Source organism: Ruditapes philippinarum, unplaced genomic scaffold, assembly GCF_026571515.1.
Source record: "Ruditapes philippinarum isolate M1 unplaced genomic scaffold, ASM2657151v2 ctg6108_1_1_1_1, whole genome shotgun sequence".
NCBI classification, from domain to species: domain Eukaryota; kingdom Metazoa; phylum Mollusca; class Bivalvia; order Venerida; family Veneridae; genus Ruditapes; species Ruditapes philippinarum.
In genome coordinates this window covers 1,201-73,289 of record NW_026864345.1, presented here as the reverse complement: position 1 = coordinate 73,289, position 72,089 = coordinate 1,201, and the positions used below count along the sequence as shown (strand labels likewise).

The 72,089-nt window shown below is 31.8% G+C and overlaps 4 protein-coding genes and 1 long non-coding RNA gene across 5 annotated transcripts in view; 2 read left to right on the top strand and 3 right to left on the bottom strand.

The window, feature by feature from the left end:
- Positions 1 to 1,104, bottom strand: part of LOC132725277 (endoprotease aex-5-like) — an 11,080-nt gene extending 9,976 nt beyond the window's left edge. The window contains exons 1-2 of the mRNA XM_060710373.1: positions 880 to 1,104; positions 201 to 299 (exon numbers count right to left, since the gene is read on the bottom strand). Of these exons, the coding sequence (XP_060566356.1) occupies positions 201 to 299; positions 880 to 1,059 (279 nt within the window). The 5' untranslated portion in view covers positions 1,060 to 1,104. The remainder of the gene's footprint in view (positions 1 to 200; positions 300 to 879) is intronic.
- Positions 1,105 to 11,375: 10,271 nt separating this feature from the next.
- LOC132725280 (proprotein convertase subtilisin/kexin type 4-like) lies at positions 11,376 to 22,172 on the bottom strand. The gene is made up of 14 exons (XM_060710377.1): positions 22,139 to 22,172; positions 21,463 to 21,561; positions 20,316 to 20,414; positions 19,737 to 19,874; positions 19,254 to 19,348; positions 18,695 to 18,783; positions 18,037 to 18,242; positions 17,518 to 17,709; positions 16,944 to 17,044; positions 16,427 to 16,533; positions 15,784 to 15,898; positions 14,634 to 14,817; positions 14,085 to 14,196; positions 11,376 to 13,692 (listed from the first exon to the last, which is right to left on the bottom strand). The coding sequence occupies exons 4-14, from the start codon at positions 19,842 to 19,844 to the stop codon at positions 13,361 to 13,363; spliced, it is 1,641 nt and encodes a 546-aa protein (XP_060566360.1). The 5' UTR covers positions 19,845 to 19,874; positions 20,316 to 20,414; positions 21,463 to 21,561; positions 22,139 to 22,172; the 3' UTR covers positions 11,376 to 13,360.
- A 10,458-nt stretch (positions 22,173 to 32,630) lies between these two features.
- On the bottom strand, positions 32,631 to 45,979 carry LOC132725278 (neuroendocrine convertase 2-like). Its single transcript, XM_060710375.1, has 21 exons — positions 45,860 to 45,979; positions 45,573 to 45,668; positions 44,121 to 44,234; positions 43,723 to 43,851; positions 43,090 to 43,157; positions 42,714 to 42,799; positions 42,054 to 42,226; positions 41,461 to 41,679; positions 40,856 to 40,956; positions 40,071 to 40,174; positions 39,510 to 39,627; positions 38,693 to 38,976; positions 38,070 to 38,141; positions 37,452 to 37,583; positions 36,519 to 36,647; positions 36,015 to 36,146; positions 35,232 to 35,372; positions 34,560 to 34,694; positions 33,788 to 33,922; positions 33,218 to 33,349; positions 32,631 to 32,898 (listed from the first exon to the last, which is right to left on the bottom strand). Exons 1-21 carry the CDS (start codon positions 45,971 to 45,973, stop codon positions 32,669 to 32,671), a joined length of 2,844 nt encoding a protein of 947 aa, XP_060566358.1. The 5' UTR covers positions 45,974 to 45,979; the 3' UTR covers positions 32,631 to 32,668.
- A 6,680-nt stretch (positions 45,980 to 52,659) lies between these two features.
- LOC132725276 (uncharacterized) lies at positions 52,660 to 55,048 on the top strand. Its single transcript, XR_009625027.1, has 4 exons — positions 52,660 to 52,824; positions 53,394 to 53,615; positions 54,347 to 54,447; positions 54,946 to 55,048. It is a non-coding gene; the product is annotated as an uncharacterized LOC132725276 (long non-coding RNA).
- Positions 55,049 to 55,846: 798 nt separating this feature from the next.
- On the top strand, positions 55,847 to 65,780 carry LOC132725279 (proprotein convertase subtilisin/kexin type 5-like). Its single transcript, XM_060710376.1, has 8 exons — positions 55,847 to 55,959; positions 59,311 to 59,594; positions 60,273 to 60,344; positions 61,185 to 61,316; positions 61,838 to 61,960; positions 63,062 to 63,193; positions 64,950 to 65,096; positions 65,635 to 65,780. Exons 1-8 carry the CDS (start codon positions 55,865 to 55,867, stop codon positions 65,778 to 65,780), a joined length of 1,131 nt encoding a protein of 376 aa, XP_060566359.1. The 5' UTR covers positions 55,847 to 55,864.
- The last annotated feature ends 6,309 nt before the right edge of the window (positions 65,781 to 72,089 follow it).

Genomic DNA, 72,089 nt, shown 5'->3' with positions numbered 1-72,089 from the left:
GACAATAATTTCACGCTATTACTATCGAAACGCGTGAAATATTAATTATCTACGGTATCAACATGTATAATAAAATGTCAAGGTTTCAAAAGTGACTATGTAACAGCGTCAAAGCTTAAACCTCAAACTTTTAGGTAAATGAAGTACAATCATTTTATAAACCTTTTATATTTTCATATAATATTGGACAAACCAGATACCTTCTTATCATAACGCCTTTTAATTTTTGAAAGTGTCTGTCGTAAAGCGGCGTTTCGTCTAGAGCCGGTGTATCTCAGTATGTACGTTGAAGGTGTAAGCTACAAATAAGACCAATTTTTTTATACATGTACATTGCTTATGGTCTTATTTGAGAGGAGTTTATGAGTGAAAGAATATAGAAATATCAGTACATGAATAGTACTTTATTGAAAGCAATATTAGCACTGTAAGCACATCGCTCTTACTTTACTCTCAAAATTTATTTGTACAATAACATTATATGGTTATTATATCATTCATAAAATGTACATGTCTGTTATGTTCAATTGTGTCAGTACAGTGTCTTTATATAAATAAACCAGAAATTCCTGAAAATGAAAAGTAAAAAAGAATGATTTACACGATACGATCATGACCTTGTTGGAAAACATTTTAAATTGACAAAATAAATAGACAAACAAAATACATCTTAAGAAAGTTAGTAAAGTTAAAAAGAAAAAATTGCTACACTTCCGGGTTTCATTTGAAACCCAGATACATTGCACTTCGTAACCTTTCTCGAGCTTTAAACATCTTGTAATAAAAGTCACAAAGTAGCAGAATATACAAACGATGAGTGTCACAAAAAAATACATTTTCAGAGAACAATTTTATATCTATGTTATAATTATAAGTGACCTGATTGTGCTGCGTCACGTTCAATGAAAATAAATGGCTAAACAAGTCGTTATTATCTCCATTATTTTTCACTTTAAGCACAAGTTTCACTTCGGACTTCAAACTGATATTTCCAACACTTACATGCGCGAATATAAGTGTTATTAAGGAATAAATCACGGTCAAGTTCAATACCTCCATTTTTATTTTTCCTATAATGACTGTGTTAAAAATATATCTCACGTAAATTTTGGAAAACCCACCCGCATGTATGTATTATCAGATAAGCGATAACATCATCGTCAAAGTAGGTTTCACATTGAGCAATGATCTTCCTCTACAGCTTAAATTGGTGGGTGCAATTGACATTAAATGAAAAAGTTTTTATTTCAAAACTGAACATAAAATATTAAGTGAACATGGAACATTAAATGCCACAACATACGGTAGAATTTATGAGTACAAAACAAATTTAAACTTAGATGTATAAGTAAATCTTAATGTGTGTAGGCTACTATTTCTTGAATTCGTAAACCTCACAACTAGACTAACAGGATAGGCATGTTTTCTTGTTATTCTTGTTGAACAGAGCTCCAATGATGACAAGTGAAAATTTACCAAAATATGCCGATCATGTGTCTTATTAATAAAATTCCAGAAAATATTGCTTAAATGAAAACAAAGTAGTAAAATGAAGTGAACAGGGTGTTTTGGAGCCCCCAAGATTTAGGATGTTCGTATCCCGAATTACTAAAGAAAAGGATAATAGACTAAGACATTTAAAAAGAAATGGAGAGATTCCCATGCGATGATCATAAATGAAGGGGGGAAAATCTTCACGGTAACACAAAATACAGAATGGTCTAAAGGGTGCTCAGTTATTCCATGTTTTCTAAAAGAATATAGTTATTTTCTTAAGCTTCCTCTATGATCAACTCGGCCCAACCATTTGTCTACCTTTTAAACAATCATCTTAACTAGCCAATACCAACAGTTATAACATTAACATTCTGCAAGAAATTTCTTTGGAGGGAAATGTATGGAGGAAAACCTTTATAGAATTTCAGTCTGTGTGCAAGGGTAGCACTGCTTTAAATATTGTACGTCGTATCTTTAATTAGTGTTGTACAATTATATCCTTCCGCCTGTGGCCTTAAGTGAACATGGCACATTATGTAAACATGGAACGTAAATGAATATGGAACACTTAGTGAACATGAAAGACTTATTGAACAGAGAACAGTAAAACAACATGAAACCCTAAGTGAATATGAATTTGTTAAATGAACACGAAACACTAAGTGAACATAAAATATACATGGGCATGAAACACTTAAAAGACATGAAACATAGAACATAAGATAACATAGAACAACAAATGAGCTTCTACTTTTTTAGTACGTAGCGTTCACTTTACCATGGCTAACTTGGCAAGACGTTAATTCTTGCAATAACGTGCACTAATGCGGTTTGTTACACAATATCAAATTTGTTTTTATAAAAATGTATATCAACCGTTTCGTGATCATTCTATATAATTCAGATCTCAGTTTCAAAAGGTTTATTTCTTAATAATGTTGCTTCCGCATATTTTAGAACAAATCGCCTGTCTAATAAAAAGAGCATGACAAGCGGAGTTGTCCCGAACAAGGGCCTTGGGTTTTTTTTATATTTCTGTAAAGAAGAATCTCCAAACTGATACAAAAACGAAGTTGCAATGGAATCAGACAAATTGTGTTTAATCGGTTGGCCCGAGAAAAAATGGTGTTTTTTACTTTATATACAGAAAAAAAAAACATATCGCCGGTCCAAAAAACGACCATGCCACGCGCAGTTCTCTAGAAAAAATTCTTATTTATGTATATAAAGTTTATATATTTTCGTAACAAACAAATTTTCTCCATCCAACTGTTAAAGAACCATCTGTCTGACTTCATTGCAGTTCGTTAAATTATCAATTTTCAGGGTTTTCTTTACAGAAACATAAAACGGCGTTTTGTACTTTCTGCTGTAAATATAGTGTATACATGTTCGAGCCAACCATTAAAACACCAATTATTGTATTCTATTGCGACTTCGTTTTTGTATCAATTTACAGATATATAAGGAGCTTTTAGGATGGCCAATCAAATGCGTCCGGCGTCCGGCATATGTCCACATTTTATTCAAACGACATCTTCTACAGTACCAATATTGGCCAATATTAATGAAACTTGGCAGGAATACTCTTTGTATGAATCTCTATCAAGATTGTTCAAAGAATGCAATTCCATGCTAAACTCTGGTTGCTATGGCAACTAAAAGAAAAAAACTTAAAAGTTCTTAAACTTCAAAATGGAAAGGGCTAGAGCTTAGATATTTCTTACAAGGCATTAGCTTGTTAGTTCCTACAAAGTATATTCAAATTGTGGTCTAAAGTTGAAAATTGGTCTCTGTTTTGGGAGTTAAAGGTTTTATTTATTGCAAGGTTATATAGACTTTCTTTGTAGGGATAAATTGAGATAGTGTATCTTGTATTTTTCATCTCAACAGACATTGTTATAAAGATTTTTCTGTTAAAGCATATAAGGATGAAAAGTTTGTTAATGTGAATGTTAATTCAAATCAGAGTCAGTCAGAATAGCACAAATTTGAGAGCTACAGTGAAGTTGATTTCCCCATTCATTAATGGATTCTTCCATTAATTTCGTAACACCGTCAGAAAGGAAGCCTGCTTCATTTCCGACATACAATGTAAAATATTTCGGTTCTTGACAATGACTTGCAAGATATTGCACAAAGAAACGAAAGTGAACAAAAAATGTTGTTTTTTTTCCACAAAATTTAGTTGATCAAGATAACAGTTTAATTTACAGTACGGATATTACTTTTTGTATCCTTCCGGTTTGCGGGAAAAATCATACACAGCTCCTACTGATGAATGAATTATGTCAAAATATTTAATTCTGAGAACAAACATACGATTCAAATCATTAAATAATAAATACCAATCAGTCCATTAAAAAATTTTGCCTCAGAAAACATCTGTATCAATCTGACCTCGAGTTTAGATTATAAATTATACTAAACCGGAAGTATATGACGAAACGTCCGCCAATGAAGTAAATTGAGAAATTTTGTAACAAAACTCGTATTTCATAACAAAGAAGTGAAGATGAATACAATTATCGGTGTCCTTCGTTGAAACAGGTATTTTGTTAACTATTTGTGAAGTATTAAGGAATGACATTCAGTATTTATGTAAATTTCACCTCCCGACGTCCCGTGTTATGATTTATAAAATTATACATGTACACATGTAATTATCCATGGTGCTAGCAATTCTTAATTATCTTTATCATATTGTTAACTAAGCTAGAAAATTGCGTAATTTTAAAATAACTTAACCTCATAATATAATCAATTTAAACTTGAAAATCTTCTCAAATGACTTCCAATACAGTAATTTTTGAATTCATTTTTGAAACATGAAAATGGTTCATGTAGAGAAATAAGAGAAGAAAAAACTGAATTGACTCATGAAAATTTTGGTCAAGCAGTCTGCCACGTGAAATTCTGACCTTCCTGAGATCCCTGCTGTTTGTTGTTGTTGTTTTTTGTTTGTTTTTTTTTTTGTTTTTTTTTTTAGAAAGGGTGTAATAAACCACAGACGCTTGGGTCAACATGATACCCCTGAGTAAACACTATCAAAAAATATTTAAATATTTAAACACTAATGGGATATCTGTTACAACTATAATACTGGTTTTCGAAAAAAAATACATATATGAAAAAAATACTGTTTACCATCATGTATTGAGACTTGATTCCGGGCAGGCAGGTTGGGTCATTTTTCGTAACAGTTTTCTCAGCAACTACTTATCAGAGCCTCATGATATTTAGTATGCAGCATTAACACATTGTCCTATACCATGGGATTCGATTTTAGGTCTGTCGCTCATCCACTTCATGTTTACTGACTTAGTTAAATTCATAATAATGGTCAATGGTACGAATTTTTCGTAACAATTTTTTCATTAGTTCAATTCATAATAATGGTCAATGGTACGAATTTTTCGTAACCATTTTCTCAGCAACTACTTATTACAGACTCTTGATGTTTGGTATACAGCATTGATATGATTTCAGGTATGTTGCTCATTCACTTTCAGTTTTCTGACCTAGTGAAATTTTCGGCATTAATTGTAAATGGAAGGAAATTTCCATAACAGTTTTCGTAGCAACTACATACATATCACAGCCTCTTGATATTTGGTATTGTGACTGCAAAGTTCAGGTCTATCGCTGATCCACTTCCTGTTTACCGACTTAGTTAAATGATCGATATTAATGGTCAATGGTAGGAAATTTTTGTAACATCACAGCTTCATGAGTCATGTTATTTGGTATACAAATGCAACCCGGCCATTTTTGTCTTTGACCCATTTTTATTGAAGTATTATCCAAATTTGTACTTTGTCTTGTTAATTATGATGTCATTGTTAAAATTTTCATGACGTTAACACGCTACAGGGAGTGTATTTTTTAGCAACCTGTACTTTAAAGAAAAGAAAAAAGAGGTATTTCTATACACTTGTTAGCATTCCTGTTGCTGTCGGCCAAAAAAACATTACATTTGACACTAACCTTTAAATGACATTAAAGAATTTTATAAACCTGTTGCTTGTTTTTAAAAAGAAAAATACTTTATAAGATATATTCCTGAAGGTGAGCGATATAGGGCCATCATGGCCCTCTTGTTTAAACCTGCGATTTGTTCCTTCTGTATATAAAGTGTATAAATGTTCGTAAAAAACACCATATTTGGAGCCAAACATTAAAGCACCATTTGTCATATTCCATTGCGACTTCATTTTTTTATCAATTTGGAAGGACTTCTGTACAGAATAATAAGACACAAGCTCTTGAACAAGTGAAACATCCGATAGAACTGGTATGGTCCTTTCTTGAACCTGAGATTTGTTCTTTCTGTATATTAAGTGTATAGATTTACTTAAAAAACACAATCCGCTAAACAACCATTGATGTGATTTGTTGTGGATTTGTTTTTGAATTTAGATGGAGAGTATTCTTTTCTGAAATATAAGAAACAATTCTCAAACGTCCGGGAGACTTCCATGTGGCATTTTCTTTTTATTAGACAGCCGATTTGCAAGTAACTTTATTGAGACATAAACCTCTGAATCATATATCGTAATAAAAACAATTTGGTATTTTGTAAAACAATCGCTGAAGTGCACGTTATTACAACAGTTTACATAATACAAAGTTAGCCATTGTAAAGTGAACGCTACGTACCTTAAGAAAAGTTGAAATAATGATTTATCAAATAGGAAGTTAGAAGGTTCATATTCACAGCAATATAAGGCTCAAAGCCTTAAAACAAGCAAATTGTCCGGGAGTTTTCTGCGTGACATGTTCATTTTTTAAAATAGGCGATTTATTATTCCTGTATATAAAGTGCACACATTTTCGTAACAAACACACGTTTCTGCATCTGATCGTAAAAAACACCATTTGTCTGATTCCGTTGCAACTTTGTTATGTATCAATTTAGAGTGTCTTCTTTACAGACATTTAAGACATAAAGCCCTGGCCCAAGCAAAACGTCCGAAAGAACTCAGCGTGGCATTGTCGTGTTTTGAACCGGTGATCTGTTCTTTCTGTATATAAAGTGTATAAATTTTCGTTAACAACACCATTTAACCAATAAAACACAATTTATTTGATTCTGTTGCTGGTTCGTTTTTGTATCAATTTGGAGGGACTTCTTAGTAGACATATAAGACATCAATCTCCTATGCAGTGATCTCTCTTATCAGCTTAGAGATCTCTGCCATCACAAATATTTTTATCAATTTTTTGTTATATTTATATTTTTTAGCTTTTCAATTTATTTTTCATTGTTTTGTATACTTTTGATTATTTTTTGATAAACTATAACGAACGCAGGTACGTAAAGTTAAAAATAAAACAGAAAGAGAAAAATGACGTTAGGTTTCTATTTACATTTGAATTTCGACGCTACGTCATGTGACTACATCAGCATGTGACGGCTGTGAAGGCAGTGATTACAATTCTGCCAAGGGAGGTAATCACTGTGAGGAGTTTGATAAGACATAAGACAAAGCCATAGCGCAAGCAAAACGTTCGGGAGAACACTGCGTGGCATGTTCGTTATTTTAATCGGCGATTTGTTCTTATCTTGAACCAATAGTAATGAGTACCATATTTATGTCGCAAGCAAATGTAACACGATCGGAATGAACACGGTATCAAAACAAACATTTTTTCAAACATTTTTTTCCAATGTCGATATTGAAAAAGTAATATTATTTAACACATTTTACAAGCACAGTACTACATTGTACATGATTTGCAATATTAAAGTTTAAGTTTCCATTATGATATAAATGGTATATAGGATCGCATATGCATACGTCCCGGTTAATATTTATACATTGTATCATATATATCACCGTATATCCAGCAAGTTACTTGAAAAAATTATACTATCAGAAAAGAAATTCATAACAATTTAAAAGACAAACTTTTTATTCGTTAACAATTTTTATTGGTGATTTGTTTAATTATTTTCTTATCGATCTTTATCATAATGATTACAAAAAGAAAACTTTTTTATCAAAGGAAATTAAGTAATTTTAAAATGGGTTCATAAAAAATATTTTTAATGAACTGTTCGCCTGCAATAACACAAATCAGAGTAAAAGCAAATTTCCGGCCCATTCTTACCCATATGTGGGTTCATTTGCGAATTGATGTTGCTGCTGCGATGTTGAAACTTCGGTTTAAATTTCGTTTTGAAATTTTTAAACAGATCCAAAATATATGTGTTCAAAACTCTCTAAATAGGGAAGAATTTTGCAAACAAATTACATGCTAGTACTGAAAAGCAATATCTTTTCTGTAAATAGTTAATTTGCGATGTATATTTGGGGTAAATAATAAAACAAATCAACAAAATAACAAAATTGGCTTTAATGGATAGTTTAGATCCACACATATCAATACAATCTTTAAAACAGTAGAAATTAAAGGATAAAATTTGATCTTGGAATTATGTATTAGTTGTAGAGGTTTATGCATCAGCAATAAATTCCTGTAATAAAGATAAGATTTGATTCGTATAAGTATAATTGTTTAATAAGTAATAAGTATAATTGATTAGTTAGCATTAGTAGTCTGCTCTTCAATACTGGGATATTTTCTGTTATCAAATGATGATGATAACGATGATGATGATGAAGAAGAAGATTTTTTTAAAGAAATAATATCGGTCTCAGCAGCGTTTATCGGCTATTTAACACCGGTTTGGAGTTTTGATGCGTAGGTCTGAGTGGTTATTTTTTTGCATCAAAACGACAAAACTAGTGATAAATAACCGATAAACACCGATCAAAATGATATTATTTCGATTCTAACAAGGTAAAATAAGGAATATCACTTATGTTATTTTTTTCAAGCGGAAATAACTTCTGGTCCCGATTTTCGTATAACGCTGTTCGATTTCACACCCTACTGTTGCTTAACTATAGAAAATATTAAACAAAAGAAATAATACGGAAAAAGGTTATTTTATCAAGTTTTCAAAAATAAAAAATAACGTTTTAGAATGGATTGTATTGTGTTTACATCAGTGCCCAATTGATCATTCTTGTATGTTTGAAATGACGTCAGCGTTAATGAATGTGTTGTACTTAGAATTTCGTCGTTACGCTGCTTACGGATTGGCGCCGTTTTGTCAAACTATTTATTGACTGATATCGATAAAATCTATGGCGTTAGTGTATGTATGATATTATTTCGGTATTGTATGAAAAACATTGTAAGAACTAAACATATAAATAAAAATGTTTTTTTGTTGTTTTAAAGGGCTTTGTAAACTATATAATCGAGGGAGAAAAAATTACAGCCGCATATACAAGTATTCCCTTACCAGTGTTTATTGGCACACCGGTTTTTTTCTTCTTCGTCTATAATGACAAAATCACGAGGAGTGTTAGAACAGTGAATATAATAAACATTGTTTATGCAATGTAAGTTAACAATACACGAGCCCCACCATTAATTGATAAAGGTGAATCTCTTCCGTTATCAAAACTTTTTGAATATAATAAATTTATATTATAAATATTTTTACATATCATAATGTAATGAAAGGCGGAATTATCTTTCCGAAATTTAGAACGTAGGGTTTATTTAAACATCAATAAGTTGTGCATACATGTTTCACTTAAATTTTGATAAGATTGTTAATCTTCACAAACTTATACTAACACAAGACGTTTTGGATGGAAATCTGATTGTTTTAATTGGTGAAAAATGATGGCATAACTTTTGAAAATACAAACTACACGTTAAAAATAATGAGATAAACTGTATCATCTGTGAACAATCATTTAAGCTTTAGTATACACGAGTAGTTTATCGAGCTATTGTCATAGACAGGTAGGGCCATTTCAACTTCATCATCATGAATTCACAATTTAAACATCGTGAATTCCGGTTTTCAACATACAGAATTCACATATTCATGATTTCAGCTTCATGAATTCCCGATTTCAACTTCACTAATTCACGATTTCAGCTTCATCAATTCATGGTTTTAACTTCACGAATTCGCAATTTTAACTTCACGAATTCACGATTTCAACCTCATGAATTCACGATTTCAACTTCATGAATTCACGATTTCAACTTCACTAATTCATGATTTCAACTTCGTAAACTCACGGTTTCAACGAAGTTGAAATTATGAAGTTGAAATCGTGAATTCGTGTAGTTGAAATGGCCTAACCGGTCTTTCGTATGTATTTATCAATTGAAGGGGTCAGTGTAAGAAGGTACCTAACTCCAATTTAGGGTAAATTTGAGTTAGGACCTTTGTGATTTAAAAAAAAAACGTTTATTTTTGTGTGTTTTTTTTTTTTTTTTTTTTTTTTACAATAACCTTCCTTTGTTACTCATTTCTTTATTTTTAAGGTGAAAATGGTTCTCTTGGAGGAACTTAACAAAGGTCCTCACTCTAGAGGTGGAGTTGGTACCTTTGTTACATAAATTTATCCATGTTTTCTTGTCTTGAGGCGATAAGAAATTATATGAAAATGTAATTATACTTTGATTTTATGTAAATAAGTGCATGAAAATTGACAAAAACAATGGTTTTTTCTATGTCTTGTCAAAATAATTTGCAGAAATGTTCATTTGTCTGAAAATTATTACAAATATTTTATATGAATTTTGTGTTCATGGAGATAGAACCTTTGTTGCACATATACCATATTTATCCCTTTTTAACATTTTGCATAAAGACATTAAAGTCATAAAGATATTGTTTAGAGATTTTCGATACATCCATAACACAATGAAATTTATTGTTTAAGAGGAAATGTTTAAAGTCGAGCATTTAGGATGATTTAGAATGTTATTATTAATTGTATAAATATTTTACATTTTAGCGACAAAGGCATGTTTTGGTACCTTTTGTTTGATTTTTCGAATTAATAGAATGTATCCATTTTCTGAGATATTGAAACTATACAGCTAAAGCTTAAGCATTTTATAATATTTGTATCTTTGGTTATTTAAATGCAGTCTAATGAAAATTTGTTTGTTACAGTTCCTATATGCAATGTTTTTAGAGTTATCCATGCTTGCTGTTAGCACATGAAATATATATTCTAAATTATTGAGAAAAAAATCTTTTATTCTTAACCTTTATATTTGAACTGGTTTGAATGTTAACGTTTTGTTTCTTTCTATGAAGAATATATGTTTAAAAGTTCATATTGTTTTTGTTTCCTATAGTCAGTCAATTAATCAATTAGTTAATCAATCAATCAAATATTCAATAATTTATCAACTAAAAAATGTGTAACAAATGCAACTATACAGTTGATGATTTGTTTGATACGCCTTTTTAAGTTTTTTAAGCTTAATATTAATTTGCAAAACGATGAAGAGTTATATGATAACCTTTTAGTTGATTGAAAAGTTGAAAGATATGTAAATTTTAAGCCTAAAAACTGAATGCAATTATTTCAAAGTCACAAAGGTCCTTACTTCAAAGAATTTAGAACTGTTTATGCATAAGCACATTTGATAAATATAACTTTTCTTTAAATAAAAAGGTTAGAAATTGTGTAAAACATACAACTTTGGGTTTAAACGGTTTTTTTATTAATAACATTAGTATAGTATTAGTGAATTGACCCCTTCAATTGAGAGCTTACAATAACCATCTTTGTGCTACTTGCACAAAGTGCAAAAATGGTTTAAAGCGAGATATTAGCCTAGTTGCTTTCATATTTGAACACCACTCGTATTCGAGACAGTTAACGAAAACAAAAAGCCGAAAAAATAATATTGGGTACTTCTTTTTGTTTCATGAGGAAACAAAACAAAAGAACGGTTTAAAGAAGAACCAAAACAAAAAGCTGAAATATTTTTTTTATTTGTAAATTTTTATAATCTCATGAAAAAAAAGTTAGCACAATATATTTACATGTATATATAATCTCTTTAAAGCCCCATTATCATGTAAAATCGAGTAATACTTTTTTCTCTGTTAAGTACATTAACCAATTTTAAAAAATAAACGTTACACACTATCAGCGTGTCTCTCCTAAACTAATTTAATAATCAACATTATTTTTTGTCCAATCACATTGAAGTATTTTTCAAATTTCTGCTAAGTCTAACTTTGGTTAATGTGTACTAACTAAATAAAATATACTAAATCTGTTGTCTAACCAGTCTAACAAATTTCAATAATGCATTATATTAGGGAGGAGTTAGACTCTGAATTGTAAAATATCTATAGATTAGCAAAACAATGCCAACGTAAAAAAATTAAGCGAGGTCAGGTGTTTCTAAATGTGAGGATACAATCAATTAATTTATTACATAGATAATACATGTGGCGCACGCAGAGATAAATGATTACATACTAACTTTTTATATCCTTTTAACTCTAAGAAAAATGTCTGTTATAAATTGCTGACTGTTTTTTAACTTTATATTTTCTAGAAAAAGTAACCAAAACATTATTTTCTTTCAGTCGATAGGAATGAACTGCATTAGCAATCCTTGATATTAGAAAACAATGTTTATATTTTTGGCTAGAAAACTCATTTTAAATGGACCCCACCTGTAAACTTAAATTGACACACAGAAAAATAAAAAAAATCAACTGTTTTTCAAATGAGCAAATCAATAGAAATTTTAAATGTTAGTGTATCAATTAATGATCTCTAATGTATTTTTCTCAGATTTTTTTCCCAGATTTTTTATAGAAACATGATATAGGTACTGTAGATAAAGGTATACATTCTGTGATATTGCAGTAAAACATGTGCCTAATTATATGTTAAAAGGGCCATTTTTTTTAGCTTATATAAATGTGACATGTTAGAAACTTGACAAGGTGTAGACATCTTGTAGAGCGAAAGGGCGGAGCTATCGGTGTTTTAGAGAAATGCCTTGTTTTTTGGTTGAAAAAAATAATGTTGATCATTAAATAGGTTAATGTTTAATAATACATATTAACAAAAATAATTGGTCGCCTGCCTGCGGCAGTCTTGACCAATTATTTTTGTTAATATGTATCATTAAACACTAACCTATACGTAAAATCTCTCTCAAAACTCAAATATTTTCTGTTGAACCGATTTTGACCTTTAAATGTATAGAGAGTTTAATACAGTTTACATTGAAATTTGATACGTTTCAGTGTCTCGCTGTAGGAAAACATTAACTCTTTGTAAAGTGAAACTGTATGATTATTCTGACAGTTACATTTTCCTTTCCGTACTCTTAAGTTGTATAGCAGACTGGCGTTTCCATGAGTTTTACCCATGCCGGAAATTGCATCTGGCATGGGGGCTGCCAGATGAGTCCCGTGCCATACAACAATGTCATTTTAGGCATTTTATGAATGAACCGCGTTAAAATGACGTCATTTTAGAATAGGATGACGGCACTTCGCCGTTGTATATAGCCTCGTTAGCGCCCAATGGGCAGGGTCCCTCGGGATGAGTATTCCGATCTGAACTGCAACATATGACAGATATTATTAATCGGCCCATGATGATTATTAGTTTTTTTTTACATAATTTCTACATGAAGTTTGCTCTGGAATCCATATCATTTCCCGAAGACTAGATATTTCGCATTTTAGGACAAACATCATGAAAAACGTTATACAGTAAACTTCACTTATAGCGAACACGGTTATAGCGAACTTCCGGTTATAAGGAACAATTTATTTTGTTATTAAATATAAAAATATACGGTTATAGCGAACACGGTTATAAGGAATTATCGCTTATAAGGAACTCGTTTCTTAATCCCAATTTAGTTAAAAGTACAGACAAATTACACTTTTATAACTAACTCCAAATATCGGCTTTCCGTAAAAAGATACCGCATTTTCAACTTTCGTTTTCATTGACACGGATTAAAACTCGACCGAATGTACCGTTTAATGTTGTATGTACTTTAAAAAAGTTTTGTACTTTAATTGTATTATTAATATTAACCCTGTCAGGGTTATAACTGCCGGAACTGCTTTGTAAATATACCATTTAACATTTCTTTCCATGTTTTTTGCCTCCTTTTCATGCTCTTTCAATTTTGTTGTCGGGACTTTTGTTGAGGAGGTTGTAACAATATTGTTTTTCGTACTGTCGTTTGTGTTGCTTTTCGTGCTGTTGTTTGCGCTGCAAACATTTCCATAATGCTGCCGGTGCTTAGAAAAAGTTGAATCAGTGGTTCCGTAAAATTTAAGCGATAAATTTTTTACTTTGATGTTACCTGTTGGAAAAAAACACGTAATAAGAGTAAGGAAATTAATAGCTAGAGGTCTTTGAGCTATAACAATATTCCAAAATCTTAATATCATATGATAAATTAATATCTTATAAAAAACGATGAAATGCATATCACCATTACTTTTGGATAAATGCACAATGTTGTTCAATATTGAATTGTTTTATAAGGTGATTCGAGTTTTTTTCGGCAGTTTTCTCACAAGATATTGTAAAATGCCAATGCAGAATTAAGTTTTATTGTCATGCTTATCACTTTAGCGACATGATCACAAATTCATTCATTTACAGTATTCAATAATTCATTCATTTTGATTGTGATCAATGTGTTTGAAAAAGAAATCAAAGAATATTCTTCTTTAATATAAGATAACATACTTGCTGAGTGTTTGTCCTGGACATGCAACAGCCAAGTACCAAGTGGTTCCTCATCCCAGAAATGACAGGATAACAGTCGTAGTTTCTGTACATATACATATACTGACTTGCCCTTTAACAAAATTTATCGCAACAAAATTAAAGTATAGTTATTTTCGTACAAGTTTTAAGCAGTTTAAAGCCAAATCAATAAGGAGTATTATGTCTGAAAATATCATACATTACTTTATTTATCATAATTATTTTACTTACATTTCTTACGAACGCGTAAATAACAATACCATACTATATAAATGGGAAGGAGGGAACAAACTGAACAGAAAAATCGTTTACAGGTACGTGTTCTTATGGGGAGTTGTTCGGGTTTTCCTGCTGTTTTTATTTTGATTTTTTAGGGGTTTGTAATTTTGTGTGTGTGTTTCTTTTTGTTGACTTTTCGAAAAGTGTGAGTTACTATTAAAGTTTTAGGTTTCGCCATAGAAGTAATTATATAGTTAAATAATTGACTGAACAAAAGCGAAATCCATATAGAAATTACATACAACTTACCATTTCAGGTATAAAATCCATTAAAACAGATGTCGTTTTACCAGGCGATACTATTGCTATTTTTATTTCAGTTGATATTGCTTCAAGGTCCATTTGAACTTTAACATACTCTAAAATAGTCGGACATTCTAACCCTTGGCATTCATAACAAAACTCAAACGTCTGTGTGTGAGTTTGGTGTGGTCTGCAAAGAAAAAAAAAGGATAAAAAATGTCCATTTACTATAGCTCTTTCATACACCTTTTTATATAATATTTAAAGCCTGAATCAAAAGCCTGACTCATTTTTAGACTTTCGATATACGGCCCATACCATATGATGTACAATGTATATCTTGAGCAATACTTTATTTGCAAGTTTTTCCTGAATAATTATTTTATTTCGAAAAATTACCCAAACATTTAAAGACTTTAAACGTTTCACATCGAAACAGCTGAAAATGGCACAAAATTGATTATCAAATTGATTCAGACTATTTTTTTCATTATCGTTTTGCATATTTTTGACTTCTTATTTGTCTCAATTAAATTTGCAAGAATATTAAAGTTAAAGTTTTTAAGCTTTTGTACCTAAGTTGAGCAATTTTATGGTTCAATTTTTTATAGATATAATGGTTATAGGATTATTTTGGTCTATTATTACTTGCATTTGACTTTGCATGGATTTTACTTAAACATGTCACAATCGGTACTAGTCATGTCCTCATTAAATCTTAGACTATTTAAATCTAAGAAATAACCATCGATCTTTCGTTACTAATAGTGGTATTATGCTGATTTTTTTATATTTAAGTTGAGCTGAATTGACAATCATTTCAAGACATTGACTGATGTGAAAAATGTTTAGGAAGAAACTAAATCTGCTTAAAACAAACTTGCGCCATAATTTGATTTCCATAAAATTTCCTTGGGGCACGTGTGTTAACCATTCATGCAAAGTAAATTACAAAAATAAAAGTAATAATGGCAAAAGGTCATCTTATTTTGCAATTTCCTCTTTCAACGCGCTATAACCTTTTGAGTGGCATATTTTTTCATCAAACCAGAACAAATGCACAATAAATCCATAATAAATTGTGTTCAAATAAAAAAAGCGTTGCAGCAAAATCTATCATATTCCAAATAAAAAAAAATTGTTTTTCTTGACATACCTGGTTATGTACGTCTTGAGCTTCTTCTTGCGCATTGTAGGTGTTGGGCGGTGTTTTTGTGCCTTTTTAACAAACTTATCGGCATTTATAAGACCAAAACCAAACACTCCGTGAACTATAGATATAATAGAATAAAAAACAATACACATATGTACAACGAAAGACAGCTGACTACCGCTTATTTATTTTTTTTTCTGGCAGCTTTGCAGTTCCAACATCATAAATAAATAAATAATCTTAATATTCTAGTTAACAAATTTCATATTTCTATGCTCTATGCTTTTGATTAATATGAACGCAAATTGTATCGAACCAAGATGCAATTTCAGATTACATTAACAAAATGTAAAGTTTGAAAGAAATTCGTGTATCAACGAATGTAGACTACAGATTATAGTTTGTAGACAAGACCCTCTCATTTGTATCTAGTCACAAGGCATTTTGGTTTAAGGTGTACGTGTTGGTCCATTTTTGTCCGTCTAAGGCAACTTTGACAGTCAAAGAAATGTGACTGTGATGAAATCTCATGCACTGGGTTTTTGTTTAATGCCTGTAGTATAAAACAAACAAGCACTAATAGCATAATCAATTCAACTGTTATACATGTATATTGATGTGAAAGTAAGCATAAAGAAAATCTTACAGTATCTTCCAGCTGCATTCCTTGTAAATGCGATCCTCTCTCGTAGCTGTCTGTGTTCAGAAGACTGAACAAGAAGATGTTGGATATCCCTTAATGACAGTTCTTTACTGGAGAAAAATATCTGTACATTATATCTAAACAAATGGCAAAATTAATTTTTTCTTTTAATTAATGAATCAATTTACAATATTTATGTATTTCAAAACATACTTTTTGTTAGGACATTGCTGCTGAAGGTGACGAGGACTTTAAATGTTTTACTTTTAGTAAAAGAAATCCACGTTGATGACATTGACTTTCTACACACCAAAATGGATATGATTATTTGACATGTAATATGTTATTTTGCACACAATTAATCATTCTTTTCAAACACTCTTTATTTATCTTCTGAATTAATATTTGATAAGGTAACCAGACTAGTTTCATTTGTTAACAGGTCATTATGTATTTAATTTTGACATAATGTTACCAGTATGTTTTTTGTTATTTTAAGGAATTGGATTGTAACTCTTACTTAGCTTGGAGGCCCAGTCCTATAATCCCCGCTATTTGGGCTGTGGCAGCAGAGATCCCGTTAAACCCAGTTATACATCTGTCTTCCAAAGTTGTAGTAACCTAAAGTATTTACAAGTATACACGTATCAAAAAAATACGACTGTACTAAACCTTTATTCAGTGATAATATTGAATTCATTGAAATCAATGAAATGAGACATAGTTGTTATCTTATTGCGAAATGAACTTTCTGGCATTTCAACTACAAGTTTTACAGTAGAAGTATAAAACTATTACCATTGACGAAGATGTGAGATTATTTCCTTCACCAAGTCCAGACGTCAATACACTGGCGTCTGTATAAACGTATTCCATAATTATTCCATTTCTACCGACACTGGACACTGTGATTGTGTGAATATTGTTTGAAAGCTCGCTTCCTATCAAAAAATACGACTGTACTAAACCTTTATTCAGTGATAATATTGAATTCATTGAAATCAATAAAATGAGACATAGTAAATATCTTAATGCGAAATGAACTTTCTGGCATTTCAACTACAAGTTTTACAGTAGAAGTATAAAACTATTACCATTGAGGAAGATGTGAGATTATTTCCTTCACCAAGTCCAGACGTCAATACACTGGCGTCTGTATAAACGTATTCCATAATTATTCCATTTCTACCGACACTGGACACTGTGATTGTGTGAATATTGTTTGAAAGCTCGCTTCCTGTAGGACCTGATGGCATAACATGGATAGTACCTAGACCGTGACGACCCTTAAAATGAAGACTATTTATAAGTACTTTATTTTAAGATATTACTTATAACGATGAGCAATTTTGAAAACCGAAATGAGAACTCAGTTAAAACGGTAACTTTAGTTTTCATACATGCATTGGAAGGTATAATAGTCGGCTAAAACTTTCAAGCAGTTTCAAGAACTGCAAACATTGATGAATATTTTCATTCAATTTATGCCTAGACAATCCTGTTGTTGTAAAGAGATAGCTGCCAAGAAGTTAAAAGCATAATATCTAGAATATAGGATCCCTGTGATATTGTTTTCAAAGACATAATTATGAAAGATTTGTCTATAAACTCACGTGTGTTGCCCCATGACTTATCACATCTTTTGTTGCTACATCAAGTTTGTCAAATGGCATAACAGGTGCCCATGCATTGGCAAATATGTCAGTAGTGTTAAGGTTGTAGTTTAGCGCCCTTGAAATAACGTCTGAGTGTGACCAGTGCCTTGGTTCTAGTTCAAGGAAAGTAGACCCGAGAAGGATCACCTTGAATATCTTCAGTGCTAGCGAAAAGTATGAACAAAACAATACAGTGGGACAAATATTCAAAATAGGTCTGATGTTAATAAGTGTAACAACAATACGGTAATCACAGAAAAGTCATTGACCGATAAGCATGACACAAAACTCGGAAGCAATTTTAACATGACCATTTGAGTTGAATCGCGTGATTGAATTATATCAATTTACGTGTTGACAATCAGAAATGAATAATATTGAATTTCCATTTCGTTATGGACTTAATCAAAAATGAATCAAATTAATCAAATAAACAAAAAGATCAAACATGTGATTGAGATTGAAAACTACTTTGTGAAGATATGTGGTACAACACTGACTGTACAATCTTTTTACATCATTGCAAAAAGTAAAAAAAAACAACAACAAATTGCGCTTTACGATATCACGGTGCATGTATTCATATATATTTGAGTATATTGAAGACATCAGTTACCTATAATGGTAGCGTTGTAAGCTATTCCTGAGCTACATCTATTATTACCTTTAGTAGCACCTATAATACTTGCCATCCTGTTACCATGACTAAAATCATGCAAAAGCCACGTTAAAACAGCAGCACGAACGAACAATAACATATTAATCACATCTACTTAAATAATGGACTTCTATGTAATTGAAATAACTAAAAAGAGTTGTATAAGATTTTGAAAAAAATAAAAGAGTTGCATTAAATGATACAGATTTGTATTGAAGATTTATTAAACATGCTTGTCTATTTATATAAAACTAGTACTTGGAAGGATGGATCTAAAATCTACAGGATGCTTGATATAGTCTAAAATTAAATGAAAAGCCGGTGCTTATATTTGTTTTAAAGGCTGGCAAAAGTTTAGAAAAATACATTTGGCAATAACTATTCATTTTCAATTCACAAAGTAATAGATCTGATTAAAGCTAGAAATATAGAGCCATACATAGTAACATTATTTCAATGTAAAAAACAACCAATCATATAGCTTTGATCAAATAGAATTACGATAATTTGTACATACTCTGTTAAAAAAGCTGCTTTTTCACCAATGTTGTAAAAAAATTCTGGAGTTACATTATGGTTGTTGTCCACAAAGTTGAAACTAAGGGTTTCATTCTTAAAAAGAAAACGTTTTTAAACAAACTTAACATACAAAACGTAGAGGAGAAAATAACAAAGAAGTGCAAAATTATTTGAAGGTGAAACGTGAGCAATTGAAAATAAATAAAGATATATATGAAAAATTAGAAATTAAAACAAAGGCAACTATTTAAATAAAAAAGGGATACAACGGAGTGAACACACTGAGATCACGTTCCATTATAAATTGTAGAGAATCATAAGGTGACAATACTCAAAACCTGCAAAAAGTTTTTAAGTGATGTGATAAGCAAGCGCGGGGTAGGTGAGTGCAAATCGGTATAAGCGAATAACAAAAAAAAGGAGAATGGATAAAGTGTTCACTAATAAACAAAAAGTTTGAACAAAAGTGACAGTTTGCTACCAAATTTTGTTTCAAATCAAGAAGATTGGTGTTTATTCCGACATCTGTTATTGCAATTGTGACTCCACTTCCGGTAAACCCACGTGACCACGCTTTCTCAACGCCCATTCCATAGTATTGGCCACAGACAAGGTTTGTCTGAAAAGTTGATTCATTGAAAATATAGCATGAAAATGTATACAAAAAATATAACCACAGGTAGATCAAAATCTAAACAGGTATGCATTGTATATTGCTTGTTTTTCGATAAAGATTAAATAATTATTCTTAAAGAATACGCATGACTATTTAACTTTGCTATAATTTTTAACTAAAAATGGACATATATAAGGTGCAAAATATTTATCAATTATTTTGCGAAAAGCTGTTGAGTTCTACCAAATGGATCTGAAGTATTCTTATTGTTAAACAAAGATGTTTAACATTAATTTCAAAGAAATTGTTCAAAAGCAAAAATAATATCAATCTTTTTTAATTCGTTTACAACCCCCACTTTTTTAGATTTTTTTATCAAGCTCAAACAAATGGTTCTGTCAATGCTAAATTGCAGTGCTTTCAACTATGTTAACTTGGTCTTACATAAATTTCGTGCGGTTTTACACGTTGGTAACCTTCTCTGTCTGTGGCCACTGGCTTTAAAGTATCAGCATATTCTCTTGCAGGCACCAACTTCAAAATCTGATAAACAAGCATAAATGTGTCTTTATTGAAAATAAACAAGTACAGATTTTGGCTTGTAAACTTAAATCTGATGAAATAAATTTACCATTAAAATTTATTTCCATTGTAGGAACTCAACATTTGGTGAAATAAAACTTAATACGCGGCTAGCTCAAACACGAAAATAACCGAAGGTTACAGAATGGTCTGCAGCAATGTAAACTGTAGCTAAAGAAATATTCACAGCATGAGCAGACAGAAATGAAACTAAAATCAAGTGACAGGGTAAATTCTTCTTCTTCTTTTTCACTTACTGTATATCCGACTACAACAAATTATTCTGTTGACAACTCTTGCCTAGAATGTTTAAAAACTGTAAACTAAACTGATTGGTCAGTTTATTTAAATGTGATCCAGTAGCTGAATTAACAACTCAGTGACCAATGAAATAATTTGTTACTTTGTTAAACAAAATTAATATATAGACTTTTTCTACAGGAAAAACATGTACAGTGTAAAAGGAATAAAAGGATATTATTTTTATTGATTTACTTGCAAAAGCATAACTATAGTGTTTATTATGAATGCTTATTTTTGCCTGCGCATGCTATTGAGAGTTCTTCAGTCATAGTTTACCTTGATGTAAGCATGGTTTATATTTCCATCAACGGCCTGTGGTTTTTTTTGAGCTGAAGTTGAAGTTTAGTGCGTGCCCGTGCCCGCGTGCGTGTGTGCATGTGCCTGTGTGTTTGTTTACTCTGCCATTAATAGGGTTTATGATAGATTTTTGTTATTTATTTATCTAATTTTAGCAGTCAAACATTTCTGAAAACGAAAATTGGATTTCGTTGTTTGTTTGAAGTTCATATCCTTGTCTTTATATGGAGTATATATACCTAATAGTTTTACAATTCCCCTTGGGAAATTCTGTTCAACATGTAGCATTAATATAAGCAAAAGCGCACGTTCAAAACGTGAATTTTTCCTGGAACCTAAACCATTATCAGTCAAACATAATGAAATGCCAGTTAAATTCAAATCGTTTTATTTTCATGTTAATATATACCTTGTTATTGTATAATCTTTTCAGCTGTTTAAGTGTCTTTCGTAAAGCGGCGTTTCGTCTAGAGCCTGTGTAACTCAATAAATACGTCGACGGTGTAAGCTATAAATAGGAACAATCACAATAAAGGTTAAATTCAATGATTACGTCAGCTTGATTACGGTTAAATTCAAATTTGACTGTTGTCTTTGTTATTGTTCTTCTAAATCGTCGCCAAAAAGTAACTATAGATTGTTATAACTTTATCCTCAAATTTGTATTGACTGTTGTTAATTGGAACTAGATGTTCTTCTTTAATAAAAGGTTTTCAATCATGTCAAAATTTACAGATAGCATAAGATTTTTTTTATTATAATTATCAAAATAAAACGGGAATAAAAAAAACGTTTTCTAGGCTTCAATTAAAAAAAAACCAACTTTATTATGTTGATTATACAAAAGAAGAATTATTTTTAGAATGCTGCGCAATTAAGGGTGTATATACTTTTGTGTATAAAAGGTAATAAACCCAAATACATTGTAATTTGATATTGTTCTATTATCTTAAAATATAAAAGGTCGAAATATAAACCTATGTATTAATGTTCTCAAAGAAACAAAAAAATATTCACACTGAGAGTATAAATAAATGTCAGAGGACAATGTTGTTTAACTAATTCTATTTAAAAAGACAACTTGCCTGCTCAAATTGCGTCACGTTAAAAAAACAATAAATTCTTCAGTAAGTCTTTATTATCTCCAGGCTTTTTTACTTTTAGCACAAGTTTCACGTCTGGCTTATAACTAATGTCTCCCACATTTACATATACGAATATAATCAAAAGGAAAATTAATTTCAAAATTGTTATCGTCTCCATTTCTAGATTTTTCCTTTTTTATAAAAATAGAACCTTACGTGTCGGATATTTTAAATTGTTATTTGTTTCGCTCTAAATATAGCATCAGGAAGTTTAAAACTTTGGCAATGTGCGTAAAACAAAATGAGACAATAGGGAATAAAATAACTTATCTTTAAATATCGTATCCATATAAATAAATCTATCAAGGTGGTTTAACATACATTAGGTATGGGCATATATGTCAGTAAAAATTGAAGTAATAGAAGAAAAAAATATGTCGGGAAGGGTGTGTTAGAGAAAGATAAGTGTATATTGTAGAGGAAAGGAAAAGTAAGTGTATATGTTGACATGGAACAACTATATTCCTTTTGAATGAAGTGATCCCCAGTATTACTTTTTTCAATTCATTTTTCAAATCTATTTTTAACTAAAGACAGACACATGACATATTTTTATTTACAATCAGGTTTTACATATACTGCAGATTATAAGATATGTTTCTCTTGCTTAAAGGGCTACAGAATCATGTCAATATTTAACTATAAAGGATGACATACCCTTATGATTCCGTAATGTCTGCTTATGTCAGGAAAAATCGTCGCTGATCCTTCAGTCACGGTTTCATAAAATGATAAAACACATATATTTTAAGTAAAGTTGAAGTAAAGAGTTTTAGTTAGAAGGTTATTATACACAGCAGTACAATGTTCAAAGCCCTTAAACTGAGCATAATTTTACGGAGATTTTTGCGTGGCGTGTTCATTTGTTTTAACCTGAGATTTATATTTTCTTCATATAAAGTGTAAACACTTTCGAAACAAACTCCATTTTCTGCATCCAACCGTTAAAACACCATTGATCTTATTTCTTTGCGGATTCGTTTTGTATTAATTTGTAGAATCTTCTTATAGAAATATAACCTCTGGGAGGACTTTGCGTGGCATGGTTGTTTTTGGACCGACATTTTCTTCTCTCTATATATAAATGAGCCGCGTCATGACAAAACCAACATAATGGGTTTGCGACCACATGGATCCAGACCAGCCTGGGCATCCGCGCAGTCTGATCAATATCCATTCTGTTCGCTTACAAAGTCTATAACAAGTAGAGAAACTGATAGCGAACAGTATGGATCCTGATTAGACTGCGCGGATGCGCAAACTGGTCTGGATCCATGCTGGTCGCGAACACATTATGTTGGTTTTGTCGTGACACGGCTCAAATGTAAAGATTTTCGTAAAAAGCACAATTTTCTCAAGAAACACAATTTGTTTGATTCCGTTACGGTTTCGTTCTTGTATCAATTTGGAGGGTCTTCTTAAAATAAAACCCTAGCCCACGCAAAGCGTCCGGGACACCTCCACGTGGCATGGTCATTTTGTGAACCGGCGATTTGTCTTTTATGGATATAGTGTATATTTTTTTGCAAATAACACCATTTTCACGAGCCAGTCGTAAAAACACCATTTGTCTGATTCCGCTGCGAATTACTTTTTTATATCAATTGGAGGGTTTTTACAGAAATATAAGACACAAAGCCATACCTCAAGCAAAACGTCCAGGAGAACTCCGTGTGACATGGTCGTTTTTTTTAACCGGCGACTTGTTCTTTCTGTAGATATATATATAAAGTGTATGAATTTTCGTAAAAACACCTTTTTCTCGAGCCAACTGTTGAAATATCATTTGTCTGATTCCCTTGCAACTTCGTTTTTGTATCATTACAGAAATATAAAAGACACAAAGCCCTGGTGGAAAAAAAACGTCCGGATAAACTCCTTGAGGCATGGTCGTTTTTTGCACTCAGATTTTCTTCTTTCTGTACGTAAATTGTATAAATTTCGTAAAAACACCATTTGTCTGATTCTGTTGTGACTTCGTTTAAGTATCAATTTAAAGCGTATTCTTCACAGAAATATAAGGCCTAGCTCAAACAAAGTGACTGGGGTAACTCCGCCTGGCATGGACGTTTTTTAACAGGCGATGTGTTCCTTTTGTATATTAAGTGTATAAATTTTCGTAAAAAAAACATTTTTTCGAGCCAACCGTTAAAACCCTATTTAACTGATTCCGTTGCGACCTCGTTTTTTGTATTAATTTGGGGTGTTTTCTTTTAAAGAACTATAAGAAGCAAAGCCTTAGACCAAGCAAAACGTCCGGGAAAACTCCATGTCTCATTTTTTATTAGACAGGCGATTTGTTCTTAAATATGCACAAGCAACATTATTACAACTACATGTAATATCTGAATTTTATAGAATGATCACGAAAAGGTAGTCAAACATCGTTATCAAAATGGAACTAGGTATTCTGTAAAAAAAAAACAAAAAAAAACGCTGTAGTGCACTTACTGAAAATAATTTACGTCATGCCAAGTTTAGCCATGGTAAAATGAACTCTACGTAATAATCAATTTGGAAGGTCTTCTTTAAAGAAATATAAAACACTCTGTCCAAAACAAAACATCCGGGAGAACTCCGTGAGGCATCATCATTTTTGGACCAAAGGATTGGTCTTTCTGTATATAGTGTATGAAATTTCGTAACAAACAGCATTTCCTCCATCAAACCGTTAAAAAAAATAATTTGTTTGCATATCAGACACGATTATCTACCGTTTACACCGGTGCTAGAAAAACCTGTCTGATATGTAAGACAATTCGCGTGCCTTAAATGACGTCAGTGCCGCGCGACTTTTGTGAATGAATTGCGTCGTTAGGATGACGTCATTTTACCATTATGAATGAAGTTGTAAGTTCATATGCTACTATAAGAAAAAGTGCGCAAGTAGATTATCAGTTTTCGTAATTTCTGTTCTCAAAATAAATGATATGTAATATGCAAGAAAAAGCATCAAACACTGTCAGTACTGACGGGAATATCTAGCTCTCGGGTTACTGTTTAGCGGAAAATCGGCAGAGCCTTAAGATTCTGATAGTCTGATTCTATTGAGAGTTCGTATTTGTATCAATTTGGAGGGTTCGGTACAGAAATATTAGACAGAAAACCAAAGCCCGATCAAACCTCCGGGAGAACTATGCCTGGCAAGGTCGTTTCTTCGACCGACAATTTCTTCTCTCTGTAAATAAAGTGTCAACAAATCGTAAAAAGCACAAAAAGCGTGGCATGTTCGTGTTTTGAACAGGCGATTTGTTTTTTGTTTTTTAATACAAAATGCATACATAAAAACACCTTTTCTCGAAGCAACTGTTATACAGTCATATACTGTCATTACAGAAATCTTAGAAATAAGTCTTAGTTCAAGCAAAACGTCCGTTAGAACTTTGCGTGGCATGATCGTTTTATGAACCAGAGAATTGTTCTTTTGTATATAATGTGTATTAATTTTCGTAAAAAAAAACATTTTATCGAGTCAACCGTTAAAATAACATCGGCCTCATTCCGTTGTAAAGTTTTTGTTTCAATTAGGATGGTTTTCTTTTACTGAAATATGAGACACAAAAGCCTTAGCCCAAGCAAAACGTCCTGGAGATATCCGTGTTGCATTGTCGTTTATTTGGACAGACATCTTCTTTCTGTATAGAAAGTGTAATAATTTTCGTTACAAACACCATTTTCTCTATCCAACCATTAAAACACCATTTGTCTGGTTCTGTTGCGGTTTGGTTTTACCATTTGTTTGCAGGTTCATAATTAACAGCAATATAATGCCCAAAGACCTAACTTAAGCAAAATGCCTTGGGGATTTCTTGGGGCATTGTTGTTTAAGTGACCGGCGATTTGTTTGTTTTGTTTATAAAGTTTATAAATGTTCGTAAAAAGCATCACTTTATTTATCCTGCCGTTAATTACATTCGTCATTATCCATAACGAATTCGTTTTTGTTTCCATTTGTTTGAAAGTTTTGTAACAGCAAAGCCCAAAGATTTCCTTGTGGGTTACCAACGACTTTTTCGTTCTGTGTAACAAAATGTATAATTTTCGTAAAAATCACTTTTCCCCGACCCAACCGTTAAAACACTTATTATTTTATTCCGTTGCGTATTCGTTTATCCATTGGTTTGGAGGGACTGCTTTACTGCATGCAATATAATGCCCAACTACCCTAAACCAACCGATACGTCAGGGATATTACTGCATGGCATGGTCCTTTTTTCGGCGATCGGCGATTTTCTTTCTTCTGTAAATTGTAATGCAGTAGTTTTTCATTTGCTAATTACGAAATACTTTTCATAAAAAAATTATATGTTCTTGGTTATGTAATGAGTTACTTTGTTAAATTATTAAATTATTTAAACACAGAAATATGTGAATTATCAATCAGCCAGGCCGCTGACATGCTTATTGCAATTTACGCATCGAAAGTAACATAATGGATAAAAATATTCTGAAAATGAGATTTATTTTTTATAGTTTGTACATGGGAAAAGTTAAAGCAAGGAAGAACTTGTATAGATGCAGGGAAAACAAAAGACATATGGTTCAATGAAAACTAAAAAAATGTTTCATATGGTAACCATGTACAAAAAGCGGGGGAGGTGTTGGACAAATTTAATCCATTTTTCTAGAAAAAGTCTTTTTGAAGTGTGCAATTTGACTGAAACATAAAAGCTTTATGTAACAATTTCAAATGTTTAAGCCCCAAAAGAGCTCCTTCAGAATAATTAAATACACATATTTTAAACAGTTGTTAAAGTTCAAAATTCAATTGAAATCTCGTTTTTGAATTTTTTTAGATAGATCCAAAATATATGTGTTCAGTATCTCACTTAATAGAGAAATATTTTGCAAACAAACAACATGATAATACTGAAAATCAATATCATTTTTCTGTAAATAGTTCATTTGCGATGCATATTTGGGGCAAATAATAAAACAAATCAACAAAATATTAAAATTCGCCCCCAATGGATAGTTTAGATCCACATATCACGACCATCTTTAAGAAATTTTGAAGTTAGAAGATAAAATCTGATCTTTTTATTAGTTGGACAGGTTTATGCAGAGACAATAAATTTCCTGTAATCGAAATAAGATTTAATTCGTTTCATGAATTATCCGTAATAGATCAGTTAGCATTAGGTTGTCTGCTCCTTAATACTTTGATATGTTCCGTTATAAAATGAGAATGATGATGAAGAAGAAGATTTTATTTAACTTATACAGTTACATGTAAATCTCGTAATACATCAATTAAACATTAAGTCATGGTTGTATTAAAAAGTAACAAAATAATAAATATTTCGGTTTACACAATTTCGAAAACAAACTCTAGTAAGTATGAAATTAGATATTGAATAACATTAATTTTTCTTTAATGCATTGTAAGTTAACTAACAAGAGCGCCACCATTAATTGATGAAGATGAATCTCTTGCGTTATCAAAACTTTGTGTATATAATAAATCTCAATTAAAGGTTTTTTTACATATCAAAATGATATGAAAGGCGGAATTATCTTTCCGAAATTTAGAACGTATGGTTTATTTAAATATAAATCAGTTGAGCATACACGTTTCACTTAAATTTTGATAAGATTGTTAATCTACACAAACTAATACTAACATAAGAAATTTTGGAGGGAAATCTGATTGTTAAAATGAATGCATAATTTTTGAAAATACAAAATTACACGTTTAACATTGAGATAAACTGTATCATCTGTGAACAAAATGGAGTTACAGCTTGCTCGTGTTGTCTTGTGTGCAGTAATTGTGTCTGTAGTGATGATGTCATTTGTAAGGTGTTTTCCCACGGAACACGCTGAGGATGAACAAAACGGTGAATTTTTCAATGGGATGTCTGTCTTCAGGTCATTCGGTAAGTAGAGTCTAACTATTATGTACTTAGAGAAATAGAGATATTTTTAAATGTATTTTTTTGTTGTTGTTGTTGTTTTTGTTTTTGTTTAAATATGAATTATGCTATAAAAAGACGTAAATACATAGAGGGTAATTGTAGCAGAAGTAAAAAACGTGAAAATTGCAAAAGCAGATTGATTAAAACTGTTCATGAGGATAAATGAAATGTGCTCCATCCCTCTTGCTTGTAGACTACATGTCACCGCCTGAAGCAGCATTTATTCTTAAAGCAGCGTACCAGTATGACAAGAAAATAAAACAACAATGAGTAATTTTCCATTGCCACCGCGCTGAACCATATGGACGAGCAAACATTTCCTTTTTAACCAATTTGAACTAATGACTGAAAATTAATGACTAAACATTATATCGGACTATGATTGTGTGTGTACAATAATTCCTGCAAAACTGAGACAAGAGCAGACTGGGTTATGTAAGGGGCAACATTTTATAGGTGCCACTTAGTATGTGATGGTATAAATGCCTTAGGCACCCACAATGAGATGGTCGTAAATGTGAAAAATCCAGTTATTTTACTTTATTGTTTTCATTTTGTTCCAGATGGGATGGCACGGTTTGTACGGGTATGGTTCAAAAGGTTGACAAGGACTGACAATAGTGAAACTATTTACTAATATGCTGACGAGGTCAACGAATAGAAAATGTTATACATGTAATACCTATAATGATCCAGAAATATGTTTGTGTTTTATTTACAAATTGTTTTTATTACAAAACTTATTTAACAAAAATTTTATTGTTTTGCTTTTATAACAAAAACTAATATTTATTGGTATTTTTATGTGTTAACTTAAGAAGAACTGAGAAAATGCATTCTTATTTTCTTTAAGTAATAGATTAAATATTAAGTTTAAACACGCTTGTTCATATATCAGTAATAATATTAATAATAAAAACAAGATCCAGATCTTACTTTAATCTGGTAGAGATATGTAAACCATTTTGTCATGTTATTGTTTTTACATTTATCGATCATTGTTTGCTTTTTTATTTTCCTGTACGTTTGAATATAGAAATCAACTCCAGTATTTAAAATGTATTGTTTATTTAAAAAAACACAGTACGTTTTGACTCTCAACAGTCTTCTTCGGGTATCTCTTTCTGAATAATTTGTGTAAAAATTTGATTGATTGTTTGTTTGTTTGTTTGTTTCGTTCATTCATTCCCATTTACTCTTAACTTTATTGTCTCCCTTTATTTTTTCCCATTTTTTATTTTGTTTAAATTTATAGTTTTAAATGCCCAATTTAAATTCCCGGGAAAAATTTTGCATCAAAAAAAAAATTTTAAAGATTAAGTAAAAAATTGACTCAAAGTTTTAAATAGAAATCAGCAACCAATTTTTGTTACATGGGGTTTCTTTTTTAAGAAAAAAATAGTCAAACATCTATATATAAAAAATATTTTTATTTTTCATGTATTAAGTTAGAGGTCATTAAATAGTAGCACAGTTATAATCGTATATAATGATGTCGAGGTCAAATTCGAGATATTTATTTACAAATGCTTATACATGTATGTCTATTTTCGTCTTTTTGATTAAAACGATATCTGTAATTATATAATAACTAACATCTTATTATCATACGCACCCATTTACACTTGACGAAGTTAACTGCCGGTGTCCCGACTAAAGCCGATGGGAGTTGCCCTACAAAGTAGGCAGAGTCGAGGTTGCGTGAGCCCCTAGTACGAATGACGGCATGTAAGGCAGTCGCTTTGCCCTTTGAGCCCCTAGTACGAATGACGGCTTGTAAGGCAGGCGTTTTGCTCTTTGAGCCCCTAGTACGAATGACGGCTTGTAAGGCAGGCGTTTTGCTCTTTGAGCCCCTAGTACGAATGACGGCTTTTAAGGCAGGACCTTTGCTTGGCACAAACAGCCCTTCTAAGGGCTACCTCCTTTCATTGTTGTCTTAGGTTACAGTACATTAAGGTTCTCACTGACAGCCGTACAGTGACCCACTTTTGGCTAGAAATTTATATCTTTTGGTCAAACTCCGTGGACATTGCATGGAAGTGAATTATAACATATAACAATTGTAATAATCTTTACAAATCTTATCAAGTAAAGCTAAAAACTACTCTTGTTGTGAACGGCATTTCACAGCGGAAACATGAGCTTTGGTAACTTTTTTCATATCATATGTATAGTGAATAACTTATGAAGTAAACTCCTCGTTCTTGACATAAATAAGATGATATTACATTCTATTTACAGTATTCAAAGTGAATATTAATGCCGTTCCTAATTGCGAATCATTACCCATGGATTTTACGGACACTAATTAATTAGCAATTATGCAACAACCATATTTGTATTTCTCGAATAATGACGTCTCACTGGAAAACACACTCTCCGCGTGTCAAAAATGTGCCAAAAGTGGTTTAAGCAAAATGTAAAAAAAAATAGAAATAAAAAATCCCTAAACAACGTCCAAAACGGCACAATTTAAAAATGTTTCATACTCGATTTGATTGAGCATGTTCATAGACGGATTTAAAAAGTTACCGTGCACGCCCCCTAGCACCGGCCGGAAGGGTAAAATTTGAAGTAGGAAACATTATCAAATGTGTCCATACCGCGGTCATCTTGGAACCTTCAATTAAAGATGGAAACTATTGCTTTATTCCCCGATATTAGTCGATATTGAGTTCATTATCCTTAGATATCTTGTCATAAAAGGTCATCAGGCAACTGATAACATTGTTGTTGATGAAAGAAATTCAACTGTTCGGTTAAAGTGACATAGTATTAGGTATTATTATATCGGTTATCGAAACATTAACTAGTATGACATATATATCAATGAAATTATTTTAATGAACTATTTTCTGACCTTTGTGATACACTTGTATCAGTATAATGTCTTATTTCTCAGTGTCAGTATCAGTTTTAAAACTTTACTTTTTTGTTACGTTTACTCTTGTTTTCAGGTTCTATTTTTTTTATTTATTTAGATAATTGGTTTATATATTTATTTATATTTTTTTAATTTATTGTATGCATAATTTGATTGATTGATTGATTGATTGATTGATTGATTGATTGATTGATTGATTGATTGATTGATTGATTCGTTCATTTATTCATTCATTCATTCATTCATTCCAATATAATCTTAAGCTGATTTTCTGCCATTTAAAACGAGAAAGTCAATTCAAAATTGTTTAATTTCAGATGAAGTCAGTGTCTTTTAGAACTTTTCAGGGCTTTTGATTTTTCCATCGAATAGAGGCCAACATGCTGAATGTGGTATTTCAAAACTAACGTCATATATCACGTGGTGTATGCAACCCTGATATAAAATATTTGAATGTATACGACAACTATAATCTTTACGGTTAAAATATTCTGAATTCTTCTTGTTCCATGGTGTTTTTATATTGACTTAAATATCTTTAAAATTTTCTGTCTGTGATTGACATCATATCATTTCTCTCAGATGGTTGAGGTATTTTAGACATTCTTTTCTATTGATTATAGTGAGTTAGAAAATAATAACAAAGACATTTTAAAAAAGAGTCTCTTATCTAAACACATATACAATAAAAACGCAACATTTTCATGAGAAAAAGCAACAAAACTGAACCAATAGCAACCATTGAATAATAAAGTCCTATTATAGAAAAAATAACAAATTATTTATAAAGAAAATAATTATGTTTTAACAAACTATATGTAAAAGTGGAAAAAAATGCATAGAGTAACTACACAACTTAAGATGTAATGAAAATAACTGTTTGATCCATGTTTGTTTTCTAATGAGGAGTGTTAAATTTTATGGGAAAAAACACACACACTTTCATGTAAGACTTTTATAAACGTTTCGGCGAAAGAATTTTATCAAAATATTTACATCTTTTGTCCACTATTATGGTTGGTAGTTATAACATTTGTATTAAATTTTCTATCATAAATACAATAAGCTATAAAAATCTAGACGTGAAAATCAATTATTGTGAATATTTAGCTGACATGGTATAAAAATGATTCATTAAATCAATTTTCAAAATAATCATAACGACGACATATATGTAATTTACAAACTTATTCACAAAAAATTCACCCTATTAACCATTATAGTAATAGACATTTCTGCGTTGTCTTTTTTGAATTTATGGTTATTTTCTGTGGAAAGTGGGCGTCTCCTGCTAGACTAAATCACAAAATTTGTACACTGAACAACGTTTTTACGCATGAATGACTACAATTTCATTTTATCATGAAACAATTTTTGAGAGGTATTACAACTAAATCTTTTAAGTATCAAAATGTTGGTTGCGCGTTAGTTTTGTGAGACAAAAAAAAATCTGAAGAAATCAATAAAAAGACAAACCAGTAACCAATAGTATATGGAATAGTGGGAAAAGGATCGTCGAATAAGACAAAAAGTGAAAACGTTCGTATTTTCCTATTTTCTTTCTAGCTTCACAGGTATACATGTACACAGTCTATCGGTTTTAACAGGTATAAGTCCTCATCATGTAATACAACTAAATCTTCAAAGTATCAAAAAGTTGATTGCGCATTAGTTTTGCGACACAAATCCTTTGTTAATTTCTCCCTCAGTCTTGAAGGTACCTTTTCCATTGATGGTGACAGGTTTCTGTTTTGGAGGAAATAGTATTCTAACTATAATGAAGCATATAGGAGCAGAAATAGCTATACCGGAAGTTGTTCCGCCAAATAAACAACCGATTATCATAAAATATCGTGAAACATCGTCAATCTTGGGAATTTTGTTGTCAGTAAACCGACCTGAAATGGCGTGAAATATCAATATGTAAACGTATCGTACACAGAAAACTTGCCTTTCCCGTAAATTATAATATTGTTTTTGTGTTTAATAAGAGATTACAAAGTACGTTGATAATCGGTTGTTAAAAAAATGTTGTTTTCTCACACCAAACTACAATCAGTTTGCTATATACAAATATTTACCTCATCGAAAAAGGCATGTACGACAAAAAAAGCGTAATACCATCCGAAATTTTGGTACGAGCAAATGTACGTTTTGTATATTCTTATAAGGATTTCATTCTTCGACAATTCAATGTATTCAATGATAGACAAATACCTTGAATACAAAATTCGTTGTCAAGGTGATATCCAGCATAACAAATACCGCACGTGTTCGTGTCTTTCATACAACCCGACAATGCTTGTCCACACGTTATATTAGTATCACAATAGCCACCTGCTGACCCATCTGTCCAAACAAGTCGGTTGATATTATATATATTGAAACTAAAATATGTTGCTGATTATTTCAATATAACAATAAGAATTCATCTAAAGACAAAGAAAATTAACAAAGGAGATGGTCTGAACAAAACATATCAGAGCATTAATGAAAGGACCTCGAAACATCACATCTTTTAGATGCAATATGTTGCTATAAAGAAAAAGTTGCATTCCGTTGGCATTGAAATCAAACAAAAGCAATATCCAAACTAAAGAAAAACCAAATCAGACACAAATTAAAATGATCCTTTCCAGCATTTGACATAATCAGTGAGATTTCTTTGATCTAATTTGTTATTAAAAATGAAACTATATTATGAATAAAAAATTTGTTTAAACTAACATTAACATATTGAAATATTACGATATTTGCAAATGAAAAACATGGAACAACAACAAGAACCTTCCCTACAGAATCCATCGCCTACAATGCGATAATTGGGGGTTGAACATACGATACAAACATTCAGCTGATGGTGACACCCTATGTCGTCTGGACATTTAACAGTCTCGTTACAATAACCGTGTAGTAAACCATCTTGATGGACAAAAACGACAAGTTATATTATAATTTTAATATATGTGTATGGCAAAACCAGTTGTTATTTTACATAACTCAGCTACATTAATTCATTTGTATTAGACTGTTTTTTCTTCGGTATGGAATAGTCTTGGCCCAAAACCTTTTAAAATACTTAACATTTTAAGTTGGGGTTTTTTACGCCAATGACACATTAATATTACTTTACTTTTATTTATAGTGAAAATTTAGAAATGTAATTTTTTAAAGAAAGTATCAAAAATAGTCTCTTAATCATAAATAGTGAAAAAATAATATGTTTGAATTGTTTTTGGTTCGTTGGAATTTAAGTACATACCGGCACTAGTCATAAAGCGACTTTCCACTTTTTAGAGGAGGAAGACCTCGGCATTATTTAAGGCACGAGCGGGCACCAATGTAGAACCACAGACCTTCCGTAAGCTACTTAAGATACCTTCCTTATATTAAAGACTTCAAGTCCCTGACGGGATTTTGACCAAGAGCGGATGAGGGGCGAGTAATTACAGGTAACAGATATTAAGAAGCCCCTATATTGATAAAACTTGTATACAAAATAGCCTCAAGCTTGTAATTCTAAAATATTTCAACAAGGAAGACAAAGTTAAATCATTACCTTTTCTGCAAATGCTATTGATAATGTGGAAACCCTCGGTTGTACACGCTACACACCTGTTCATCTCTAGATCACACCCGCTAACACCGTCTGTACATGGTACAAGATCACTGCAAAATCCGCCAATCGTTCCGTCTGAAGAAATGATTAACAAGGCAAACTAGTAACCAATAATGGGAAAAAGGATCTTCGAATAAAAAAAGTGAAAACGTTAATATTTTCCTATTTTCTTTCTGGCTTCAACAGTTCTATTTATATGCTACAGGTATTAATGGTATATAAATGTACATTGTATATCAGTTTTAAACTGATATATATATCCTCATCATGTAGTACAGTAACCCCAGAAATCCTTAGACTTTGAAAATGATGCTGAAGAAGTAGGTTTATATCATATTTGCCACCTTTTAAATTTGACCATTTTTTCATAAATCTCATAAGCATAAATGATGCAATGAAAAACAAATTATTATTATTATTATTATATTATAATTATTATTATTATTGTCTTTATTATTATTATTATTATTATTATCATTATTCTAATTATTATTACATTTTGTAGTATCATCATTATTCTAATTATTATTATTATTATTCTTATTATTATTATTATTATTATTATTATTATTATTATTATTATTTTATGTGTATATAACTCAGAAGATTTACCGTCAATACAGAATCCATCTATGATGTGTTGTCCATAGTCCGTATAACACGTAACGCACCAATTATTCGTCGGAGAACATGCTTCAGATTCCTCCGTGTTACATTGTATCTCTGAATCACAATATCCGTATATTGTTCCATCTAAATTTATAAAATATATCACATATTACCTATTATAATCATTATTTCAATTAAATCTACCGATGATAAACATTATTTCAATTAATTTTACCGATAATAATCATTATTTTAATTAATTGTTTGCTTATTGACATTTTTCTGTATGTATATTATCTGACAGATATAGGTTTGTAAGCCATCGATTTTTATTCCGAATTTCAAACAAATTATGTCATTGATCCTAAAATTTAATTAAATTTATGTAATATAGAATTTCGTGTATTTTATTGATAATAGTCTTAGGTTCATTAGAATTAATTTTTAAAAGCCATTATCAAACGATTATAACACGGAAGTCGTATTGCATTATCGCAAATGATCAAAGCTCTTATTCTAGAGGTCCAATTTTATAGCCTGTCCCATTCCCAGCAGTAAAAACATCGCCCTTTTCTAGCATGAATATATAATATAATACGTGCTTAGGGATGAGATAAAAAAAGAAGTTTATGAATCATATCATGTGAAAGCTAGGTCGCTAATTATTTCCAATTTTCGTGTTTGAATACGATTTGTAAGAGCTAAGAGGAGAGATGTCACTTTCTCGTATCTTTGCGTTGAAAGGACGAACTTGTAACTGTCGTGAACAGTACACCGTAGTATTACCTTCAGTGCAATATCCACGTATAGTATGGAATCCGTTAGTGCAGTTTATACAGCGGTTTATCAGCCCATTACAACCAACATCTGGCTCAGAGCAGGACAAACTGTAATCACAGAATCCGCCTAATTTGCCATCTAAAGAGCAAAGAAAAATTACGTCAACTGGTGTTATATATTACAATGTACATTGTATGTATGATGAATGATACATAAGGCGGTGCTAGGGAGCATGAACGATTGCTTGTACTTTCCACTTCCGTCCATAAACAAACTCAATCAAACCGAGTCTGCAACATCTTCAATTTCCAGTTCTGTGCATTGTATTTGAAGGTTTCCGCTTTTCTACAATATTGGCCAATATACATTTTTCACTGGGAATACTCAATGGGTCTTGTCATTCAAAGCATTCCATAATCTTTGAAGTACCTTTTATATGTCTAAAGTGGAAGTGAGTGACAAATACAAATATATCAAATGATAACAGCTATTTATGACAAATAACTATACCCTGATAACAGTTATCCTCGTATCTGCGGAAACTCGTGTCACATTGTTCACAGAAATTATCATCATTGCACCATGACTCTTCAGCTTCACATATGTTGTTATCATCACAATATCCACCAGTTGTTCTATCTGGAAAATAAGTTCAAGTATTCGTAAATATATCACAATAAACAAAATGAATAAATAAATTGTTATGACTAGATGAAAGAATATCAACATTGTCAATGTCAGATTTAATACAACTCATCTAAAGTACATTAAAATCACATGAAAAATGTATTTTTATAAGATCATAAACAAGAGCAAGTCGAATACTATTAACACAATTGTTTTCAATGTAAGGATACTACGTCTTGGTGCACTTGCTGGATGCTCCCACTCGGACCTTTTTGACTCGAAGGTAAAATACGATTTTATTATTAAAAAAAGTAAGAGTATCAAAAAATAACGTAACGCACCAAAGAATGGCTATTGTACTTGAGAAAATTGTAAAAAAAAAAAGTTTTTGGATCTCGGAAAAAATCATATTTTATGTTATAAGATCATAAATAAGGAAACGTTCTAGAAGTGTCCTCCGGGAACAATTAAATCAAACACAAATAGTTACAAATTGTAGACTCGGTTAAATTCTGATCAATGTAACAATCCTTACGCACCCCAGCACCGGCTTATTCGGTATTCAATCCTAGACACTTGAAATATTGTAACAAATCATCCCGGCAGTCACGAAAACAGAAACAACAATGAGATGTCATGTTAATAAATCAAATGCATTTAGCAAAACGTTTCCATGACCAAGAACAAGCTAGTTGTGTTAATAAATCAAGTACATTTCTAAAACCACAAACAAGAGTAAAATATATTCATATATCAAATACTATAAGCGCAATGTTTCTTGGGTTACAAACAAGAAAAAGTCATGTCAATAAATACCTTTAGCGCAGTATCCGTTGATGATTTTGTAGTCTGATATATTACACGAGACACACAGATTAAAGCCCAGAAGACAGTGAAGATCTTCAACACAGCTTACGTCATCACCACAATACCCTCCCAGTGTACCGTCTGTAATATAAATGTTATAGTAATAGTCATAGCAATACATCTATTTCAAAACAGCTTGCCTCTAAAATCCTCTTCTATTTTTTCAAGAATCTTGAGAAAAAAACTTCTAATTACTAAAACTGCTTTTAGTTCCTTAAGTTAATACATCAATATTGGAACTCTGGGTAATCCTTATTTATATCAAAAATTAAATTCATATTAATTAGAGACAAGAAATGCTTTAGTAGAAAGAAACAACACTAATATAATGCAACAGTTTTATTTCTTATATTTGTGGGGGAAAAACTATTTTAAGTTTTAAGAAAAGAGGCTGATTTCGTTTAGCCATTTCAATTTACTCATAAACGATATATTTTGTACTAGAATAGTTCTGCATTAAATCGCTGACTGACATAAACAATGAATTCAGTAATTGCTGATTTCGATACACAATTTCTAAGCTTGCATTTTTATCAAGCTTCGCTCTACTATCAAGGCATCTCTTACTTTTGGGTGTTCCAGCTTTTGGGTCTGTGACTGTACCATGCAATGTTAGCGACCATGTATACAAATATATCTCTGGAAAAATAGAAATTATATCACTTAAATACATATATAAAATAGTATTTATCTTGACAGTTTATATTCCATATACCATAAATATAGCATTTATTTTTTTGTACAAATGTAATCTATTACTTTGCCGTATTCATTCTTTTGTTAATAGTTTATATCAATAAAATATTTTTTCATATGTCGTCAGGTCTTATCACTCACTATCAAGAGAAAATTGATACATAGATATTTAAGACATTTCATTTTGATATATTATCCAAACAAATTCATGTTCTGTCCTGTTGTAATTCAAAATCTTGAAATGTATTGTCAAATTTTTGAACTTATTTCTTTGTAAATTAACCATTAAATTCTGCGTCTGCTGTTTGTGGTCATAAATGCTATCGAAAACCTACGCCCAGTAGGTCGCCGTGTGGTCAAATTCAAAACTATTTGACTTTCAGACTATATTTCCTCGGAATTTCAGAAATTTAATCATAAAGCAAAAGATATTTTTAGCAGACGACAATTTCCTTAGCATAATAACGGTTAAGTATACTGACACCATTACTTACCGTTATCACATGTAAGAAAGTCATCCATCCTGATGGTCCAGTTTCCAGTAGGATCCTCACCCCAATTAAACACTGTCAGAAACGTCCAATCAACAGCTGATGTTTCGAAATCTGCCCTTCTCTGACGCAAAATCCTGCTATCAGTTCCAAACGGTGATATAAGATGAAGTTCTATGTATTCCCGCCAAATTGCTTCAAAATACACGTGTACTTCTACATGTTCTAAATGCTTTATATGGCAGTTTTGTACATCGTATTTAGCTTCAATAAAATCTGTACAGCACCTGAAACAGATAAGTCACTTATATATCAGTTTAGTTTATAAAGAAAAAGCACATAGTGTGTAGACATATATACATTAATATCTACATTGATGAGCTTTGGTAACATTACGGGTTTGTTTTGTTTTCTTTTCGACCGTAAGTTGTTGGTTTACACATTCACTTCCGGTGAATTTACTACTATTACCTTTCCTATTTGCCGAGGAAATAATCAATATCATTAATTATTTGTAATTACAAGTACTATACGAAAATTATAAGTAAAAGTTAATCAGTGTACGCTGTGTTATTTCTAAGAATAGATGATTGTTCTGCACTGAATGAGCTATCAGAAAATATCACAAATCACAAAACTAGTTAAAAAAGGTTTACTACGGCATCTTAACATAAACACCTTTTGCTATTGACTAAAATCTTTCCTTTACATAATACACTTGTGCTTGAAAGCCAATTGTTTATTCAGTTGTTTATAAACGCAGAATCATTTTTGTTACTACTATATCTTTTATTATTCTTATTTCACCGTAAATACATACTCGTTGACAATTTGTGTTTTACCAACACATATTATTTTGTCAGGTACAGTTGTCCATGACTCTGCAGCCATGACCATTCTGTCGGCGTTCATCAATCCAAACCCGTGAGATACGCTGACTGTAGTCATAATATTGAAAAGACAAAACAAAGTATTAGCAAAGCTGAGCAACAACAAACACAACAACAACAACAAAAACAACAACAGATAAACAAGACGACCTTGGTTACATGAAAAGCATTTATTTTTGCCTTCAATGTAACGCAAATCTTTCAACTTTAATATTTGAAGTTTCATATGGCAAAGATATTGAACAGTTGTATGCTTATAAATCCAAAGTTGCAAGGCATGGGTTATATTGCAACATACTAGAACCTTTTAAAAACTCTTTATTAAAATGAGTTTTTGATACAGCATCATTTCATTGCTAAAATAAATTAAAAATGTATTCATAAATTAGCATATGCCGTGTATCTAAATTATATAAACATTTAGATGGTCTAATGAAAAATGACAATACAAAAGCACAATACTAAGGATAGTGAATTTAAACTTGCTTTACCATTTAGCCCTGCACCATTTGTCTGGTATATATCTCCTGGTACGTCCTCATAAGATGACGTCATCGCTATAAGATACTGAACATCTCTCCATGTTAGATCAGGGCTGTATAGAAAATATAACATCCCTTTATATATATGTAACTTTACTTGACACATAAATGTAAAAAGATGATTGAAGATCACAAGAAATAGCACTAGAGTATATATCTTTATTCGAGATTTAACTACATGTATATGCATTTTGAAATAAAATTCTCTACGATGTTTTAGTCTTTGACTAGACTCTCCATACTCATCGAAACATTTATACGTCGATTAAATGATATAAAGAAACAAGTAACGCCGAAAAGTAAACCGTAATTTGGATAGTGGACAAGCTGCCAATGTCCTGACTGAAGCCGAGGGGAGTGGCTCAACAGGGACGGTAAGGGTTGGTACTAGGGTGATTTTTTATTTTATTTGTTCTGCTTTCTTCAGTGTTTGCTTGTTTCATTGCAATAAAAGTCACATAAAGTCATGTTGCGTAATTTCCATACAGCTATCAAATTATCTTTAATTACAAAATAATACAGTGCTTGCTTTTTATAAATGATGGCTCGAATAAAGGGAAATTTGTAGAGTGCAATGAGAATATCTTGGTCTGTTACGGCAAGAAAACTGTAAGCAAGGAACACAGTTTACTTGTTTTTTTTATTATTATTATTTGCTATTGCCTATCATCAGACACATTGATGTACAAGGATATATATTTAATTAAGGCATGTCCAATTTTGAAATGACTTACTTTGCTTGCAGTGCAAATGCCACAATGCCTGCAGCTATAGGGCATGCAGCTGATGTCCCCAAAAAGTCGTCTGTACATGAATCATTTCTTATCGTGGTTGCCTGGAAACACAATGCTGTTTTATAACAGTGTTCGTATTAAATCAATTTACAAAAATATTGTTGATATAACAGGTACTCTCTTATTGTTAGCGAGATCTAAATGATTTATCATTAAAGCTGTTTAGAGTTTTAATAATACAGTGATACAGAATGTTGTGATTTCACTTAAAACATGATTAATTATGCAATCGAAAATCGGTTTAACAATTAATTTTCATTTTTGCAGACGCTGAATATAACTCAAAGCAATGGAGGAAAGGAATAAGATGTTATTTTAAAGCTTACATATAACGACTGATGTAGATTTGTGTTTACAAAATTGTACATGTTCATTATGATAAATTTTTGTGCATGTGCAACATTTAAGCAAAAGGTAACATACCATCTTATAAATAAATCACAATTCCAAAGTATAATATGATAGTCTCGCGCAGACTTCCTTAAACTTGGGATACCCGTATTAAAGAACCATATGTATAATGGCACTCAGAAAATGTCACTCACAATTAAACTATTTGTTCTGTTGAGTTTGTCACCTCCATATGTTGCAACCATCATACTTGTGCATTCCTCTGAATAACTAGCTAGACTACCATCCGGGTCCAGTGCATTAACGCTGATTGTATAAATGTTGTTGATATGACCTGCTGCTGTACAGTCGTCAAATTTCGCACCGTCGTTACCGGCAGCAAATATATAAATTGCTCCCTTGCCATTACGCCCCTGTTACAATACATCAATATAATGTTCTAAACCAGCATGGTTTGTATTCTCTTCTGCATCTAAACAATCTCATTAAAATTGTAATTGTTCAAAATCGAAGCCTTTACCTTATTTACCAATTGCCACAGTCAGGGGATCAGGGGAAATATGTGATTGTTTAAAATGATCGTCAAAATTACAAGTTTTTTTTTTAAACATGGTTAGCTTTTACTGAAATTTTGTAACAAAATAAAGCTGGAAACATTTGTCAGGAGAAAGTAATTATTGACTGTTGGATTTTTTCTTTTTCTTTTTGCGTGAACAAGACAGAAAAACTAATGTTTAAATTTATCAAGAAATCGGACAGGCTAAATTGCTCATATATCTAACGTTACCGTAGTTATTCCTTGAATCAAAGCAGCCTCTTCCATTTCAAATAACGGATCATATCCATATCCGTTGCCAGGATAACCCCAACTATTGCTGAAGATTTCAATTTTGTCTAGTTCATGCGTTAGAGCATCCACAGTAACAGACACAGTTGATTGCTCATCAAGTATCCGTAAAGCTTAATAATACAAAAAGGGCAATTATCAAAATTGCTTAAGATAACATTTTCCATATAAAGGTACACATAAAATTAAGGACTTTTGTCTTCTTTTTTTATTTTCTTTTTGTTGTGCTTTGTTTTTACTGTTTAACAAGTTCTTTATTTAATCTTATACATTATATGTTTATACATTTATAATGTATCCCCCAAAACGCCCGCTTGCCTCATTATTTGTGTCATTATATTTATAAACAGTTCATTTATTGAGCAACATACCACATTGTTTACTTACCAAGTATTTACATTTTTACAAGTCTTTTTATTAGCTATTTTGCGATAAAATGAATTTGAATGATTGCTAATTAGTAATTTTGTAAAACAAAACTATAAGGAATGAAGATAATCCGGACATAATATATCTTTTATTTATTTCTATTGAAAAATTATAGATATATTGTTTGTAAATGGAGAACTTGGAGAGAATAACATTACAATATCTTCTTACATGCTATTGTAGCCTCGTAGGCAACTCCTATAACACAATTATCGTTCTTGGCAGCGGCTGCAATGCCTGCACATCGTGTTCCATGCCTGGAAAGTAAGTTTTTGTAATGAAAACATTTACATAAACTTGCATGCCTTGAACGACAAACATTTCTATGTTTTTATCTGTTCATGTGTCAACTGAAAATTTAAAAAAGTTTTTTTGTAATGAAAATGTTGTACGATACAAGCCAGAATTATTTGTGCATGGCGCATATTTAAGAAAACTTCTAAGCATTACTTTTTATGACTCAACAAGTAAGAGGTATAATTTATTTATTTATTTATTTATTTATTTATTTATTTATTTATTTATTTATTTATTTATTTAAACATACCCGTCATCATCTGCAACATGTATACCTCCAATCTCGTCATGAACAAAATTCTTACTAAGTATACCATTCTGAAGAGGAAAAACCAATACTTGTATCCAGGAAATGAGGATGTAAATATTAATGAACCTTACACATTAGTATTGTTTAGTTGTCTGCTCTTTCGGGATCATTGATTGTAATACTTTTAGTGTTGAGGATTAAATACCACTTAAGCCGGTGCTAGGGGGCCGTTAGGAATAGTGCATATTTCATCATTATTTTTCATGAACGAAATTAGACAATATGCTTTTGCAATTTTGTTTCTTTTAACTATTGCTTTTATTGTTCTTGACCGACTTCTTTATTACAAGATATTTTTAACAAGGTTGTGCTTAAAACTGCAAGACGACTGCAATAGTATGGTCAATTAAAAAAACAACATCCAACGAAAATTGAAAACAACATAAAAGAGAAGAAAGTGAAATAATCACTCTCTTCTTGACAGAAGAATCAGTAGGCCATTGAACAATATTTTGCTAACAAGAATAAAAATTCATAAAAACTTAAATTGTAATTTAACGAAGAACATGAGTGTCGTGCTGTCTTCTTGTTAAACAGTTTGTGGACAGCAATTTTAACAAATAGATATTTTACATAATTATCTTTTAAATCGATGTGGTTAATGTCCATTCCATCGTCCAGCACTGCTATAACAACTCCCTTGCCAGAGTAACCTTTCTTCCAGGCCTCGTACACGCCCATAGAAGGTTTCTTTCCTGGTTCCTGTAAAATATTTAACTTCTCGATTATTAACGAAAAAATCGAGATCTTAAAATCAAATACAAGTTTACATCCAATTTTAGACTAAGAAACATGGCTTATAACAACAATAGTTAGTATACTTTAATTGGTATCATTATAAATGTTTTTCAAGCAATTAACTTAAACTGTATTGAGCATTGTTAAATACTTTACTTAAGATCTAAAATGAATTATGCAAAATTTCCACCTGACCAATTGATGCTTAATGTATTGATGTATAAAAGAATTACCAAATGCCATTGTTTTGACCAATAGTTGTCAGTTATATTGAAAGAAGTCATCGGTTCTGGTACAAATGAAAGTCTTTGTAGATTGCTTTTCTTATCTTCGTATATATCTATAAGCTGTTGGGTAAAATATATGCTTTTGTTAATTATATCATAAAAAGAGAACAATGTAACTTTTCAGGCCCGTACACGCCAAGAAGGTAAATATTTAACTTCTCATTATTAACGTTAGATCTAAATTAATACAAGTTTACATTAATGTTAGTCATAAAAACATTGAAATTAATTTAATATTAGTAATAATTGGTATAATAATTTTTTCAAGAAATTATTAAAATTAGCATGTTAAATATTTACTTAATATTAAAATGAAAAAATTTCACCTGGAATACTGTATAAGAGAAATGTACCAAATCATTTTTTGACATAGTTGTCAGTTATATTGAAAAATCATCGTTCTTGTACAATGAAAGTTTTGTATAATCTTTTCTTACTCGTTATATCTATAACTGTTGCTAATACATGCTTTTACTGATTATATCATAAGGTAATACATATTAAAGTCCTATAGTTAAAGATTAGGTTCATGTGAAAAGAATACTTTAAAACAAAACAGTTACTTTTTATTTAATTTTACTTCTATTACGAATTGTATACGGTCTAAAACATAAGTTACAATAATGAGATCATAATATAATATTGTAATAATTTTATTTAATAATTAGTTCATGGTATAATATTGTAATAAATTTATTTAATAATAAAATCATGGTATAATATTGTAATAAATTTATTTAATAATAAAATCATGGTATAATATTGTAATAAATTTATTTAATAATTAGTTCATGGTATAATATTGTAATAAATCTATTTAATAATTAGTTCATGGTATAATATTGTAATAAATCTATTTAATAATTAGTTCATGGTATAATATTGTAATAAATTTATTTAATAATTAGTTCATGGTATGATATTGTAATAAATCTATTTAATAATTAGTTCATGGTATGATATTGTAATAAATTTATTCAATAATTAGTTCATGGTATAATATTGTAATAAATCTATTTAATAATTAGTTCATGGTATAATATTGTAATAAATCTATTTAATAATTAGTTCATGGTATAATATTGTAATAAATCTATTTAATAATTAGTTCATGGTATAATATTGTAATAAATCTATTTAATAATTAGTTCATGGTATAATATTGTAATAAATCTATTTAATAATTAGTTCATGGTATAATATTGTAATAAATCTATTTAATAATTAGTTCATGGTATAATATTGTAATAAATCTATTTTATTTGATGATATGTTAGACATAATACGTTATGTTATGCTGATAAAACAATGTACACTGTGTTCAGAAACAGGTTGTTACTACAGGTTGTCCTTTTAGACCAAACCTGATTTTTCTTAATTCAGGTATATAATCATTACCTTAGTGTCTTTGCCTTTCATTGTTTTAACTACTTCTTCGATTTCTGTTGGAGTCCGAGAAAGACTATCTTTGAAGGTAAAATGCTCTTTGCAGACCTGGAAACACAACGTACGTGATTTATGATTTTTAATTATGACCGGCTTAACACTTTTTTGGCAAATCTTTTATTCGATACTTCGAAACAAAGTGGAACAAATTATGGTAAGGTTACATTAAATATCTCGTCTGAAGTCAGAAGAAACAAATAATATAATCAGATGAAACAAGATTTTGATATATGACAAACCGTTTTAATATACTCCAGTCCGTATGTTTTGCCAAGAGCCTTTGCCGCTTTGTCCTCACCTTTGTAATACATCACGTATCTATGGGTGTGTTCCTTTTCGGTAGTTTCTTGCATTGTTTGTAATGATTCGGCTTTCTTCAATTTTTCGGTTTTGGACAGCGTATGTGTCCCAGATCTTTCCTCTGCATTAGTATTCGGCATAATTGTAAACAACGTTAACGAAGACAACAAGCATAATCTTAGAAACATTGTTAAATTTTGAATCGTATTCAAACGAAATAGAAGTCCTTTGTTAGCGTCTGAGACAGAAAGATGGCGTACGCAATGAATTACTTAGATGTTTTAAAGAAAAACACGATAGTAACCTTCCGTTTGTAGTTATCTATGATAAAGTGATGACTTTTACTCGTTGTATTAAAGAAAACATTAAAACCAAATATGCTGTCACTTTTCAATCTCATACAATTGAAAAACCCTCTTTCATCAACAAATTTTAAAAAATATCTTTTTTTACTTGGGTTTCGTTTTACAGAACAAGCGCCCATCTAATTAACCACAAGAGAGTTTACATATTAGATATCAATTGCAACATTATACTGCAGAAAGAATTCAATTTGAGAGATTAATCCAGTGTCTAATTCAGAATATTCCGAACTTCCCATTTCTTTTAGGTGTGTTTAATGAAACGAATGAAGTAAAAGTAAAATAATTGCAAAATGATAATGATAATAAAGTAGCCACTTTTCAATTAAATTTGATATCTTATAAAATCATGTTGATTGTTTTTCCAAACAGCCGGGGAAAATCGGTTCACATGTTGTAACAACCAATACAAGGACTTGATCGACAGCCCGCTTGTTTTAACACGATAGGATAAATGTTGTCTTTACAAAGTTTAACATGTAGTTTCTGAACAGACCAATTTTATTGTGAATTGAAAACTGGAAGACATATCTATTGTCTTTATTTATTTTTTAATGCAGATTACAAACTTAAAATGAAGCGTTTGTTTGTTTTTAATTTTATATGTTTTGTTTTCATTGCGGACTATAATCATTGCAAAAATGATGAATCATCAGAAAGGAAACGTTTAAAGTTGAAAAAGATAAAATCGTTGGCTGAGAAACCAGCGGAAACGACAGCAAAGACGTCACTTATGGAGAGATATTCAAATACAGAAAAGGCTGTAAATTTGACTGTTAACAATCCGCTATGGTCTATGCAATGGCATCTGGTAAGTAAAATGCAAGTTTAAATACTACAGTAAAATTCACTTATATCGATATCGCTTATAACGTTGAAACGCTTATACCGATATACCGCTTATAACGATGCTGTTGGCGCAGTTTACTCTTGTTTTTAAATTGGTTGCCTCTCGGATATAACGATGTCCGGATATACCGATATAAATTCGGCGGTCTCCTGAATATCTTTATGAGCGGAGTTTCCTGTAGTATCTTTTTAGAATTATTTATTTTAATAATAAAAATGGAACTATGTAAATAAATTACAAATACTGTTAAGTTTCTACTTACTCTATTTTAATCAATATATCATGTGATTATATAAGCTAAATCCGAAATTACACATAAAAACGAAATCGGTGAATACCATTTACATTTAAAAACGTTTAGTTCAATTTGACTATGTACGATAAAAGATAACTTGAGGTCAAAATAAATAAAAAAATATATGTATTTACAAAACATACATATTGTTTTTAGATACAATTTGTCAACCAATATTAACTAAACAGACTACAAAACTTTGAATTGATTTACTTAAACAGACACTGAAAACACAGTTGAATTCAAAGTGTCATTCGTGTTTGGAAAAATATTATTCAAAATAACAGTGCATTTTCTGGTTAAATACTGCTCAGTGAAAAGGGATGTGACTGAAATAGTTAAAAATTAAAACGACAAAATGAAAAACTAATCAATTTTTATCTGCAGCACAAAATAATCTAACCAGTTCAAACTATAAAATACATTTAGATAAATAGGAGTCTAAACAACACAGAGAAAATTCAAATGCTGAAGTCTGGATTTTATTGAGTCTGTTCATGGGCGATAGTGGTAAATGCTAGATTCCCTCTGTGCCCTCTAGCACCGTCTTAAACATAATTCAACATATATGTATGAAAATGATAATTTTGAATTTATTCTTATTAGAGTTACATTCATATCAAAGGAACATAATATGAGCCGCGACACAACAAAACCAACATATAGTGCGTTTGCGACCAACATGGATCGAGACCAGTCTGCGCATCCGCGCAGTCTGATCAGGATCCATGCTGTTCGCTGTCAGTTTCTCCACTTGTAGTTGAGTTGATAAGCGAACAACATGGATCCTGATCAGACTGCGCGAATGCTCATGCTAGTCTGGATCCATGCTGGTCGCCAACCCATTATGTTGTTTTTGTCGTGACGCGGCTCAAATTATTGTATTTGTAATTTCAATGGCTGTTATATCTAATCTGTAATTGATTTCATCTATTTTTATATCAATATACGCACAATTATTTAATTATGTCATATGCCAATTATTAAAAGATGAAAGCTTTAACTCGAACTGCGTAAAAATACAAGAAAAGTTGTATTTAACAACTATTTTATGTAAAAAACTCCAAAAAATCTGTGAAACAGACTGGTTTGATGTTAAATGTGGTTTAAGACAAGGATGTATTTTATCACCTCTGTTATTTAATTTATATGTTAATGACCTTGCTGTCTATCTAAAGTCATTTAATGTGGGTGTGAATATTGGAGAAGAAAAGATATGCATTTTACTATATGCAGATGATATCGTTCTACTGGCAGATAGTGAAGATGCTCTACAATTATTGTTAAATGCATTGAATGACTTGTGTGGTCGAAATGATATGAGTATTAATCCTGATAAATGTAATGTCATGCTCTTCCGAACAGAGTCTATGCCACGATCAGAACATGAATTTAGTTGTGGTGAACATATTATTTCTTATTCTGACAAATATACATATCTGGGATTGTTAATAAATGAGTATTTAGATTTTAGTATAACAGCTAAAATGGTGGCTCAGAGCGCTAGTCGTGCCTTAGGTCTACTTATGCAAGTGCAAATGCAAGGTTATTGGTGGTTTGCCTTATGAGGTTTTACCAAATTATATGACTCTGTTGTATGGCCGGTTATTGCCTACGGAGCTGCTATATGGGGTCATAAAAATTACTCCTGTATTGCAGCAGTGCAACATCGGGCAATGAGGTTTTTTTCTTGGTGTTGGGGAAATACACACCAACAGCAGCTGTTTCTGGTGATATGGGATGGGTGCCGCCACATGTACGACAATGGAAGTCATTAGTCAATTTTTGGGCCCGTCTCTCATGTACCAATACTACAAGAATAAATAAGCAAATTGCGCTCTGGGCCTCCTGTAAGTCAAACAAATGTAAAAACTGGTATTTTTGGGTTCGTAAACAGTTGAATGAGTTAGACCTTTCAATATATAATGATATATCCATGCCTATATCCAAGAATGATATTGTTAAAGCTGTAGAAGAACGTATGTTTGCTAAGTTTAAAACAGAGTGGTTTGATAAAATTAATGCACCGACGGGCTCATCAGGTAGAGGCCGGAATAAATTACGGACATATTGTATATTTAAAGAAAAATATTGTGTTGAACCTTTTTGTACAATGATTTTGCCTGTTAGCCACAGATCAGCTTTTAGCAAATTTAGATGTGGTGTAGCACCAATTCGTATAGAAACCGGAAGATTTGAAAATCTCCAGGTAGATAGACGTCTATGTCCATTTTGTCATGTGGTAGAGGATGAAACTCATGTAATCCTAGAATGTCAGTTATACAATGATTTAAGAAATGTACTTTTTGAACAAGCTGCAGTTGCTGTTAACAATTTTATTGACCTGAAAAGTGATGAGAAATTAAAAGTTATATTTAGTAATACTAATGTAATAAGAGTTAGTGCCAAAACCTGCTTCCAGATACTACAAAGAAGGAATGTGTTTATGTGTAAATAGGATGTTTTAATCCTTTATTAAAGTAGTAGAAATGTAATAATAGAAGTGTACATAGTACATATTTTTTAACAGCAATTAGTTTTATATTTTATAATTGAAGATGTAAAACAGATATTTTTGTTTTATTTTGGTTGTGAAGGAAGATTTAATTGTGGCAATGATATAGCAGTACATTGCCACAGTGTATCGATATTGAATATGAAGACATATTGTGTATAGGCTTGATTTAAATGGTTGATTTTTAGGCTGAGTTTAGTGCAGTTTGTTTGTACCCTACTAATGTTATCTACACTGGCACACAAATGTATCATGCTGGAAGGCGATCACCCTATACAGTCAAATATATCCAACCAAGCAATTATTGTTAATATTATTCATTATACTGTCATTTAAGGTAGTGCAGAATAATGGCCTTTCACGCACCATGTTCTACCATGTACTTATTTGGTTATGCATCATGTACAATCTTGTACTTATTAGGACACATACCATGTTCAATCATGTACTTATTGGATCACACATCATGCTGAATTTTGTACCTTGGGTCACACACCATGTTTAATCATGTACTTATTGGATCACACATTTAGCATAATCATGTACTTATTCGAATATATTAGGTCACACACCTTTCACAGTCAAGTGCTTTTTGGGTTACAACCTTATACTCCATGATATATGCATTCATTTGGAACATGATTACTCTTTTACTGAATAATGAGAATTATACAGCAATGCTGGGTACGGTACATGTATGCTGCACTAAACTTACGCTTTTGTATGAACATATTTAGCCTCACTCACATAACAAGTAAATTGCAGTAGTATTGTCACAAATATTCTGGGCATTATTTTTTGAAGTATATTGTTTTTTCATGAAGGAATAAACAAAAATGTCTGCTATATATACATGTAACCTGGTTATAAAGTACATTTTTGTAAATTGGTTTTTAGCTATAGAATATATTTTACCAGTATCATCATGTTTTTAAATGTCTCTTATAAATCTATCGAGATTGGACCAACATGTTTTTTAATATGATTGAACATTGTGATATATTGTATATATGACATGCTTGGAATGAGACAATACACTATTAAACTATAAAATGTATTTGTAATGTATTGATTAATGTATTTTGTAGCACAAAGATCAGTATCCATCAATGGGAGTGTATGAAGCATGGGAGATGGGATACACCGGAAAGGGTGTTGTGGTAGCTCTAGTCGGTGACGGACTAGACACAGATCAATATGATCTTGTTGGTAATTTTGTAAGTCCCTATTGAATTTCCTTGCTTAAACCTGATTCTCACTTGGATGTCTAATATACATTATGCATAAAAAATGCAATTCCAAATACCCCGACTCTCCACCTCCCCCACCCCCGCCAAATAATCAATTTTGAACATTGTTATTATATGTTGTTCTTATACTTAAAACGCCTATAATTGTAGTATTCTATTTTGAAGTTATTAATGAAATGGTAAAATAATGATACCTTTATGCCGGTATTTCATATGCGTACGTTATAATCAATTGTAATTATTGTTTTTATTCAGAAGCCATCTCTGAGTTATGACTTTGTTGATGACGAGTCTGACGTCAGTTATGATGCACCGAATGACGAGTAAGATTTCAAACTCATTTTTTTTAGAATCTACGTTTTCGGCCCAATTTCAAATTCATTGTGTATGCCAAACGTCGTTTAAAATAACTGATTCTTGTGACCCAAATCTTCTCACAACATAGAAATCTAGTGGTAATCTTGTTTTTGTTTCTGTGTTGTCTCATAAGAGCGAATTTAATCAGTTTTGCAGTCTATTCGCAAATGTCAAATTTTGTAACTTGTGTTTTAGCTTCAATTTTTGAACACTCCTCAATTACTGCTCACCGTTGATAGCTAAACTTCATGACAATATGACAATATGATTCCTTTTTTTTTTCAGTCTTATTTTTTTTATCTTTTTTTAGAGAAATTTTGAATGTATAATCACAAAACAGTACAAAACACGAATTATTTAAATAGTATGATCAACCTGTTGATACTTTTTTAATTAATATGTAACATTTGATATACATTTTCATCACCAACTCTTCCGATCTGAAGTTGATATATTCACAGTTATGTTCTTTATCTACTTTTCAGTCACAGTACTAGATCTGCGGGAATTATTGCTGCCGCCAAGAACGACCATTGCGTCACCGGAATTGCGTATGACGTTTCTTTTGCAGGTGCGTGTGACTATCAGACTATAAGAATTTTACACTGGATGCCGGCACAGACCGGAAGGCCTAGCTCGAGGATAACTGTTTACGGCGGAAACGAGGCTCTGTCGAGTGTCCGTTAAACAGTTATCAAAGAGCTAGATATTCCGGTCTAAAACGGCAAAGAAATCATATTTCGAAAAGAAATTACGAAAACATATACATGTATATTCATTTAGCACTTTTATTTATAGTAGCTTATTTTCGGCAGTCGGTGCAAGATCCTTGTTGTAAATATAAAGGATAACGTTCGAAATATAAATAAGTTGATTTGAAATGGTCCTTGATGGAAGGTCTGTTAAACCATAAACAGTTATATTAGTATACGTGGTAACAAATTTAAAAAAATGGATGTTGCTGATACATGATCTATTAAATATATACAGAAGATAATCAACTAGTCTCGAAACATCAGTATATTACTTATTATATAAATGCCCATACTAACCAGATATTTTAAGGATGTTTCCGGAATCTGTCCATTTGCAGTTATTCGAGTTTTGACTAAATTATTCGGTGTAACCGATGCCAGGTTAGCAAATGCATGGACGTACAAGCTGAATGAAATAGACATACGCAGTCATGGGATAGGCATTGGTGTGAACCAGGGAGGTGGATTTTACCCATTGGAACAGCTTCCAAGATCCGCATTGGTTAAAAGTGTCACAGAAGTTCGTTTGTTGTTGTTTTTTTTTATTTTGTCAGTAATGGCTGTCTTAGTGTGTTTGTTTTTAGAAAATTGCCATGTTTAAGGTTTAATGACGTCTGTGATATTAGCTTTCAAATTGCTTTAAAGGCCAAATAAGTCCTAAAATCAGCATTTATTTTCATTTTTTAAACTTATTATTTCTAGTGTATTTATAAGATTAAAAAAATATACTCATTTGCTGAACCATACTTTTATATACATTTTAAAACTGAGATTTGCAATTTTCAAAAGATAAAAAAAACTGTGTTCATTTCCGAGGCTAAATGTGCCTTTAAACCGGAAACGGAAATTAAATGCAGTGTATGATATATCGTAGAGGAGGAATTCTGGAAAGTATAATTGGAAAGTGAACTCAAGTAAAAGACTTAATAAACATTAATCTTTCCACAACAGGTAATCAGCAAATTAAAAATTCAAACAATTTCCTTTTCATATTATGACTACTTAAAGGAAAATGATTCCAATGTTCAAATACCGCAAAAATCGTTTATATGGAAGTAATAATAATAAAACAAGATTTTACAATTTAAGGGTCGCCATGGGAAAGGTGCTATATTTATATTTGGTTCTGGAAATGACGGGGAGCTTCTTGATGATTGCAATACAGTGGAGCAAGTAAACAGTATATATACAATAAGTGTTTCCCCCTTAGCACCGGACGGAGGCCCGGCAGTTTACGCCGAGGAATGCGCATGCGTGATAACTGCTGCCTATGCCGGCGAGGATTATTATAATGGGACAAAGAAGTACCTGGTATTAGACATTACATTTTTTATCTACCGATATAACAATTCCAGTTGTACATTATAAACACTGGGAATTCATATAATTTTAATTATTGACGAATGCACACACAGGCGCTAGTCACATAATCAAATATTTTACATAATCGGCCTACATATTGTATATAAAGATATCTTATAATATTAAAAATAGCCCATATATAACATAAAAAAAGAGTTTTTTCAAGCACCTGTGAATGCATACAAAGTCCTTGTACTACATAGGATTTTCATTGGTAATAAAATTTTATTTTCATAAACGATGATTTAATGGGGAAAAAAAACAAACATGCTTGTTATAATAGTTACACATTTTAAGTAGTAAACTATGTCAAATCCGTCCTACTTTTTGGTTACCATAATTTGATGGTCAAATCAACTTATATCTTAAACTTATTTAAAATTACTTTCATATATAATAGTAAGAATTAATGTTAAAACAAAAAGCAATATAAACCTTAAGGTGCCATTGCCTTCTTTCGGCAGTTATATCCACCTTATATGTGCCTTACATGACACCTTAATACAGTTTTGTTTATTCGTATTTTAGTTAAATTAAATTCTTGTCACATAAATGGGTGTTTTTCACTGTGACGTCATTTCCCGAGAAAATACCAATATGGCTGCTCGTATACATGCTTATTATGGTCTGTTACCGTAAGAAAACAATTTTCAATTTATTTGGTACGAATTTTGATACAGGCAACAACATACATCAATGACACTTGTATAGATAACTATGGAGGCGGTGCTGCAGCCAGCTCTGTGGCAACAGGAGTTATAGCCCTTGCTTTACAAGCAAAGTAAGTGTAAAATCTAGTTTATCTTAGATAAGCTTTTGTTTTGTTTTTACTTCCGGTGATCAAATTTTCAGGATAAAGATACCAAGATCTGTTACAGCAAGTATTATAAAAAAAGCGAGGACAGCAAACCACAAACAAAAACACTTTGAAATTTAACGGGTGGGTTTAGATTGTAAATGTAAAATTTAGATTTTGTTAAAATAGTCTACCTCTTGTAAGGTGAGCCACGAAAGAAAGACCTTCCAAAATATTGTGGTGCTTTATATACAACACATTCCGGTTAAGTTGTCTCCCCTGGTAACTTCCCCTTCACTCTTTATGAGGTCCTACTGGGGTGTTATTATAAAAAAAAGATTATATTGTAAGATTTGAATAACAGATTTCATCCTCTAGCGTATAGATCGAATACATGTACATGTATTATCAATACATTAAAGTTTACAAGCGTTTCATCTGTATCGGTATTTGAGAAAATGTTACATATTTTAAATCTTTCAGTCCCGATCTAACTTGGCGAGATGTACAGCATTTATTAGCAGAAACTTCCATATCTACAGATATACCTAGGGGAAATTTCTACACAAACGCAGCTGGCAAAAACAGTACACAAAAGAATATTCATTAGACTTGAACATTACGTGATTAGATATTATGTAAAACAGATACGCACATTTTGTACCACAATTGATTCCATAACCATCCTAGTCTTTAATTTCTACATTACAGATCCTGTATGTTATAACCACACTTAGGTGAAATTTTATATATGTATATAATTATGCTTCTAAAACAATTTTCAAACATCGAAAAATATGTAAAATATGTACTTCAAATATATTTTGCTACATTATATGTAATCATTAAAATAAATGCATTCATTTTTAATTGAAAAAATTAGCTTAAGACTTTATAGAAAATAAACTTCCAATTACCTCCCTTTATTAACATTAAATTTAAATTCGGTAATATCGTTTCAGATAATGCTTTTTGGAATTTACAATATTGATAAATCTTTATTTGAGCATTTTAATTATGATATAAAACCATAAAGATTTGCGTTAAATGATCTCGATCTAAAGGATTTTGACCGGAAATATTATTTCGAGATTAATGTTCCATTTGACATCTATCTAGACAAATAATCTTTGTGCGAAATTTCAGATCATTCGCTCATTCCGTTTATCAAGAAAAACATATTCAAATTGTTTAAAATGAATCCAAATTGAAAAGCATCGAAAATTTCGACTAGGAAAGCATAAAAATACGATTTTAAATTTATTTCTAAGTATATTTCTTTAACTATCTTTGCATAGCTGACAGTTTAAATCTTTTAGACCTCAGTGGAGTCCCTTTAAATCAGGTTAATTAAAGTTTTTAACACGGATTCTTTGTAGTAAGTTATGGACTGGGTTTCGGAATGATGAATGCTAAAGGGTTGGTCCAAAAGGCTACTAAGTGGAAAGGAGTCCCAAGCAAGATGACGTGTAATAGCGGAAGAATACAAGTGAACAAGTAAGATATAAAACTATTGTAATTTGTAATGATCTGATAAAATCATTACATAAACACTTTCATTACATTTAGAGGTTTCAAACTATTTCTTCTTCTTCTTATACTGATAAAAGCGAGCTTTTAAAACCTTTATAATGAACGACTAAGAACTTTTTTTTCATTTAGATACGTCACTGTAACACAATCAGTCATATAGCGATTTTGTAGGAATATTCAGATGCCCCTTTGTAAGGTGGCTGATTTGTGCCATTCGTGTTGTCGTCCCGCGACCCTGCTAAGCGAAAAGTCGTAAATTAACAAGATAAAATGGCGGGGTCGCGGAGCGAAACACACTAATTAGCTAAGGCGACGTTAAAAATAATTAAAACTTCGTCCCACGGGGACGAGCAAGATTTAAGAAATAAAACGGCTAGGTCGCGGTACGAAAACACGCTTATGAGCGGGTGGGGAAGGCGGCCGCAGTTCAATAAATAAAATGTCTCGCGCCCCACCATTTTAACTTGTTAATTCTGGACTTTTCGCTTGGCGGGTCGCCGGGCGAAAACACGAATAGCACAAAGTGCACGAACGTGGACCTAAATTTGTGTCTTAAACACAGTATAAGTCGTACGGCGAGGTTCGACAGGAAATCTCAGTTGCCTTTTCGTGCTTTAAACTGCACAAATAGGCAGGCACCCGAGTAAAACCACCGATGTTCCTTAAGCTAGCTGAATATCTTTTTTACAATACAAAATCCCTGTCGGTATTTGGGATTTGTATATAGTATACCAACAGCGGTAAGGGGCAAACGACCTTAACCACTCAGCTATACACGCTCCGTGAACCGGAGTAGAACCATGCACTTAAACTATTTTTGAATCAGATACTGCTCATCGTTACAAAGTCCTATTTACGATTTCATCAAGAGCAAATTTGTTACTGGGATCATTAAGAGAAAAAAATGTGTTTTATTATTAGTATCGACATTCTTTTAGGCTTTTATAAATCCTAATTAAAAGCCTTATTAGGAATTTCATTCTTTTTAAAGGAAGTGTTATTAGGTTGTTACAAATTCTTATTATTTATAACATTATTTTTAATAAGTTTCACAAAACTTTTAAAAAACTGAAACTTAAAAGATTTTGCATTCTTGACAAATTAACTTTAAATGAGAGTTCGACCATGCGACCACATACATGCATCGAGGAAATTTTGTAAGGAAAGTGACCGTGCGACCACATACACGCATCACTGGTTTCCCTTTCTCATAAAAGAAAGAAACAAAATCTTGTTCGCCCTGTTAAAAGGGCAGACTTTAAAATTAATCCATTCCCTGTGTGATAGGGAGGCTAATATCCACGTGCATGTCCAGAAATGGTTAATAAACCACGATAGTAATGCAAACCAAGCGGGAATCAGTTTTCGTCATTTTATTTTGGCTATGAAATTTTTAAAGTCATCGTATATAATTTCATGGAAAATTTTGAGTTTTTCTACTTTTCCTTCTAAGTAAATAATAGAATTACCTAATTTTGCAAATCATAAACGTTCAGAAACGTATTATATCCATTAAATACGGGAGATAATTTCACACTCTGTTTGCAAATATTCACCTAGGGGCATTTTTGTACGCATTGTATCTCTATATCCGGCTCATCCGTCTTGTAATAGAGAAGGCCAAATACAGCATTTTATCATGCAACTGCCATGGTAACTGCCCGATAACACTTGCCTGATAATTATTTTTGATATCAGGTCAGTAACCTGATATCAAAAATAAGCCACGCCCATTTTAACGGACTTTTTTCAATTGCTTATATTCTCATTTTTATCAGTATGTGAATTCTTCAATGTAATCTCATACCCTTACAAGTCTTCAATCAAGATGCGATATTTATTTATTTATCATTTCGATTTCGATTTCAATTACGAATAAATAGATAGCGAATAGTTTTAGCACCAACTACATGAAGTGACGTCATAATTTATATTGCAAATGACATCATCAATGTTCACGTCATACTATATTGTACATGTAATCATAACAAACAGGCTAGATGATTTTATTTGAGAACTTGTGAATGTTTACCTATTTCGCCGGATTATTTAATACGTGAACAAATTGTTTCGTTTAAAAAATAAAACGCATGTTTGTGTAGCGTGTGTTTGATTGCCGATTTGACTTTTGTTTGATTGAAATTATTGTGAACTTTTGAATTTGTCAATTCAAGACAAAAAGTGCAGTAAAGTTTATAAATGTGATTCTAAGGGAATTTTTGGATCGAAGTTTAGATTAAAGGTAAGAATTTTATCGTGTTAGGCCTACATTCTGTTGTATCTTTTATCCGAGTCGAAAGAAAAAATGGCCGCCATTTACAAATTCTAAGTTTCAGGGGCGGAGGAATTTGTTTTCAAGAATTATTTCTTTGAACAATAATCCCCTTGTTTTACGAATTTCGCTATTTTAAAGTAGATTATTTTGTTATTTTGACAGTTTTTATGTGTTACATGACAAATAGAAAAACATGCTACTGTCTTTTGATATCAATTTTATCAGGCTCGGCTGATATGGGCAGAAAGGGCTCGGCAAGCCTCGCCCTTTCTAGCCCATATCAGCCTTGCCTGATAAAATTGATATCAAAAGACAGTAGCATGTTATTCTCTATTAGTCGCGTCACGACAAAATCAATATAGTGCATTTGCGACCAGCATGGATCCAGACCAGCCTGCGCTTTCGCGCAGTCTGATCAGGACCCATGTTGTTCACTATCAGTTTCTCTTCTTGTAATAGGTGTGGGTAAGCGAACAGCATGGATCCTGAATTTAGATATTGCGATATTTAACGGTAGTGTTGTGACATTTAATGTCAAAATATTTTGAGAACTTTAGCGGCGGTTGCGACATTTAGCGGCAATAGCGACATTTGGCGTCGTTGCGATAAATTACTTATACGGCGCCGCAAATATATTCTCAATGCTTTAATTTCAAAGAAAAATTCAAATGTATTTATTTTGAAATAATATTGTGTATACTTTTCACAAACGGGGTTTATGAAACAAACACTGTTTATTTTCATATTTAGTGTAATTCGAATTTGATTATTTGAAAGTAATCCGATATCCACCTCTGGTTCAGCATTTCCAATTTTCCCGTTTTGTGCGTTCTTTACGGATATTTTTGTTTTACAAACTCGTGTTTACAGTCCTAGTTAGGTTTTTTAACATCTTTTAAGTTTTTAGCCAAAAGGAGATGCCAAGCAGATGGCTTGCATAGGCAAAAGTGATGAATTACTATGTATGCAACAAAACAAAACCGTTTATTACATGTACGCTCATCTTCAGGGGTTTAATCTTATCACATTCTTATCTTCAGATGCTGCACTAGAAATGTGAACTCGACGTATTTTGTCGATGATTGTCCTATACAGCACCTCGAGCACGTGCAAATTTATGTCTCGTGCGAGGCGTACTGGAGAGAACATACAGAAATACATATCGTTTCACCTCAAGGCACGGACACGAGGATTCTACGCCAGAGGAAACAAGACTACGCTACTGGTCGATTTTCTTGGACATTTATGTCCGTTCATACGTGGGGAGAAAATCCTAAAGGCGACTGGACTGTACGATTAGAGGATTTTCTCAACTGTGATAATGGTAAGCATTTGATGGCAATGATGACGTCATTTGTTTGTGACGCACGTGCCATATCATGTCGCTAACAATTTTTTATCAACCATCTTTTGCTATGTTGCTTTTTTTTTGGAAATCAGTACTATTTTTGAGATTTTGTATTGTATTTTGTATGGAAATCAAAATACTACTTTGTTTACATTCTGCTACTTCAATGACAAATAATTTCAATTCCAGTGCTACTTTTTTCAAATCAAATGCATCTAACATGCTCTAAAACCATTATTTAAACGTTATAAAACTCGTGTTTACCGTGTATAAAGAATGAAAAAGTTTATTCCCTCCCCAGTCATAACAAGAACTTTTATGCTTATTCTATCAGTAAAACCAAAGTTAGTGTTGTTTATGTCATGCAAAGATTACGTGGATTATGTCAATTACGGTATATATTTTGTTAATTACAGTGCAACAATCCCCAACGGCCACCTCTCACCAACAGCCATCTCCTCACAACGGCCAATTTCGATTCGCTCGATAGTTTTTTATAATTTAATATTACTATCGCCAACAATCACCTTTCAGCTCCGGCCAACAGTATTATATGTCAACACCGACATAATTCATGTTGATTAGGTCAATAGCAACACAATTTATATTAAAACTTCATTGAATTGTTATTGAATCGGTTTCATTTACTTTAAGAGATGACCTTATACAGTTGGGAACTTATTCTACATGGAACAGTGACCGATCCAGCTGATGGTACGCCTAAAGGTAAGTTTCTGCATCTTACACTGAATGATGGTCAAGTTGGTGTGGAATATATCGTGTTAGATGTGTAGGGTGGGATATGTCAGATAGTGTGAAAAATGTCACGTTGAAATATGTCATGTTGAAATATGTCTGGTGGAATATGTCATGTTGAAATATGTCTGGTGGAATATGTTAGTGGAATATGTCATGTTGAAATATATATGGTGGAATATGTCATGTTGAAATATGTCATGTTGAAATATGTCTGGTGGAATATGTCATGTTGAAATATATATGGTGGAATATGTCATGTTGAAATATGTCTGGTGGAATATGTCTGGTGGAATATGTTAGTGGAATATGTCATGTTGAAATATATATGGTGGAATATGTCATGTTGAAATATGTCTGGTGGAATATGTCTGGTGGAATATGTCATGTTGAAATATATATGGTGGAATATGTCATGTTGAAATATGTCTGGTGGAATATGTCATGTTGAAATATGTCTGGTGGAATATGTCTGGTGGAATATGTTAGTGGAATATGTCAGGTGGTATATGTCATGTTGGAATATGTCTGGTGGAATATGTTAGTGGAATATGTCCATTGAATTTGTAAGGTGGAATATGTTAGGTGGAATGTTCCGTTGTAATATGTATCAATATGTCGGGTGGAATAAGTTAATGCAATGTGTCAATATGTCGGAATATGTGGAATATCCCAGATAGAATAAAAGTGATGTTTCTTCTATCCGACGAATTAGTTCACATCATATTGAAATAATTATTTAAGTTTCGTTGTTGATTTTTTTTGTCTTATTTGTACCATACATGAACAAGTTTGTTTTGTTTGTTTAAGATGGAATCCTAGGAGGTCATTGTGATAAAAATATACAATGTGGTGACGGTACAAACTGTCTTCTTAGCTACAATATATGTGTAAACTGTACACTTGCTGAACACAGGGTTATCAACAATATGTGTGTGAAAGGTAAGCTAACAGTTATTCCCTAATGAATCGGCAAATATCGACTTATTTCGGATTGTAGAGCATAAAACCTGAAGATGAAGAATTTTGATTAAAAGAGGGAAACGCCATCCCTAGAAAGGACATCAAAACAGCATAATTGAAAATTTTGCAGGCTCGGTTTGACTGTGCCAGTTCATGGACGGTAGTGGTAAATGCTAGCTACCGTTCATGCAACCCCCCCCCCCCCCCCCCTTAAACATTCAAACATGACATGAAACACTTTTCAAGCCTTTGATTTCTGAAGCTAGTTTCTACGTTATGGACAGGTTTCCAAAATGACTTGTGTATTCAATGTTGACCTTCATTTAATCTCATTTGTAAGCACGGCGGTTTGTTTGACTAATATTTTGTAAATCATATCTTTTTTATAATCAACTTTGCTATATTTATAGATAATAATTGTTTTAATTTTCCACTGAGTTTTCTCACAATGAATTTACCAGTCCTTTCCATGATGATATTATAATACTCATTATTTCAAGATGGCTACGGTTATTGCAATACTGACATACCATGTCAAGTGGAGAATGCCTGGTGTAACGCCGACAATACATGTGAAACTTGTTCTGATGGATATCATGCGATCGACGGATTCTGTAAACAAGGTAAGGTCAAAGACAAAATCTGCTGTAAAAATGGTCGACGACGGGATCTGTTAACAGCATATGATCTGCGACAAAATCTGTAAACAATGTCAGGTCGGTGACAGAATCTGTAAACAAGGTAATGTCAACGACAGTAGCTGTAAACAAGGTTAGGTCAACGACAGAATCTGTAAACAAGTTAAGGTCAACGACAGAATTTGTGAACAAGTTAAAGTCAACGACAGATTTTGTAAACTACGTAAGGTCGACCACTGAATTTGTTAACAAAGTAAAGTCGACGGCAGTATCTGTAAACAAGGTAAGGTCAATGACAGAATCTGTAAACAAGGTAATGTCAAAAAAGAATATGTAAACAAGTTAATGTCAAAACAGAATATGTAAACAAGGTAAGGTCAACGACATAATCTGTAAGGTCAACGACAGAATCTGAAAAAAAGATAAGGTCAACGATAGAATCTGTAAACAAGATAAGGTAAACGACAGAATCTGTAAACAAGGTAAGGTCAATGACAGAATCTGTAAACAAGATAAAATCAATGACAAATTAGTTTCTGTTCTTTATGAGATAAGGTCAACGAGAAGATTTTCACTGAATTGTTTACATCAGTGTAAAACAACAAAATTTCTCGAAATTAATCATGAAAACGCTAAATATAGAATCATTTGATTTGCTCAAATAACTAACTTCCCGTGGTCCAGGGGTAACATGCTCGTTTAGGAAGTGAGAGGTCTGGGTTTCAATTCAAGTATTTTTTTATTTTGTTTTAAGTGTCTTTTTAGCGATTTTAACATTCTTTTAAGGGATAAGCCACGATATGCGAGCATAAAGTGTTGCTGTCATAAAAAATGTACATAAATGGTTTCATAATGCAAGTTAGAAACCCTGGTCATGCAAAGTCCGTATGTATCAAACTCAAACTGTTATAGCAAAAAATCTAAATGCAGTCGCTGCATCTCGGTGCGCTGCAAGATGAATTAAAGTATATAAAAATAAACTTATACAGGAAAATACATACAGATATTCAGTACGATTTAGATTGCAAAGATCAGAAAATACAACAGAGCTAACAGCCCTTAGATTTATTTCTTTTTTTCTTTTAGACGGACTGTTGGGTGCCTATTGTGATGGTCTGACAGTATGTGTTGACCCCGGTGCCTGGTGTGAGCCGGATACTGACAGATGTCTACTCTGTCCAAGTGGATACCGGATATTAGAAGGCGTATGCGAAAAAGGTTGTGTCTTGTCAAACAGTTTCCTCCCTTTGGACGTTGTATGCGTTTTGTATACTGTGTAACTTCTGAAATCCAAACACCTGTGGGACTAGCAAAATATTCCGGAATTTTGAATGTTCACAGGAAGGCTTTTGTCCTTCCTCTCATTTTTATATAAAGGCTTTTATCCGCTCTCTCATTTTTGGACTGGAGGGCTCTTGTCCGGGAGGATTTTTGTTTTTTTGTCCTATCCAGGTGGGCTTTTGTCATACACTCGATTCTATTCTAACAGGTGCTAAGATAAATGGTTTCCATTTAAGATTCTGAGATTTTGAATGCTTTTGCAGTCTTGGGTATAAAAAATGTATTTTTCAATTTCCGGATTTGGAATATAATCTTAATTGATTTTTTTTCTAAATGGTATCAGAAAATCGTTAAGAGTTCAGAATTTAGGATTCCGTAATTCAGAAGTATTGCTGACATAGAAAACAGAAAAAGAAACATTGGGACCCTGAATTTTTTTCGGATTTCAGAAGTTTTCGGAATTTTTGAAGTTACACTGCAGTTTTCAAGTTATGTATTTTGGAAAAGGGGAATCTTTCTAGAGCAATATATAAATAACACATGGGTTTGTGGGTAACAGTAAAAATATCATCCCGAGGAAAATACTGTTACCCGAGGCGTAGCCGAGGGTAACAGTATTTTTACGAGGGATGATATTTTTACTGTTACTCACAAACCCATGTGTTATTTATTTTATTACCCCGAACAAATACTGTGATGATCTGAATTTGTCAACTAAATCTAACTGTAACAAAAATAAACCAAGAGAAGCAATAACTAAACTTCCCTTACCTTGAAAGTTTTAAGTGTACTGTAGGCCTACTTGAGAAGCTCTTTTTCTTTTATTCTTTTAGTAAGTGATGAAATCTACCAGTCATAAACATAAAATTAGCTGTGTTTTATTCAGAAAACAAAACATTAACCCATTTATCAGGTTATGATCTATGAAATCTGATCCTTCTGCATACAGAATATTCTTCGCATGGTTTTTGACAAAGTGCATTTAGAAAATAACGATGATATCCTACAGATGTCTGTCCACCAATTCTATCTGTAACGTTTCACTGGTTAAAATTGTTAAATAATCCTTTGTTGCATGCTTTAATCGTCTGCATGTTCCAGTTTGACACAAAATTATTCACATTTCAATTACTTCCGTTGAAAACGGATGTTTACTTTTGACTATTCAACAAAAAGATATATACGCGAAAAGAACTTAAGGGTGCAAAGAACTAAATTTTATGAGAGTAATAGTTACTTCGGCGATGCTCTATCGTCGAAAATAAGAATGAATCGAGAGAAAAAAATGGCGGCCATTTTATTTCATTTCATTTAGAAAATAGACCACGTGACCAGATTTTATACTGTTAAAAATACTGTTACCTATGTAACAGTACAAAATTTTAAGTCACGTGGTACACTTGCATTAAAAGTAAGAATAACTCCCAAGAGGCCTATGGGAAATTAACATTACGAAAAAAGTGAGGGGTAATAACAATAGTTATATGAGATAGTTAAACCCTGCAGACACGGTTTTATTGAGTCTGCTTATGAGAGATAATGAAAAGTTGAACACGCGCACTTGCAATGTAGAATAAGTCAAAATCTTATCTGTATCTAATTTGTTTTAAAATGGTTTATATTGAGTATGCTATTTTGTCATGGAAACATATTTATGTCATATATTATAAATTGAATATTCCATGTGACACAGATGGAGCTGTATATGGTTATTGTGACACGCACATCCCGTGCGATACAACAAAAACTCCGTATTTGGCATGTGATCCCGTCACCAGCATGTGCATTAATTGTCGTCAGACACGGCAACATCGAATCATCAATGGATTTTGTATAAAAGGTAATTTTAGCAGTGTGAACAACCCTTTGAATATTTTTGATATTCTCATTTCTTAGTGAATTACATTCCATATTCGCTAGAGACAGGCAAATGTCCTCTATATATCACTATTTTCATTATTTTTAAAACTTCCTTTTGCATTGAAACAATATTTCTTTGTTTTCTGTTTTGCTTTACAAATGTATGAATATTCGTATAGTGAATTGAAATTAAAAAAAGTCCTGAAATTAGTCCCTTGCAAAATAGTTTGTTTATAAAAAAACTCTTTTTATTACACATTACGTTTCTGTGAAGAAAAACGTTTATATTTTAAGCCTTTCTCTGCTACAACTAACAGCGATCTGACCAAGCCCTTTGCTGTTGGGAACTCATTTTATTTAAGTGTGGAATCCTTTCAGCTCCTAATTTACCAAATTCAAAGTAAAGTAAAACTGTGCAACAAATTCAGCAGGAATATTATTAAACTCGTACATTTATGTTAATAAGGTGTTGTTCTGTTCTGTTCTGTTCTATGTAACTTAAAAATCTTTTTATTTAGATGGAGCAATTGGTGGATTTTGTAGTCAAGAAATATCCTGCACGAAATCTGGGAGTAGTTGTGACGCAGAATTTAACACGTGCATATCGTGCACTATGGCTGGCTACCGTAGTGTGAATGGATACTGCCTACAAGGTATTGTTTAAATATGTTCAATATTTTGTAATGATATTATTAAGTATATATTTTTAATTGAATGTACATCAAATAAGCTGTATAAATGCTTTATAACTTTAGTGAACACATTTATTAAACAAGGGATAGAGCTATTTAATTTTCCTAAGATTTTTATGCGCATTCTTGAGTAAAATATTTTAATCATTGTTTGCAATTTATGAAATTCTTATTGAATATGTCTCATTTGATTAAAGAAGTTAAACAATTTGGGAAAAGCTCTCCCCCAAAAACAGGTCAAATAAAATTGTTCTTTTTCTTAAAAAAACGACTATTTTAATGAACAAAATTTTTAATTTGACCCCATAGTGTGAGAATTTAAACATAACATACCCTTTTTGTTTTTATCAAAACATTTTTTAATTTTTAAAGGGGTTGTGAAGCAATATAAATTTTTTGTAAATAAATTTGAAAATAAAATTTTGAAACAAATGCGCCACTGTTTAGAGAAAATTTTTAGAAAAATTTGTTCTTTTTTAAAATAGGAAATTTATTGCAACGGGTTTTTGGCGGATTGTGATCCGTGAAACTGTAAGGGGAACATTTGGGGCCCCCGAACCCAAAATTCTTGTAAATTTTTTCGCTAAGGGTTATGGGGTTTTACCTGATGGGTTTTTGAGACAAGGTAGCAAATTTTCACCTTTTACAACGGGATATTTGAATAGGTCAAAGTTTTAAAGGATTTCAAATGCAATTATATAAAGAGCTATACTGTATAGGGATTAGTAGCTTGCTGGCCCCGATTTGGCTTTATCGGGTCAACAAAGGGCTATTCATTTTTTGGTTCCATAGTAAGTTAATATATTCTTTAAAAGATGCAGAGTTAAATGTTGTATTGACTGTATAACAATTGAATTTTATTGTCCATTCCAAGCATAAAACGGTGTTCCGTAGAACAAATAGTTATTCATATCGGAACAAAATACTTTGTTTGACAGTAACGAAATATTTCTTCTTTTAAAAGAAAATATCTTGTTTCGCATCGTATTCTAGATGGCTGATAATTTGGTACGCTTTGGTGGCTCTAGTTGGGCCTAGCGACAAACGACAAAGCGCCCAAAGGCCGTTGTCATACGTTCGTCTTGCGCTGTCCCTCTAGCAAACACAACAAAGCGCAAAAGGTGTGTTTTGCCGATGTCACATGTCGCTCGTTAAAAGAAGGGTTTGGGCATAAGCACCAACGGGTTGACATGCGAAAACGCCGCACACCCCCCGTTGGCGTGCCGCCTAGAGACAGGCGCATGAAGACAGGGAAAGCGACGCAAAAAAGCGTCCCAAACGCCATCATAGACCCGTCACATAACGCAATTATTTTTGGCGGGGCGGAAAAAAAGCTTTAAAATTTTAAAAAATGCATTAAAATGTACTGCTATTTATCATTAATCTGGTTTTAAAATTAAATCAAATTAATATATTCTGCCCATTTCATTGTATTTAATATATTATTATATAATTATTTTTTTATTTTAACCAAATTTTACAAGACGGATTGATTGGGGGGTTTGTCCCAAAAATTTTTATTTTTGACTTTTTTTGGCCCTGCGATCCGGCAACCAGTCTATGTAGCACGTGCTATGCTGGACATAGTATTATTAACGGATATTGTTACAAAGGTTAGTTAAATGTACTGTTAATTATTATGAGCAATTTTGTTAGAACTATAAACATATACCAGTACTATGAATTATTTTTAGTATTATGAATTATTTATACTAGATCTCTACATTATTTATTGAATTAGATCTATATATTATTACGCAAGGTATTCACTCTACATCAGCTATCCGTATCCACTTAGTGTTGTGTTTGAGCCCTGTGCGGGGCAATGTTTTTTGTGCAAATTTTGTTTACGGCCACCTGCTTTTGTCAACAATAGCCCAACATCGTCACATTTGACTGAAAAAAAAACTTAGTAAATTTCTTGCTTTACATCGTTTTAAACTAACGATAATTAAATACAACATAATAAGCAAATTTGATTTGAATCACTCGTCTTTGAATGAACGGTATAAATGACTTCCCATGGATTGGAATAAATGTGCTTATTGACCAAAAAGATATGCACTACAAGGTGTAACTTCTTTACTTCTTTCAGATGAATTGGTCAAAGCTGACATAGACTGGGACATTGAATCTATCATAGGGACCGTCCCGTTGCCGGTTTTTATTATAAGGCGTTTGTATAAACGGCGTTATATTTATTCACAACTTTACCAGAAAGCAACTTGTAACTAAGGCAGAATTCGCCCCAAAAGAAACAATAAATGATACAACAATGTTTACATTATACAAAGTTCTCTTTTCGTCGTTTGTGTTTAGTAATTTTCAAAACATGTGTAGAATATAAATAATATTTGACAAGTTTATCAATTAAGCCTACTGCGCATTCCTACGTGATACACTCATGAACTTTTGGATAGCTTTTGATGTCTACTCTATAACTGAGCTGTAATCTTCTTTGAAATGCTTACAATTTACATAGTTTTAACCTGTTTGATACGTCTACTTTTTACGATTATATTACACTGTCATCATGTTACACATACAAAATTTTACACACAACAAACAGCATGTTACAAGAAAGAAACATTTTTACATATGCACAGGGTAAAAAAATTTCTTTTACACATAAAACATGTTCACGGGCAATATGTTCACAGACATATGTTAACGAAACCTTTATACAGAAAAATTTTAAACACAGACATCATGTTACAAAGACTCATATTACAAGACAATATGTTCCAAAAGACAATTCTTAAACAAACATAAAGTTTTACAAAAACCTGTTTTCTGAACACCTGTTTCACAGACATTATGTCGCACAAACAAACACAGACATCATGTTACACAGATAACATATTACACAGACAAATGACACCAGTCTGTTTTTCTTCTTGAATATGTAATCGCATAAAAGTTGGAACACAAAAAATGAACACATAACAGGAATGGTAGTGTTTTTCCGTTCTTTTTACAGGAATACATGTATTAATTTACATCAATATTGTTTTGCCTGTTGTTTTTTTTTTTCGTATAGTAAAGAAGTATGTGTTAAATGTTTTCTCTGAGATATTAAACTTTTATTATTGTTATCTGGATAATGTTTGTATAAATTTTTTTGTTGTTTTTTTTTTTTTTTTTTTTTTTTTTTTTTACCCCCCCCCCCCCCCGTACAATGCACCGCCCAAACGCTATCACTCCACTTCCTAATTGAAATTTTTAATTTTCAACCGGTTGTTGATTTAACACATATATCGATAATTTAGTTCACTATAGTCTTTACAAAGATTAAACATATCATACCATTACCAAAGGTCGTTTTATGATACTATAGTAACTTCTTTTATTATTGAACACGGTTGTCACGTCGATGTGTCGTCATAAATTTATGTGTTCTTACAAACGAGCTATCACTTACAGTCTTGTAAAGACTTATGATAGTATTTGAGGATAACATTTCAACTTTTCTTCCATTTCCTAACCCTTTATAACGTCAAAAAGTAAACCCTCAGCGATTCCATTTCTTATTTAAGGTATGACCCCCAAAATCGACACTTTAAGGAACTGAGATGTTGACAACATAGGTCAGTTTTAGAGCTGAAACTCGCAAATTGTTTTCGAAATTTTAAAATTGCTTTTAGTAAATTGAAGAGATACATTTTTTAATAACGATTTTTTCTAAACTTGGTGATCGATTTTTCAGGATTTTGCAAGGATTTTGTCTTAAAATGTAAATATTGTTTTTTTCTATTTTAAACTTTAAAAAATTTTATAAGGTTGTTTTACTATTTTCATTTTTTAGCTAACCATTTTTTAAAAAATTCTTTTTGATTGGTTTATGCTGTTTTTTTTGTGCTTCTAAGAAATCCGGTTAAATTTAGTATCATAGATTCATATAGCATATGTATGTATATATGGGCAGAGAAAATTAATGTAAACCAAGTGGTGGCAAAAAAAAAAACGATTAAATTTTTAAGTTTCTTTAAATAGCCAACGTTTCTTATGTACATGAATAATATCTTATCTTTAACAACTTACAAACAAAATTGTGGCATAGTTTAATAAACTGTTCACCAGTCTTATTTATCATAAACTTCTTTAAAAACTGTGTTACAATGTTGAATGTTTCTATTAGTAATATTCGGGATAGTTTGTAAAGGTTTCGACGCATTTCTTCTTGACGAACCCTGTACAGAACTATGTAAGTATATTTTTGTCTTGAGAAAATATTTGAGCCGCGTCATGGACAAAACAACATAGTGGGCGTTTGCGACCAGCATGGATCCAGACCAGCCTGCGCATCCGCGCAGTCTGATCAGGATCCATGCTGTTCGCTATTAGTTTCTCTACTTGTAATGGGTTGGTAAGCGAACAGCATGGATCCTGATCAGACTGCGCGGATGCGCAGGCTGGTCTGGATCCATGCTGGTCGCAAACGCACTATGTTGGTTTTGTCATGACGCGGCTCATTTGTAATTCAACAAATAAAGTTCTATAGTGTTAAATACCGGTATTCAAAGATGTTAAGACTTGGACAATATTTCAAGTAACTTGTCGAACTATGTAATAGAAAAAGCATCAGAACACGAGGCTATGTGATTTGTACGAGGGAGCATAGCCTCCCAGATATAAATCAGACTGCCTTGTGTTTTGATGTTGTTTGTTTTGTTTGTTTTTTTTGTATAAAAATACGTTCCATGTTGTCAGAATATGAAACCCTTATGAACGAGCATCAGAATACGACATTCCTATCGTTATCATTTTCTCTGTCGTCACCTTAAGAAACCCCCAGAAAAAATGAGCCTTTCAATGAGCATGCTTTAGAGTGCGGGTAACTTAATACCTGCACTCCAGTTAACGCACTGTGCATGCATGTGTATACGCATTTTCAACAAAAAGAATCCCAATTCTACTTATATTCTACTGAAGCAGGCGACACCGTTTTTGTTGTTATAGGCGGTGTCTATGGAATATGTTGTTTTAAACAATCAGTGACTCAATTGAATTTACATTGAATGTTCGTCTATGTTCCAGGACTACACCTGAAATTGACTTTATAATCGGTAAAGACTGTCAACATGGTTTGATATCATTTCAACCTCCCGCATCGGGGTCACTGGCAGCGCAAACGTCATTAACAGCAAACCAAACACGTGCAAACGTGACTACGTGCCTCAGGTCGTGCAATACAGTGTCTAGTTCAATATTCGCTCTAACTCAGGACCCCTTCCATTGTTGTCATGTTTTTCCCCGGCCAACAATAGCCATGAGAGATTTCACGGATATGAAGAACGAAACTTTGTATAAAACAAGTTCTTTTGGTAATTTAAATTATACATTCTTTTTTTTTTTTGTACAAATGAAATCCTTTTATAAGAATGCACGTTTGTAACATCGCATTTGATTGGATAATCGTGACGTTTTATACATGTATTATTATAGTTAGAAAGATTTTTTTGACAGGTTATATATGGCCCTATATAAACGGCTGTTTTGAAAAATATAACCCGAGCCATAAGGCGAGTGTTATATTTCAAACAACCGTTTATATACGGTCATATAACCTGACGTTATAAATATTCCTGACAGGTTATATTGCAGTATATAAACGGTTGTTTGTAATATAACCGTTCATATAGGGCCATATAACCTTGCTAAAAATCTTTATAATTTATATATGATTGTGAAGAAAACTTCATTTTTTATTTGTGTAGTGTAATGTAATGATAAGATTTGTGTGTAATGCAACGATTAGATTTGTACCCGGTTATTTGTAGTATAATAATTGTGATGGTATATGTATTTGTTTTACATGAAATGATTGGATTTGTACCCGGCCTTAACATCAAAAGTTAATTGGTGGTAATATTAATTGTGTTGTTATATGCATTTTGTTTTACAGGAAAATGATTGGATTTGTACCCGGTTATTTTGTGGTAATAATAATTGTGATGGTATATGTATTTGTTTTACATGAAATGATTGGATTTGTACCCGGCCTTAACATCAAAAGTTAATTGTGGTATATTAATTGTGTTGTTATATGCATTTGTTTTACAGGAAATGATTGGATTTGTACCCGGCCTCATTCTCAACAGCGAATTGTGCTCGATTTCAATGTTCGTACGTTACAGTGTCCCGTACTTGTAGAATATGATATTCTTACAACATGTTGAATTCTTTCTGAATAAAGGCTTACACAATGTAGAAAGAATCAATTTCTATTACAATTTTCTATAAATAGAACAGTCCAAACAAATTATACTCAAGCTAATAGT

Excerpts from the sequence above, each read along its gene's own strand:
- LOC132725278 (XM_060710375.1), bottom strand. The coding sequence starts at position 45,973 with ATGCAAGAAACTACCGAAAAGGAACACACCCATAGATACGTGATGTAT. Across the intron at positions 36,648-37,451 it reads CAACGGATACTGCGCTAAAG|ATAGAACAACTGGTGGATAT; the intron begins GTATTTATTGAC and ends CTTATTTTCCAG. Across the intron at positions 33,923-34,559 it reads CAATAGCATTTGCAGAAAAG|ATGGTTTACTACACGGTTAT; the intron begins GTAATGATTTAA and ends TTGTCCATCAAG.
- LOC132725279 (XM_060710376.1), top strand. The coding sequence starts at position 55,865 with ATGATGAATGCTAAAGGGTTGGTCCAAAAGGCTACTAAGTGGAAAGGA. Across the intron at positions 55,960-59,310 it reads GGAAGAATACAAGTGAACAA|ATGCTGCACTAGAAATGTGA; the intron begins GTAAGATATAAA and ends TCTTATCTTCAG. Across the intron at positions 61,317-61,837 it reads CAACAATATGTGTGTGAAAG|ATGGCTACGGTTATTGCAAT; the intron begins GTAAGCTAACAG and ends CATTATTTCAAG.
- LOC132725280 (XM_060710377.1), bottom strand. The coding sequence starts at position 19,844 with ATGGGCGTTGAGAAAGCGTGGTCACGTGGGTTTACCGGAAGTGGAGTC. Across the intron at positions 19,349-19,736 it reads TTGATTTGAAACAAAATTTG|AATGAAACCCTTAGTTTCAA; the intron begins GTAGCAAACTGT and ends TTTCTTTTTAAG. Across the intron at positions 18,243-18,694 it reads TTACAACGCTACCATTATAG|CACTGAAGATATTCAAGGTG; the intron begins GTAACTGATGTC and ends ACTTTTCGCTAG.